The sequence below is a fragment of the Mirounga leonina genome, unplaced genomic scaffold (genome assembly GCF_011800145.1).
Source record: "Mirounga leonina isolate KUSES-001 unplaced genomic scaffold, KU_Mleo_1.0 Mir_152, whole genome shotgun sequence".
NCBI lineage: Eukaryota > Metazoa > Chordata > Mammalia > Carnivora > Phocidae > Mirounga > Mirounga leonina.
In genome coordinates this window covers 21,370,849-21,431,796 of record NW_023270380.1, presented here as the reverse complement: position 1 = coordinate 21,431,796, position 60,948 = coordinate 21,370,849, and the positions used below count along the sequence as shown (strand labels likewise).

The window sequence follows — 60,948 nt, the reverse complement described above, 5'->3', positions numbered from 1 at the left end:
TCATTCCTGTCCTGGCGCGGCCCCCAGGAGACAGCAGCGCAAATAGACAGGGGCTGGGGACCCAGAGGAAGGGTCCACCGCACCCTGCCCCTTGGTGAGCCCCTGCTGCCTGACCCGGCAGCTCCAGGGTGCCCTCACAGTGGGCAGGGAGATGTGCAGGGCAGGGGAGAGCTGAGCATCCCAGTCTCGCTGTCCGCAACCCTGCCCCCACGCCCCCCCCAGATGCTCTGGGGGCCTGTGTCTTTCTGGAGCGTGGGGGTGGGGATGGGGGGGCTGGCAGCCTGGCAGCCTGCCAAGAAAACATATGCGTTTTCAAAATAAATACTGTTTTTTAAATACCCCTCTTCCACTCCGACCCCAGGAGATGGCAGAAAAGCGTGCGTAAAGGTCCTGGTGCCGCCTGCGGCCTGGTACGGCCCCCATGAGACCGCCCTGGAATTCTCAGCGGCTCCTTCGGGCTCACAGCTGCTGTGGGATGCCCTGCTCCTTGTAGCCTGTGGGGAAGAAGCAAAGGAGAGAGGGTTAGATGCCCGCTTCCTTCAGGATTTCTCTAGGAGGTGCCTGCGAACCGTGACATGGTCATGAGATCTTATTCACACTAAGGTGTGAATGACAGCTATACTCAAGGTCCACCTTTCCCCGAGGGCATGGACTTTTTCACCAGGAACGGAAAGATGCAGGAAGAACTGTGGAACTTTGGGTTTAGTGGGGTTACAGGACAGGAGGGCATCTGGGGAGGGGGGGGGGTGGCACCGTGATCGACATGCCCTTGGCTCAGAAGACTAGGGCGGGCCTCCATCCCCAAGCGCCAGGTACCTGGGATGTGTGGACGGAGAGGAAGACGGAAAGGAAAACAGCAAGACAGCACACAAAAGACTGTCACCATGTGTGTGTTCAATTAGCCGGACGTCTGGGACACAGACAAACATGACCGACGACTCCGAGCCTTTAAGACACAGCAGTGTCACAAGATCCCTGGGGAAATTGAGCCACTGAAATATTTAGGCATGAAGTTACGAGTTTGAATTTGCAAAATGCCCCCCACCTCACCATTAGCTGGCAACTTAGCCCCAGAGGAGTTTCTGAGGACCTAACGGTTGTTTTCTCTCATTATTTACCAAATTATTCACCAATTTTAAGTCTGAATAATGTGCAGAAATGCAGGAAATAGATAAGACGTCACAGATGACACAGGAGTGACTATGTGTTGTTGAAGCCTGTGGGCCCTTAGGGGCTCAGTGCACTAGGCCCTCGACTTTTGTCTACGCTTCTACGTTTTCCAAACTAAAAAGCTGGAAATCCAAACAAACAAAAAGAAAATACAAATAGAAGAAACAGAAGCACAACAATAAATGAAAATAGATAAAAACCAAAAACAAGATGAAAGCCCGGTGGCCAGCTTGGTGAGTGTGTGTGCAGAGGGTGCAGGGGGGCGGTGGGGGCGTGGGGGAAGCAGCCCAGGCAGGGGCCCCACACCCAGCAGCAGACTCACCTTGGGAAACTTGGGGGCAACACAGGGTTGTGAGGCCACAGGAGGGACAGGAGGAAAAGAGAAAGAGAAAACAGGGTGAAAACAGAGGTCGGAGGGACTGGCTGAAGTCTAAAAAGTGTCAGGACGCGTGAGCGCTGTGCCCGGGGTCCAGCGACCGGGAACCACAGGTGGGTGCTGGGCTGCAGGGGCGCATGGCCGGGGCTCCCCCCTCCCCAGGCTCACAGCCTGTAGCCCCGCCAAGAAGCTCCCTCGGGGGCCACCCCTGCTCTGGGCTCATCCCCACCCGGCCTGGAGACACCAGCTGGGTGCACCTGTGGAGGGATGGCTGTGGGACACTCTCAGGATTTTGAGGTGCCCCCTCCTGGCCCCAGTCAGGCTCCGCCTGAGCTGTCTGGTCACCCCGTATAGGGACAGGAACCACATACATAGACTCTAATGCCTCGGGACAGACTGAGGCCGGGACATGGCAAACAGATTTCGTCCTGCAGACATCTCGGATGGAGATGCCGGAAGCCCTGTGTGGGGAACACGTGGATGGATGAGCAGACGGTGTCGTGATGAGGGGGGCAATGCCTGCCGTGGGCATGGGGCAGAGAGAGCGCGGAGAACTACGGCGTATTTCTCCATCCTCGACCAGGACAGTCTGTAGTTGGTTTGTGATTATTATCAACAGAGCCGCTTGCTTGTGTCTCTGGTTTTAACGTCTACTTAGATCTGGAATTCCCTGCTTGTCCTCTTAGCAGTTTTTCCGGACAGTGTATGTGCTGATGACACCTTGGCCAGTGCTGTGTGGAAGGTCATCCTTGGGATGCCTGGGTGGCTTCAGTCCGTCAAGCATCTGCCTTCTGCTCAGGTCATGATCCCAGGGTCCTGGGATTGAGCCCCGCATTGGGCTCCCTGCTCAGCTTCTCCCTCTGTTCCCCTCCCTGTTCCTTCTCTCTCTCTCCCTCTCAAATAAATAAAAATAAAATCTAAAACAAAACAAAAAACTCACCCTGTACTGTTCCAGCTGAGAAGTTTCCTTCATTTTTGCGGGAAGGGGCTGGAGTGAACCCAGAAAGAACGGCCCCCACCCAACTATCAATTAGGACAGATGAGTCACTCGTGGGACCTCCCCCCAAAGTCGCCATCCCGGGACATGCATGCTTTGCTGTTGCTCAGAGTCACCCTGGCCTGCAGCCGCATCTCAAGAGTGGCAATTACGCATCCTTCCAGGGTGGGTTTACTTTCTGAAACAAGGCACCCCTGCAGAGATGGGTGGCTGAGTCCGGAGGGCAGGCGCGGTTGGTGGGCCGCGGCGAGGTGTGGCGGGTTTTCTCATGCAGCTGTCTGAAAAGTCTGACGCAAAAAAAACCAGCATCCCCGGGGCCAACGTGCAGACACCCAAGAAGCTGACTGGCCACAGCGAGAGCCCGGGGCCCTGGGGTGGGATGGGAACGGGACTCCTCGTACCGGGTATCCCGCCGCCCGACCACACCTGCCGCACCAGCCATAGGGCCAGTGTTTCTGGTTAGGCCCACGGTCTGGGGTGGTGCAAAGAGAGGAAGTAACCAGGTCCCCATCTTACTCCTTGGGGTCCACGCTTCCTTGTCTAGGACCTGATCAGGGGGCCCTTTCAGTTATCTCTAAGATATAGACCCCGTGGCTTTTAAACCCCTGGGTTTTAAGGGTGACCAAGATAAAAATAACCAGAAAGCTCTAGGGACTAGGCACTAATTCACTTTTATTGAGACGGGGCCCAGTGACGTAGGCGCATTCCACTTTGGTGGAAAGTTTCCATCCTCAAGTGCCCAAGTGCCTGGCCAGACACTGGGGTGACGCGGGAAGAAGCAGTCAAAGGGGTCAGGCTTTCTGACAGTGGCTGAGGACGTGTCCCAGAGCAGGCCTCCCAGGTTCCAACTGGGAAAGGGGTCAGGAGGCTGTGGGCCATCCCACAGGCCCCTGGGGAAGCCTCGGGCTCTGCAGCGCTCCCCGCCTGCTGGCAAGTCTCACCAATCCCTGGTCAAGGGCGCAGGGCGAGGCGCCCAAGATGGGCCTGCCTCGGTCTCTGACTCCTCTGCCTGCTCCCCTCCCAGGGTCCCCGTCCTCCCTGACGTCCTGACGGGCTGCGCCTGCCCTGAGAGCAGCCCTCCCCAGCCTGCTGACCCTCCCCAGCCTAGCCCTCCCCGGGGCCAGCCCATTCCCCAGCGGCCAGCCAGGCCTGCTCTCCCCCTCCCATTTCTCTGGCTGCCCCCGCCTCCCAGGGTCTGCCTGGGATGTCCTGGCAACAGGCTCCCCACTTCCTTCCTGACCTCTGCTGCTAGATGACCTGCTCCCAGGCAGCCAGTCTGTCCAATCCACTGGCTCCGCTGGATCTCTCCGGCTCTGGGGCCTGCACTTTCTCTGGCCGGCGGCTTGACTGGTCACTGACCGGAGGCCTCTCCTGGCCCTGGCATCTGTGTGTGCCCTGCATCCTCCGAGGATCCTGAGCTCAGATAGAGTCAGCTACAGGTCATTCTAGATCATTCTAGGGCCCCCAAAAGCCTGTCCGGCCTCGGCTGTCCCTCCCTCTGACACTGAGAGTCCCACCTAAGAGTGGCTTTGTTGTGTCAGACACCACGGGGCGCCTGGTGCCTGAGGGAGGCGGCCCATCGGCGGCAATTCGTGGTGGCGTGGACAGAACACGGGAAAACGCAGGCCACGCACGGGGCTGCTCCAAGGCACGTGCGGTATCTGTTCTAAGAGCTTGCTAGGTTATTTCATAGATGTTAAGTCATCTCGGTGACCTTTGTAACGTTAGGCACTTTCACAAAACAGTTTTGTGTCTGAATCAAGTTTGTGCTAGGTGAGTGGCGAAGGTCCCCTCAACAGGGAACAAAGCTTGGGTCAAAGGAAAACCACGCTGTCCTGGCTATAAAAACAAAACAGAACAAAACAACCCATAGTTACAGGGCTTCCTGTGGGCACAGATGCCACGTGGGTTTCCCTTCTTTCTGGAAACTAGGGCCGCCAGGCCCAGGGGACATCACCTCACACAGGCCCCACCCCGGCTAACCAGGGTGGTCCGGGACAGTTCCCTCGACAAAGAGGATGCCCGATGCGTCTGAGCTGAAGAGAAGCTCGGCCCTGTCTTGTTCACACACTCAGGCTCAGGTCTCTGCCTGTCTGTGCTCAGAACTCCCTGCAGGCATTGGGCTGGGCGTGCGGGGGGGCAGGGGTGGGGGCGGCGGGGAGGGTCCCCTCTGCCAGGCGGCTGCGGACTCTAGTGACTGGCAAGGCGCCAACACCCTGCAGGACCACAACCACCCAGACTATCTGGCGCCTGACCTTCCTCCAGCCCTGCCCCCACATCCCGGCCCAGCCCCCGACCCAGAAGGCGTGGCATGGGCGGCTACTCACTGGCCAGGATGACCATGTCCATGCCCCAGAAGATGCTCATGATCCAGCCCACCATGACGATGGCCGTGAGGGTCTGGATGAGGGCTGCTGCGATGTTGAGCCAGAAGACACAGCATACGTGCCTGTCCGGGAGGTCGGTGCGGGCTCCACACAGCACAGCAAAGGCCGAGACAAACGTCCCTGTGAGAGGGGACAGGCTTCTGAGCGCACTGGGGGGGCACAGCCACACGCGTGCTTCCGGATGGCCTGGGGCCCCGCTGCCCGCCCCCCCAGGGAAATAGGAGAGGGGCGGCCAGAGTCCAGCACCTTCCCACTCAGACCTGGCCCGCCTCTGATCCCCGTGCTGGGGGGCCGAGGCACCAGCCTGAGGACATGTGGATGGTTGGCCCCAGGCCCAGCACAGTCTTGGGGCCATGACAAGACGTCCCTGCCACAAGGGAGCCACAGTGCAGCCCCCTGCAAGGACAGTGAACAGCCCGGGGGAACGACATCAACCTCTCGTGGCAAAGGCTGTAAAGGCCTAGCAGTTCGGAAGTAGGAACCAGCATCCCTGGGGTGACACGGAAGTCGCCCACGGAGATAAATTCAGGAAGTGACCCCCAGCACACTCGCTAATTGCGAAGGGACAGGCGCGGAGGCCCCAAGTGCCTGCAGAGCGGAGAGCGCAGGCCAGTCCTGATGTTTCAGAGACCCTTCTCTGAGGGGTTCCCCCAGACACCCCAGACCTGCTGGGGGAGGGACAGAGTGCCCAAGATTTATTGAACACTCATGACGCACAAAGAGACGTAATGTGTGTGACCAGGTCCCTTAGCTGGTAGGACCTCCCAGATCCCCACAGGTACCAGCACTATACTTACTGGCATTTTCCTGGAGCCAGGCTCTTTTCCTCCGTGGGCTCTGAGCCTCAAGGCCACCCTGCAGGGCAGCTGGCCTGCTCCCCATCCGTGTCAGTCACCCCGTGGCCACTGGCCCGCTCCCCGTCCATGTCGGTCACCCCGTGGCCGCCGGCCCGCTCCCCCTCCGTGTCGGTCACCCCGTGGCCGCCGGCCCGCTCCCCGTCCATGTCGGTCACCCCGTGGCCGCTGTAACAAGTCACCACAACCTCAGTAGCTGAAAGCAACATAAATACACCCTCTTACAATTTGGGAGATGGAAAGTGGGAAATGTCCTCGGGGTCCTCCCGGAGGCTCTTTTCCTGCTTCCCAGGGCTGCCGCATGTATTGGCTCCTGCCCCTCCTCCACCACCCCTTCATCTTCTCTCCCTGACTCTGACCACCAGCCCCCCCCGGGGAAGGACCATTTGAGCACATGGGCCCTCCAGATAATCCAGGTAAATCCCCCCATCTCAAGTCACGTGTGCAGAGCCCCCTCTACTGTGTAAAGGAACACTTGCACAGCCTCTGGGGTCAGGGTGTGGACACCTTTGGGGGGAAGCATTATTCTGCCCACCACACTAACATCCCATATTACCCAGGTGTTCCTCGTGCTTCCACACCTGGGGTCTTGCTGCCCCAGAGAGACTGTCCCTAGAGCTAGTACGTGACCCCCCAGTCCAGAGCCCACCCCCCAACCACCTCCTTTATGGGCTCTCACCCTCTGGGCCCTTAGCCCTCCACCCTAATCGTTCAGGGCCAGATACTAGACAACCAGGGACAGCCCACTGAAATTATTCAAACGAGCTAGCCATTAGCCGGCTTACCCTGCCTAGAGTGTTCCTTCCCTGGAAACCGCTATAAAGGCCCGCATTGCCCCCCGTGGCCTGCCCCCTGACCATCTCTGGCACCTCCTCATGTGGGGTCCTGCAGCGTGGGGCACCCCTCCTCTGAGGAACTGTAACCAACTGTCCTTTCAGTGGCTGCCATTTCTGATCTGCTTGCCCCTCCATACCTAAACAGTAAGAAAACCTACATTCTAAAGGACGCACACACTCGAGAATCGAGTATCCTGTCCAAGGTCACAATCACAGGCAGGCACGGACCCCACGGCCATGTGATGCCAGTGTTCTGTTCCTGCTGGTTCCCACTGCCTCCCAGGTGGGGACGAGCTGTGACAGCAGGTCCAGACGAGGGAGCAGTCCATTTGGGAAACCAGCCCGCAGACCAGCGACCATCCTCACGCTCCTCTTCCTGGGTAAGCTCCTCCCTGTCTGCACTCTGGCTTCTGGCCCTTCCCTGCTCAACCCTGGTGGCTCCCGCGGCCTCCCCAGGTGGCCGAGGCACCCATAAGCCTCAGATCCAAGGCTGACGCCGGGGTGCATGTGCTGATTCCCGATCCCAACCCTGCCCATCCTCGTCCTCTTAACAACTGCCTCCAACTGTGTGTGTTTCTGCCTCCCTAGGGGCTGACAGTCCCCCTGAGACCCCAGGTGGCATCCCGACCACCCTCTGCCCGGGCCCCAGCACAGTGCGGTATACAGTAGGCAGAGGGGCCCCCGGCACGGTGCCGTATACAGTAGGTAGAATGTGGGGGTCCAAAGAAACGCAACCAGTGTGAGGTGCCTCCTCAGACCACCTGCTGTCACCTGTGGTATTTGCTAAAACCACAGATGACTGGAGGGAGTGACGTCACCACGATGGCGACACAGGTCTTTGCTGACACCCCTCCCCTTCACAACAAGAACAGCTAACAACTGTTCATGAGCAAAACACCACTGAGAGGATCCCAGAAGCACCCCCTGCCCCACAGAGACCAAGACAGGCTGCACTGGGAGGGCCAGAGCCGTGGCTCCCTGCTGACCACCCTGCCCCTCCCCTACCCGCCCACCACCACCCAGAGGCCTCCCCTGAGCCTCTGGGGAAAGGGGAGGGGACAACCAGCCCCACCCCCCCGGCATCGTGGGTCACTTCTAGGGACCCCTACTCTGATCTGGCTGCACAGGGAGATCAGCGGGGCCCGAGCACCGGAATCGGCTTGTGATGGGGGTGGGGCAATCCTCAACAATGGGCACAGATCTTGGGCACGGAGTTCACAGTGGCAAGGCCCAAGTCGTCATCCCAACAGTGGCCTCGCTCACCTGCGGAAGCACGTCAGTGACGCACTCTGACCAGGGGCCTAGGTGGGCCTTAGAGCCCGGCTTGCCCCCACACAGGCAGGGAGCTGTCACCTGTGTGGGGAGGGTCTCCCAGCCACATGCGACCAGAGGGCGGGAAGGAACATGTGCAAGGAACATGTGCCGAGAGGCAGGCAGGCAAGCTAACCACCCCCAGGGCAAAGCCAGTGCCCACTGTGGAGGGTGTCCCTGCTCTGCAGAGGCTGAACTCATGGCCGAGGCTGAGGGTAGCTCCCAGCTCCTCCCAAATGGAGAGTCTGGGAAAATGAAAGTTGCCCGGAGCAGCCCCCCTACCCCCACCCAGACAAGGTATGAGACACAACCCTATCTGCCCAGAAGAGCTCCTGTGCCCTCTCTCTCTTTCCCTCTCCAATAAATAAATAATTAAAAATATATATATATACACATAGAGCTACAATAAGCAAACCAATATGGTACTGGCAAAAAAACAAACAAACCAATGGAACAGAACTGAGAGCCCGGAAATAAACCCAGGCATATACAGTCAACTAATCTTTGACAAGGACACTGAACGTGAGAGAAGACAGTCTCTTCAATCAGTGGCGCCAGGATAACTGGATATTCACATGGAAAACAATGGAGTTGGGCCCCTACCTCACACCACTCACAAAAATTAACTCGAAATGGACCAAAGACTTAAATATAAGACCTGAAACCACAAAACTCCTGGAAGGAAACAGACACAAAGCTCTCCCGATGTGGGTCCTGGTGATGGTTTCTTGCATGTGACACCTAAAGCTCAAGCAACTGAAGCAAAAATAAACAAGTGGACAACATCAAACTAAAAACCTTCTGCACAGCAAAGACAACCTGGGGAACGGGAGAAAATATCTGCAAACCATACATTTGATAAGAGGTTAATCTCCAAAAAACAGAAAGAACTCATTGACTCAGTAGCAGAAAAACCACCCAATTAAAACATTGGCAAAGGACCTGAACAGACGCTTCTCCAGAGAAGACTTTCAGACGGCCAACAGACACATGAAAGGATGCTCAACATCACTCATCCTCAGGCAAATGCAAATCGAAACCACAGGGAGATCCCACCTCACACCTGTCAGAATGGCCATGATCAAAAAGATAAAAACACAAGAGATACCCAGTGTTAGCAAGGATGTGGAGAAAAGGAAACCCTCTTACACTGTTGGTGGGAGTGCAAACTGGTGCAGCCACTCTGGAAAACAGTATAGAGGTTCCTCAAAAAATGAAAAACAGAACGACCATATGGTCCAGCAATTCCATTTTGGGGAATATATATATAAAAAAAGAAAACAATTCAAAAAGACATCTGCACCCCATGTTCACTGAAGCATTATTTACAGTAGCCAAGACACGTCTATGGATGGATGAACAGATCGAGACATTGTGGTATAAATGTGCACAATGGAATATTATTCAGCCATAAAAAAACGAGGAAGTCCTACCACTCGTGACAACATGACGCCTTCATTAAGCTAAGTGAAATAAGCCAGACAGAGAAAGGATCTCACTGATGTGTGGGATCTAAAACAACAAACAACAAACTCAGAAAAAGAGATCAGATGTGTGGTTACCAGAGGGGGGGTGGGGGGGGCTGGAGGAAGGGGTCAGAGGGTCCAAACCCCAGGTGCATGGTAAGTAAGCACGGGGGGTGTTGCGTAGCCGACATGCTGTAGGGGAAGCTAAAATCCTGAGTTCTCGGGGCGCCTGGTTCGCTCAGTCATTGAGCGTCTGCCTTCGGCTCAGGTCATGATCCCAGGGTCCTGGGATTGAGCCCCACATCGGGCTCCCTGGTCAGCGGGAAGCCTGCTTCTCCCTCTCCCACTCCCCCTGATTGTGTTCCCTCTCTCACTGTGTCTCTCTCTGTCACATAAATAAAATCTTTAAAAAAAAAAAAGGAAAAGAAACTCTGTCCCTGAGCTCAGAGGTTCTCAGAGTTAGAAAGCCATCTCCTGTCTCCTGTCAAAAGATGGACCCTCACCAGAATCACCAAACTGATTAGAGGCCGCTGGGCATCTGCATGCACCTGTCCACCTGCCACTGGGAGAGCATGGCCTGACGCACCTGCCGCTCGGGGACACGTGGAGCTGTGACACATGGCGACACCAGCAAAGACCCAGGCTCTTCTGCTGGGAGGAGATGGGCTGGCCCACGTTTTGTGTGAAAGAGGAGGCAAACTCGGGGCGCCTGGGTGGCTCAGTCAGTTGAGCGTCCGACTCCTGGTTTCGGTTCAGGTCGTGATCTCGCTGTCGTGGGATCGAGTCCCACATCAGGCTCTAAGCTCAGTGTGGAGTCTGCTTCAGATTCTCTCTCCCTCTACCTCCTGCTCACTCTCTCTCTCTCAAATAAATAAATAAAATCTTTAAAAGGGAGGGAGAGAGGGAAGAAGGGAGAAAGAAAGCAAGAGAGAAAGAAAGGAAGAAGGGAACAAAGGAAGGAAGGAAGAAAGAAAGAGGGGGCACACTTACAGTGTGAGGTGTGGAGGGACTTCTGGTCACCCCTATCTTTTACCCATGTGGACATGCTCGGGATTACTCTGGGACATGCAGAGAAACACAAGCACCTTGTACACTTGCTGATTTGCACAATATGTATATGTATAGATGTTACCAGCAGTTGTGCTCATTTGGATAAATTAATCATCAATTACTAATTAGGATCAATAATTTCACTAAGTAGGAAATGATGGTAATAGGTCCCTTTTGCCATATAAGGTTACATGTGCCATAGAAAATAAGGATTGAGTGAATGGATTTATAATATAAAAACATCACTTCAATCTTTTCAGCAGAAAATTTAAAGAATGGTTTTAGCACATTTTCCTATGAAGAAGTGTTAATTGTTTTAAATGAGTCCTACTCGCTAAATAAAGAGCCCTGCCCAACAGCGTGTTAGTTCTAATTTATCCCACTGAGTGCCAACCGTGTGCCAGTGCTGGGTCTGGGGATGGGGGGGGCTTGGCCCACCCCCAGCTCGGGAGTTCACACTCTGGTAGGCACCCCGGGTCACGAAATGAACAGTGACAAATTCTCTTTGGTTGTTTTGGGGAAGACTTCACAGAGGAGTACTTGATGGTGGGGAGAGGTCTGGAAGTGGATGGAGATGGTCCAGGGAAGAAAGAAAGGTAGAGCATCACAGACACAACCCAGCAAGTCCATCTGGGGGCTCAGAGGGTGGCACAGGGCAGCTGGGTACATAGAGGAGAGCAAGGAAAACAAGGCTGGCTCATACTTTGGTAAAAAAATAATAATAATAAATTGGGGCATGTGGGTGGCTCAGTCGGTTAAGCATCTGACTTGATTTTGGCTCAGTTCATGATAACAGGGTCGTGAGATTGGGCCCCACATTGGGCTCCGCACGGCGCGTAGAGCCTGCTTAGGATTCTCTCTCTCCCTCTGCCCCTCCCCGTCTCTAAAAAAAAATAAATAAATATGATAAATAAAAATAGACCACCTTCATAAAGTAAAAGAATGGGGCTAAAGTGGGCCATGGTCAGACCAGAAGGGCCCCGAGGGCCTTGCTGTGGAGTCAGGCTTCTCTCTCCTGGCGACGGCAGCTCCTGGGAAGGGACTCAATGGGGAATTATACAGCCGGGTTTTAATTTCAGGATAAACGCTGTGACCCCAATGGGAGGACGGGGCCGAAGGGCTGAGGCAGGAGGCTGGGAGGAGAGACATGGCCAAGATCCCCGTGACAGGTCAGAGGTGGAACACGAGGAGTGGCGGCGGGGACAAGGTGGGAAGGAGCCCAAGGAGGAAGAGCAGGTAACGTCTCCGGGGCTGGGCGACCGGCTGCAGGATGCGGAAGGTGGGGGTAGGGGGCCCAGACAGCTGTGGGCTCCCGGTTTCCACACGACACCATAAGGGTGGAGCCAAGAACCAGGCGGAGAGCCTGGGGGGGAACCTGGGGATCATCGGCCAGGAGAGCATGAACGGGGACTCAGGAGGGTGGACTGCAGGCCGTGGAAATCCCCCAGGAGTGCACGGAATTCAAGGAAGGAAGGTCAAGGCCAGAGCTGGGGGGACATCAAGATCTTCGGGTGAGCAAGGACAGAGAAGGCATAAGGGACGAGGGCGCAAAGGTGGAGGAGCAGGTCAGAGGGGTGAGGCTTGAGGTCCCAGACATGAGAGGCCGACTCAGGGAAGAGAAGCCAGGATGGGCTCCTTCTGCAGAGATGGCCTGTGGCAGGTACCAGGGGTGGAAGCCTAGCCGCATCAGGCCAGGAGTGGCCTCAGTGGGGGGTCTGAGAGGGTGCCGAGGTTTGGGAGAGAATGAGGTGTGTGGATTCCAGGACAAGGCTGAGGACGACCTTCAAAAAGTACATGCAAGAAGCATAAGCCAGGGTACCTGCTGGGAAATCACTGTGTGGGGAGGGAGGCTGAAGCCATAACCAGATGAGGCAGGTGGGTATGAGCCTCCCAATATGATGAGGATCTAAAGGGTGGGGGAGGGGGTCTACTGCCGTTTTCCAAGCCAATTTGTGCATCAGGATAAACTGAGGTCTCTAAAAATGCAGGTCTCGGGCCCCACCTCCAGACCACCAAAGGCACAGGGATCAACCCAAGAATTCCTTGTTTAAAGAAATAAACCCTGCCCCATTGACTTTCATGTACCATCCGATTTAAGACCCCTTCTCTGAGGGGAGGAGAGATTGGCCTCAGAGATACAGAACCAAAAATTCACAGCCCCTCGTAGGAGACCCATGCACGATCCTGGCCCTTCGCCCTGCCCAACAGTGTCACCCCACAGCACAGGGCTGAGCTGGGGAGATCATCCTGTGCCCCCCGGGCACAGTGTTCCCGGGGGGGGCTGAGGCCAGGCCACCACCACCTGGCACAAGGTGGGTGACACTAGTCAATAGTGCTGTCAAATCAACGTGATCTCCAACACTGTGACCTTCAGCATAAACATGAGCCTCGTGCACACATCATACCATGATGCCAAGGAAGAAGACCTGAGGAGGACTGCCCCCCACACACACAGAGGGAAGGAAGGTGTGAGGAGGAGGACCCCCCCACACACACAGAGGGAAGGAAGGTGTGAGAAGGACCCCCCACACACAGAGGGAAGGAAGGTATGAGGAGGACCCCCCCCACACACACACACACAGGGAAGGAAGGCGTGAGGAGGAGCCCCCACACACACAGGGGGGAGGAAGACCGGAGGAGGACCCCACACACACACGTAGGGAAGGAATGCGTGAGGAGGACCCCCCACAAACACACAGAGGGAAGGAAGACCTGAGGAGGACCCCCCACACACACACAGAGGGAAGGAAGGCGTGAGGAGGATCCCCCACACACACACAGAGGGAAGGAAGACCTGAGGAGGACCCCCCCCCACACACACACACACACTCGGAGACTTCTAGCAAACACGCCCATGGGCTTTGCAAAGCTCAGTCCCCTCTGGCCACCACTGCTCCCCCAAGGGGGCTGGGCCAACAGCTTCCCCAAGCAGTTCGGCGCTCGGGCCCCAGGGACAGGCACTGGGGAGGGCAGGGTTCGGTCCACCTCTGTCCCCCTGGAGCTCCTGCACTAGAGGAGAAGTAGCCCAGACGTGGCAAGCACATTCTCCCAGAAGGAGGGGCTGCCCTGCTCCCTCCAGACAGAGCACAGGGTTCTGGAAACCTCCTCCACAAGCCCCCCGCCTGTTCAGCTTCTCGCAAGATTCGGAGCTGTGGAAGGTGCTGGGTTTGAAGACGGGGTCTGGAGGAGTGTGACCCCTGGGCCCCAGGCAGTCTGTCCAGTCTGATCCCAGACGCCGCCGGTAGCGGGCTCTGCAGTCACTCAGATGAGCGGCTCCACACCTGCACACTCTCCATCACCCTCCAGGGAGAGCTGACGGTGCCCTTTTCAGGCAGACCCTGAACTTGAGCTTCGGGGAACTCAGGGGAGATGTAAAGGACAGCTCGGCCCCAACTTTACGGCCGATTTCGGAGGATGCGCCACACCCTAGGACAGAGGTCCCACTGCTGACTGCTGTCTAGTCCCGGCCAGAACAAGACGAACGGAAGGTCACCCTCGGGGTCACACTTGGCCCTAAGAAGCTTCAACTCTCAGACCTTGGGAGGCCCCAGCCCCCCAAGACTCTAATGCAGCACATCTGGGGGCGGAAAGAGAAGGAGGACAAGTTCACAGATGATTCTGGAAGAAAGTTTAGAGTAGCCTGAACATACACATACCGGCCTCAGTGAGCCAGCGTGGGCTGCGCAAGACGAGGCCTCGGGCCTCCGCAGGGCTCGGCGCGTCCTTCCATCATGTACACACCTGGGGGCTGTTCTCAGGAAGGGGCAGGAGGGGGAGGACCTGGGCCCCCTGTGTTCGCGTGCGCCGTGAGAAGGTGCCGCCCGTCTGCAGGCGTCCACTGGGTGAGCCCAGAGCAGAGTACAAGGACGAGGCGGGCGAAGCGGAGAGGAAGGGGCGCCCAGACCACGTCGAACGGGCCAGTGCGAGTCGTAGAAGGTAAAGAGAAAGACTGGGAGCCGAAGGACGGTTGCCCAGGATTCGAGGCTGTGGAGGTCAGTGGGGGCAGCTGTGTCCTGGGGCAGGAAGGGTTCCATGGACCCAGCAGCACTGGCCTGTGCCTCATGACCTGCCCCGCGGGGAACTTGCAAAGCAGAGACGCTGTAAAAGCGAGATAGGGGAGTGCAGGGCAAAACACAGACAGTTCTGCTCTCTTGTCATCCTGACTGCACTCAAATTTCCTGAGAACGAATCCGCCTGTGCCTTCAACCCGTCTATGCTGGACCAGTGGTAAAAGGGTGTGTGGACGATCTCCCACTTCCCGACAGCACACACACTCCTCAATGAGGTCACACCGGCCCATCGCACACTGGAAGCACATCATCACCCTGCAGTGACCGGGCTGTCCCCTGCGGTCCCCAGCTCCTACTGACCCTTCTATCCACCTCTGATCACTCAGAGAATTTACTATGACTTCAGTCTTTCCAAGCACAGGTTTCAAAGAAGACAAGTCAGGGAGGGTGGACAGGTGGGCCTTGCATCCCTCCACAGGGAGGAGGTGGAGGACAGCCGGAACAAGCCTCCTGGCCCTTAGCCTCAGCTGCTACTCCAAGTCCAGGGCCTTCCCCTCCCACCCCGGAGACAGAAAGCACCAGCTCGGGGCACACTCGCCTACTCTCCCCTGGGTCACAGCGAACTCTGAGGGGCTCGGAGAACAGAGGCAGGCAGAAGCCTTCAGACGGATCAGAGGCTTATAGGTGAGACCCGGCCGATGACAGTCCTTGGTGGCTACAGCAGCCAGAGTGGGCCCTGCATTCCCAACTGCAAAGGCCCCGTGACATAAAGGCAGTAGGACAGGGAGCTCCCTTGGCTGCCCTAAATCAATCTGTCGTCCTTCTTCTGGGGGACGGAGAATACGAGCCCAGCTCCCTCTGTCCTCCAAGCCTCCACCGCGACACCAGGCTGATTATCCTGCTGGAAGCTAGATTAACAGGAGCCGATCATTAATTTTTTTTTTAAGATTTTATTTATTTACTCATGAGAGACAGAGATAGTGGGGGGGGGCAGAGATTTGGAAATGCAGGCTCCCAGCAGAGCACGGAGCCCAATGTGGGACTTGGTCCCAGGACCCTGAGGATCATGACCTGAGCCGAAGGCAGGCGCTTAACCCACTGAGCCATGCAGGCGTCCCGCTGATCATTAATTTTAATAGCGCTGGGTGTTGCATCAGCCTCCCTGTGCTTGTTTGCAAAGCTCCCCTGCCCTCCACCGTGGCTGACACCCCCAGATTGATGCAGAGCAGAACTGGACACCTCAGGTCTCTCTCAGGGTGCCCCAGGATGTTGTGCCTGAGCAGAAATCTAACCGCATGGAATTCTCGGTTCCCCATCTCTGAGCCGGGCGCAAATGCCAGAGGGTGAACTCAGGGGTGTGGGGAGGGGGTGGGGAAGGGGCTGCGCAGGGACAAGGGCGCTGAGGCCCTTGGGGGCTGGGCTGTGGCCTCCCCACCTTCCAGCGGGACTGGTGTTATGGTTGGTCAGTCAGGTGGAAGGTGAGCAAGGGCAGCCCGAGGACAGGCGTTGGAGGGACGACACGTTCCTGTCTGCTCAGAATCTGCAGCCTGACAAAATGAAATTCCATGCATGGGCAGACACTGAGATTGAAACCAGAGAGGGGCTCGGCCCAAGGTCAAAGCCGCCCAGAGAACCCGCCACACCAAGAACCCACAGGCGGCTCTGAGAGCAGGGACCCCTGGGTCCTACAGCCACCTGTGGCCTTCGTGGGCGTCTTATCCCAAGGACTCGGCTAAGAATTGTGGGCTCATGGCTGAGCCTCGGTCAGTCGTTCAAGCCCCCAAGTCACATCTGTCTTTTATGACGTGCCTACATGTCCTCAGCACTGAGCTTGTACAAGGAGTCACTGTGTCCTTATCCACTCAAGCCACAGAGGGGAGATGCCCTGGGCCTCCAGCATCAAGTGTGTGTGAGGCTGGGCATGCCGGGCACCGGGGAGGCTCACAGCTGGGCGTGACAACCCCCGGGAGTGCAGGGCCAGGCTGTCCCCAGGCTCCCAGAGTTGTGCCGCACACCCCGGGGAATTGGGAGGACAGGGCAGCCAGCCCCGCATCCTGCCCCTGAGCCCGCGCAACGGAGGCCTCGTGAGCCTCCCACGGGCATCGAAGGCAGCAGGGAAATATCTGCAGTCAGGCTACCTAGGCCTGGAGGCCTGCCTTCCTGGGCACAAAGCTGCCTCTTCCTTACAATCACCTCCTGTTCATTCCGTCCATTCAGGTCCCCTTGTATTCAGGGGCATTTATGAAGCACCTGCTGGCTGCCAAGAACTGGGAACAGAAAGGCAGCGTCCTGGCCCTCAAGGATCTCACAGAGCAGCGAGGGACGAGTCAGAAATGGAACACAAGGCCGTGCGGGCAGTCCCCGAGAGAGGGGTGGAGGGGGGATGCTGCCGTGCTTACAAAGGTGGGCCCCAGGGTCGAAACGCCACAGGCCTGAAGCCCAGCTGCACCACCAACAGGTCACGCGGCCTTGCCCAGTGACAGGACTTGTCCAGACCTCAGTTTCCCCATCTGTAGCCTGCCTCCCGGGGGGGCTGAGGACCGACGTCGTGCGGGTAGCACTGAGAACACAGTGTGCCCTCAGTGAAGGCTATGTGAGCACACGAGGGGGGCTGCAGCCCCGGCCGGAAAGTCTTCCCCAGGGGGCAATGCCCAAGCAAAGCCTGGAAATAAGGGATGAGTCAGGGGGAATCTGACGACGAGCTGAAGATCCCAGCGAAGCCTGTCATCATCGTGGTTTGTGGCCGGTGATGCTGCTCTTCATTCTGTCGGCCTCATGAAGCCCGAGGCCCGGTGCTCGCCCATATGCCACGGCGTTACATGGCCAGAAAAATGGTAATAATGCGGGCCACATAGGAAGACAGGCAAATGCTTTAAATTATTATAAAATTATAAATTATAAAAGTATCATGTATGCTATTCCCGGGACTGTCGAGGTCCGTTCCCATTTGCGGACAAGCACCAGGGCGCGTGAGAATTGTTTTGCCGTGTAAAGTTGCAGGTGGCAGGTTCTTTTTCTTTCAAAGCAAGCTACTCTTTTCCATTAAAAAAGCTTCAGGCACCTGTCAAGTGCCAAGTCAGCAAGGCCGCCCAGCAAACGGCATCCCAGTGGCCATGGAGAAGGCCACGTGACGGGAGAGCAAGCTAGGGGATGGAAGCCACGCGGACACGGGAGCGAGGAAACAGACGATGCCGTGTGACCGTGCCAGGGCATGACAGAGGCCCCCGAACTTCCAGGAGGGCCTCTGGGACACAGCCCCCGGTCGGAGGGTGTCATGCCCAGGTAAGCAGAAAAGGCCAGGCTCTCGCTACACAGACGGTCTAGCTCACCCTGCCAGAGGTGGCACAACCGGGAGGACGCTGAGGGCTCTTGTGTGGAAGCCAGGAAAGAACTCCAGTCCCAAGAGCCCCCGAGGAGCCACTGTGCATCATCTAGGTGGCCACGTGACTGCAGTGGCAAAGGGGGTGGCCAGGCTGCGCCAGCGCCCCAGCCTCCCAGAGGAGGCCTGTGGGGCTCATGCTCAGCTGCTCCCTGTCTGGCCGGGGACGCCCCACACGCCCGGCAGACACACCTGCTCCTTCTCAGAGGTGCGCCGTGCAGGGGGGCAGGTGCTCCCGGGCCAGGGACAGCTTCCTGCAGCGGCTCGCAGGATCGGGCTCAGGATGGCCTCTCCAAGTGGGCCTTATGTGGCTGCTCATGCCACGGGAGCATGCCATGCTTGCTCAGAGGGGAGTGAGGCGACTGGAAGTACTGGACGTTCCCGACACGGGGCTGCCAGGCCATGCAGGATATGGCCTTTCACCCACACGACCACAGGCTGAAGCCCGGGATGGGAGACTGGGCCACTGTGACTTCTGGGCCTCCTGGACACAGAACCGGACGTCTTCTTGCCCCCCCAGCCCCCTTCCCTCGAGGGATGACAGGCTGGTCGGGGTGCAGAAGACTGCGTGGACTACAAGGCTGTGGGGAAGGAGAGGGGGGCTCCCTGAAGACCCTTCTAGAGGCATGGGGACTAATGAGCCACCGAGGAGGAACTGCTTTACGCTGTCCTTTGGGGTTGGGCACGCACCTCTCTGGACCATTGTGGTTTGAAGCCACAAAGTTTGGGGGAGCAATGCCAACTGACGCACCAACGGGGCCTGTTTTCCCAAACCTGTGGCCACCGGGAAGGGGGAAGGAGAGGCTGAGGACTGGGGCTTCTGCCGGTGCACCCACACTGGGCCTGGAGAACACCTTTCCAGAAAATAAGACCCAAACAAACGTGGTCCGGCTTCTCACAGGTTGTCCCTTCAAAAAGGCCACCCCTGGGGCAGCCCTTCAAGATTCACTTGCTGATTTCCTAACGGAGCAAACAACAGAATGGGTTTGATAAACCTACTTTTTAACAGGAAAGTTACATCAGGAAAGGACCCAGAATCACGACCAGCTGTCCTGACGAAGGACTTCAGTCCCCAGATCCAGGTGGTGTGGACCTGACCGCCACCAGGGAGGGGCCCCTGGGACCACAGCTCCAAGAGGAGGCTGGAGACATCGGGGCCAACGAGGCTGTGGGGGCACTAAGCCGAGGGCCATGGGAGGGGTGCGGGCACCGATGCCCGATGGGGAAGACTCGTGAGTGGGGAGAGAGGAGGAGAGAGGAGCTGGGTGGGCTGCAGTTAGAAATGGAAAACAGGAGGATTTCAGAGAAATCCTGGCAGCTTTGGAGGGGACGCACACAATGCCACTCTGCAAATCCAGGCAATGGCTCTAGGTCACCGTGGCCTCTCAGAGCCCCGAGGGACCAGGCCAGGCCGGCGCAGGAAGGAGCTCGTGTAGTGGGGTAGCTGGGTGGCGGGCTGGCGGGCCGGCGGATGGTCAGCACCAGCTCTTCCCCGAGGGCCCCGCTTCCTGCCCCAGCCACCAACTCCCAGCTGACTTTGGTTTCCTATTCTTCTCCCCGCCCACTGGCTGGCTCCCCGTATTCCCCATCCTCCCTGCCGATACTCCCTCCCACTGCACAAGCTGTCCAGCGCTCCAGCTCAGAGCTCAGAGCCCAGAGCCCCGGGTGGTTTGCAAGCAGCCCACGCTCCACCCTAGCCCCGCAGCTCAGATCACCCCTTCACGCTATTTATGTGCAGATCTGCTCTCCCCACGGCACAAGCCTTGTCTGTTCCTCTTTGAGGCCCCCCTCACCGAGCTGCCTACAAGAAGAACTGGCATATCAAAGATACTCAAGCACCTAATGAATCTGAATTTCCTAGAATCACTTCGTGTGACCAGCATGAGGACAATTCCTGGGTGGAGGGTGGTTCCAAGAAGGTATGGCTTGTCCTGTGCACCAGCTACGAGCCCCTTGGGGTGGTACAGCCGAGAACAGACTCTGATCACAGCCTGCTTGGGTTTGAGCCCCAGCCCCGCCACGTATCAGTGCCCTGTGTGACCTTGGACAGGTCACTTAACCTCTCTGTGCCTTGGTTTTCTCAGCTGAGAATGACAGCAATAATCTCCACCTCTCTGTGTTGTCCTGAGCATTACAGGACGTGCAGGTGCTCAGAAGGGTACCGCGTACCCCGCGGGCGCTGCAGAAGTGTGCATGTTATCTGCTGCTGTGGGTTTGCAGTACCCACCCCCTCCAGCCCAGGCACCAGTGGGATGCAGGCCTCTAGTGAGGCTTCTTGAAGGACCAGATCACCACAGAGGCATCGGTTGAGGCCCGAACATACGTGCGTCTATGGGACAGGACAAGCTGTCCTCTTCTTGGCATCACGTGATGGCACTGGTGGACCGTGCACGCCCTGAGCTCCCACACCACCCCCCCACCAGCCTCCCCTCCTATGGGCGGCACGCACAGGAACATGGTGCCCTCGTGGCCCATCCTCGATAAGAAGCTGACGGTTACTCAGGCCGAGGAGACTGAGCTGCCTTTCCTGGTCCCTGCAGCTGAGGGATGGGCTAAGGTCCCACCAAGACCAGCAGGCTGTCTGCACGCCATCTGACCTTGGGGCCGCGTGGTAGAGGAACATGGAGCTGCAGTCCTGGCTTGCGGCCCTCATCGGGCCCTTCCCATGGCCATCTCTCCCGCTCTGGGAGTGCCCCCTCCGCCCCCCAGCTCCCCTGCCCCTCGCCCCCGGGACAGTTGTTAGTGGTGTTACTACTCCTGGCGCCCCGCAGATTTCAGGGCACGGGAGGCTTGGGCTGGGCCCTGCTCTGCCTTCTGAACTTGGAAAGGACCCCTGCTTCTCTGGGATGGCACAGTTCGGCAAGTAGCCTCCTCCCCTCCCAGAGGCCTGGCTGGGTCTGGGAAGGGGACAGGGAAGGGACAGAAGCCCTCGGGGGACAGACAGCCTGACAACAAGACACCACAGCTCTATGCAGAGGGCTACTGAATAGCATAGGGACTGTGTGACCATCACAAACAGACCCGAGCACAAATCAGGGGAGAGTTCCCCGAGGGGGCTGGGGGCCAAACCACCCCCCCACAGTGAGATGCCAGAAACAACTGAAGCTACAGGAACCCCCTTCCCACAGACGGCAGCCCCACAGGAGGGGAACCCCCTCTCGGAGCGGCTCGTCCGGGCAGAACTCGAACCCCACACAGCTGCCCCAGGACCCACGTCAGGAAGCAGACTCAGGGTGGGGTCGCAGTCCCCTACCCCTGCCGACAGAAGTCCGATTGCTCGGCTTGATCGCCACTTTATGGCCATTTCCATAAATGAATTTCACCCTCTTTGGGTGCGTTTTTGGAACAATTTAGAATTTTCATTCTTATGAGCTGCTGACCAAGACAGCAGAGCCCTGGAGGGCGCTCAGTGTGTTCTGAGCTGTAGCAGCCCTGCTGGGACCGAGAGACTCGGGACGAGAGCATCTCCATAAATGTGCATCTCGTAAATGTGAACTGATTCCACTTCTGAGTCACCTCTTCAAGGGTGATGGTGTTCAAAGGCAGTTCTGTTCTCTCTTATGCTCCTTTCCTTGTGCATCGCCAGTGGGGATGGATGCCCAGGGGGTCTGGAGGCCGGGGAGCAGCTGAAACCTCCAGCACCACCAGCCTCCTCTCTAAAGGAAAGATCGGCAAGGAGTTAGGCCCTCCCTGCATTTCAGACTTGGCACGTCACCTGCTGACGAGCCCTGGGCCACCTCCACGGGGCTCGGAAAAGCAGGTGCAAGGGGTGAGAGGCATCTGTCATTCACAAATGCAGCACACCCACCGAGGTCCCGGGGATAGCAGCGTGTATATTCAGTGTAACTGGCTGATGAACCCAACAAAAATGGTCGTTTGTGCCACATTATCTGTATTTACAATGAATGGCAGACGTATGACATTACTGTGACTGGTAAATTGCCCATTTCTATGCGTTGTTTCCAAAGAGGAGCAATTGAAGGACCCAGTAAAGGAATATTGCTACTCATAGATTTCTCTTTCTTAGGATACTTTGGGCTGGAAGAGACACAAAGCCAACCCAAACTAGCTGAACTGGTATGAAGCACTTATTAACTCCAGTGATGAGAAGTCCAAAGGGAGTTCAGAGGCAGGTTTGGGAAGCAGGTCACCAGGGTCACCAAGGGCCAGGGCACTTTCTGGCTCTCTGCACAGACATTCTGAGGCTTCAACCTCAGGCTAGTGCCCAGGTGGTTTCGGCAGTCCCGGGAGTCTTAATCTTGATGGGACAGGTCAGGAGGAGGACAGCGAGCCTCTTCCCGTGGCCCTGTCCTAGGCATGAATAATCACAGGGTCACCTGTCTGCATCTGCACCAGTCCCTCACAAGAGGAGCGTGGTTACGAGATACGGGGCCGAGCCAGCTTGGCAGAGAGGATGCCGAATTTCGACCTCGCTCTTGGCCCACGGGGTGCTTACCCAGAAGCAGGTCCCCTCTCTCTCCTCCTGCCTCTGGGCACCTCCTCTGGATGTGCCGAGTCACCCTGGTGACGGACGCAGGCAACTGGATGCTCCAAGTCACCCTGGTGACGGACGCACAGCGCTGTGCTCGACATCACGGAGTTGTACACTGAAAAAACGTCCACAATGGTACGTTTTATGTTAGTGTACTTTAGCACAGTAAGAAACATCCCCTGGGGACGTCCGCTGACTCAGCAGTCACCAGGAACCTTAGGGACAGGCGGGTCTGTACCCAGGACACTCACGCGCCAGAGAGCAGCCTGTGGGAGCCTCGCTCACGCGCCATCTCCCCACGACTGAACTCCATTCTTCCGTGGCCTCTGGAGTCGGGCAGAATCCCTTTTTCCTCCCTGGCTAGCATGCCAAACTGATTGAAGAGATCCAGTGCATAGGGACAGAGGGTGTGCATGCCAAATCAGGGCTCCTGGCCGCCTGGGGACACCCTGGCTGGGGACCCCAGGACATACCGCTCCAGCCATGTCCCTCCAGCTCTGCTCTGCAGCCACCTCGGCCAGCAGCTCCAGGAGACTGTGCCTCACCCCCTTTAACGAGGTCCTTCTGAGCCATAAGGACAAGCCATCCATCCACCTGCCAAGGAGCCGCTGGGAGGGGAGTGCTCCTCCTGCTGACCCTCGGATTGCTGAACCATGGAGGGAATGACAGGGCCAGACAGAGCCACCGCTGCAGCGGACGGATTTCTCAGAACAGGGCTCATTAGGTGGAGGAAGACTTATCTGGGGTTTTGCAACCCCAGGCAGTACATTCTAGAGCTGGGGCGGGCAGGACTTGGCCCGGGGCCAGATGCCAAGGCAGGCTCTGGGGAGAAGCTCACCAGCAGACATTTCCTATTAGGGCAAGAAAACTGCAGTGTGACAGGTTGAATTTGTGTTCAGAGCATGGTTCCCTTTGATATTCTGGTAGTGAAGACTAGCCACTGTGGGCTCCAATCCATCCAACATGGGGCTGAAAAATGGGTGGCTGGTTAGGGTGCACGGTTCACGTGGAAACAACTATTTCTTCCTCTTGGAGTTGGCACCGGGAAATCTTGTCCGCTGCTGGACTCCTGGGGCACCCCACAGCTTTCCCCAGCAGCCACAGTGCTGGCCGAAGCTGGCCTAGGCATCGCCCCCCACCCTGCCCCACACTTCCCCACACTCACCTGGCCATTCCCACTGAGTGTTACCACTCCCACCGAGCTCCCCAGCACTAGACACTGGCCGGGCCTAGCCACCGGGCCTAGGGACTGGCTCACCTGCGTCCTGCCTGCCTCTCGCAACACCCACCTGGACAACCAGGCCAGGCCAGTCTTTGCGGGCGCTCTCTGTCCCCAGCCGGGGGTGGTTCTAACTGTGCTCCCCTCTGCTTTGTCTCCCATCCTACATGTGCAACGGCACGGAGTGGCAAAGCTCACTGTCCCTGTGCGCCTGGCCCATGCAGGTGCTCTGCCTGCAGAGCCTCACGTAGTCCTTATAAACCCCTGGAGGTGGATGCCGCTTGCAAGGGAGCAGGAGTTGGGGCAGGGGGCGGGCAGCCAGGTGGACGGCAGCTGCCAGGCTGTTGGAGTCCACTGGCTCCGCCCCCTCCTAACCTGAGGCAGGCGCATCAGGGGCTTAGCATCTCGGGTTCTCCTTTTGCACGACGGGACTGACGTCACCAGCACCTGCCTCCCAGGTGTCTGCTCGGGCTGCCAGACATTCAGAGCTCGCGGTTCTGGAAGCTGGAGGTCCGCGATCAGGGCGCCAACCAAGGTGGTTTCTGGTGAGAGCTCCCATCGGGCTTGTAGACACCTTCTGTGTTCTCATCTGGCAGAGCAGGAGACAGCAAGCTCTCTGGGGTCTCTTCTGTTTTTTTAAAGATGTATTTATTTGTGTGAGAGAGAGAGCATGTGGCTGGGGGGGGGGGGGGGAGAGGCAGAGGGAGACAATCTCAAGCAGACTCCGTGCTGAGCGTGGAGCCTGACTCTGGGCTCGATCTCATTACCGTGAGATCACGAATGAGCTGAAACCAAGAGGTGGACGCCCAACCGACTGTCCACCCAGGTGCCCCTGGTGTCTCTCCTGATAACGGCACAAATCCCATGACCTCAGAGCCCCATAGTTAGGACCTCATTTAACTTAGCCTCCAAAAAGCCCTATCTCCAAGTATAGTCCTCGAGGGTTAAGTGTGAATTTGCAGGGGGACAAAATTCAGTCATGGCAACAGGCCAGACATGATGAACACGTGAGTTAATACACACAGAGCTCCTGCAACAGAGCCAGGCACTCGGGAGTCATGGCATGCGATCCACACCCGTGCCCTTCACCCTGATATCGGGACACTCTCCGCCCATCTCGTAACTGGGGATGGGATGGGGGCAACGGTCCATACCCACTCTGTGTGCTTGCCGCCCGTGAGTATGGGACAAAACTTTCCCTGGGGGCTTGTGAGGCCCTTCACCCTGGGCCCCTGATCTGCAGCCCCCAGCCCCGTTCCATTTCCCTGGTTGGCTCAATGCCAGAACCTGACTCCCACCCCCTCTGGGGTGCAGGAATCCTATCACCACTGCAGGCCAGATCCAGCCCTGGGGACGGTTAGATTGCTCGAAAAGGAATTCCACAAGGGCCCACGCCTTCACCCTCAGAAAGGCGTCCGCTGCTCATGCCGTGCAGAGACTGGGGGATGGGAACCAGACTCATGGGCCAAAGTCTATTAAGTGACGTGAGTAACTCCCCAAGGAAACCCCTCAGGGCTGCCTTGGGACTGTGTCAGGGACAATGTCTCCAACACCATGTCCCCTCCTGGAAACAGTAAGCTCCCCACCCTTGGCTCCCCGAGACGTGTGTTTCCGTGAGGTCACCATGACCTATGCCCTGTCTGGTCACCTGTTCTTTTTGCCGACTCCACTCAGTCCCCCTTACTCTGGAAATAACACCTGTAGCTTCCTTTGGGGTCTGCCTGTGCCTCACTCTCCAGCCACGAAATCTGGGAGGAAACCGACTTTGGCCCCCAACTCCTAAGGTGAGCCCATGCCACAGGCCTGGTCAATCCAAGCACTCCGGTCCCCAGGCCACAGTGACTGGCTCGGAGATGGCACATAACTCAAGCCAGGTCAGTTCCAGAAGTTTCCCTGGACCAACTAGGGGGAAAACCCTCTTTCCATAGGAATTGCTAGTTTAAAGGACAGAGTCACCACAGAGCACCCAGGAGTCACCACGTGGAAACAGGCCACCTAGAATTCAAACCATACAGGGGAGTGTAAGTAGGGTCAAGAGCTGGGAAGAGAAACTGAGTCCTGAGGACATCCCTGAGTGCCTGGATCAAGCAAGGCCTGAAATCCACCAGGTCAGTGAAGCAATATATTCCCTCTTCTGTGTAAGCCGGTTGAGCTGGCTTCCTGATCTCCTAACGGAAAGATGATCGCCCACCACCATCTGTTCTCAGAGCTCTATGTGTATTAACCCTCGTGTGACGACAAGCCTGTGAAGCGGATACTGTTAACATCAGGTTCTGAGGCACAAAGAGCTTAACCGACCTGCCCAAGGGGAGACAGGGCGGAGCCAGTGATGGCGGGCTGGTGTCCCACTATGGGAAAGCGGTGGCACGCACTAACTAACCCGCACGGGCCTCTAGACCACCAGTATCAGTCCTGCCCAGATAACAGTTGTGGTTGTCAAACTGACTCAGCGGGTTGTGCACAAGGCAAACGGCATCACCCGCCACAGGCCCAGACACGGCACGACCTCCAGCCCGCCTCCCTGGGGGGGCGGAGCAGGGAAGGTGTGGTCACCTCCCACTGCGTGCTCTCGCCCAGGCTCTGACACTGCCCTGTGACGTGGGACAGTCCCTTTTGCCTCCGAGCCTTGGGGTCCACGTCTGCAAAATAAGACACCTAGATGGCATGTTCCCCAAGAACACTTCCAGCTCTAAGGTTTTGTGACCCTGGTCCTGCAAAACAGAAGAATGCCAGTCTGGCAGAAGCCACACCGTGGGGCCCACGACTTTCCCACTCAGCAAGGGGTGGAAGCACCTGGGGGACACTAAAGCTCAGAGGCTGTCTTTGGCTCAGAGGCTATCCCAGCAGCCTGCAGGTGGCCGTGCCCCGGGCCAGGCAGCCAGAGCACGTGGTTCGCAGGAACCCTGCCCCGCAGCAGACCCAGGGACTGTGGGAACGCCAGCGTGCTTGTCCCGGCTCCCCATGCCCCGCCTGCAGGCCTGCCCTCCAGAGGCAACCCCTGCACCCCTACACCATGTGCACAGCCTCCGAGGGGGCCTCTCGCCACTGCCCCTGACCTGCACTGCCTTCCGTCTCCCCATCTCCCCTGGCACCCGGCCGCACTGGACAGGTAACCTCCCCACCTCGGGTCTCCTGGCTTCCACTGAAGCCCAGCTTTGAGAGGACAGCACAGGGGGCTGGACTGTGCTGAGAGCCCGCTGCATCCGAAGCACTTCTTAAAATCCCTGCTGTACACTATTAAGTGAACATAGCGGACATTATTAGAAAAACAGATGGAAAAAAGCCCCTACTCCTGTTTCCCGAGAAATTTGTGTTTCCAAGATCAAATGCCATTTCGGTGACCTTGACCCTGGACACCCGTGCGGCGAATGTCTCTCTGTGGAGGAAGGTGACCTCAGGGGCTTCTCTGGGGAGCGGGCTGCTGGGTCCTCCCAGCGGCCCCAGCACCGCCATGCCCTGGAGCATCTCACTGCCTCTCTGTCCTGCCTGTCTGTCTGTCCTGCCCGCATAGCAACTCTGACAACACAGGGTTTGGGGTTTTTTTGTTTGTTTTAAGTAGGCTCCATGCCCAAAGTGGGGCTTGAACTCGCGGTCAAGATCTGAGAACAAGAGTTGGGCGCTCCCCCCACTGAGCCACCCAGGCACCCCCTAACAACGCAGGCCTCAGGGACACAGAAGTGGGGACCAGGAGGATGCATGAGGGAAGAGCTTCTTGGGGTAAACCCGGGGTCCGCACACCCCGCACCCTGGGATCAGCTGGGACTGAAGAGCATTATTTCTGTATTTACACTAACCTCCAACTCAGTGTTCGCATTTCCTTTCCTTAAAGATGCAGGCAATAGCCACGATAACGTTACTAGAGCCTGGTCTTCCTCATCAACAGAAATCATGGATATTTCTGTACCACAGTGCAGCTGGGAAGATTTCTCAATATACCATCAACACGAATCACTATTTCAAAGTTACAGCACATATTTGACCCATGGCTGGATCTTCCCATTTAATGTATTAAATACAGAAACACGGTGTTTCAGTATACAAATTTGGTGGGGTTTTTTAATAATTATTGGTAATTTTGAAAATTATTTTTCAGTATCTTTGGTTTTCTTTGTATTTGGCTTCTCTGTAGGCATTTAAATGCATTTTTAAGGGTTGGAACCTCTGGATTTGGGTCTTTTTTTAAGATTTTATTTATGTATTTATTTGAGAGCGAGAGAGCGAGTGAGCTGGGGAGGAGCAGAGGGAACGGGACAAGCAGACTCTGAGCTGAGCATGCAGCCCAATACGGGGCTCGATCCCACAACCCTGAGATCATGACCTGAGCCGCAATCAAGAGTTGAACGTTTCACCGACTGAGCCACCCAGGCGTCCCTGGATTTGGGTCTTTCCGATATCTCCTCCGGGGCTCCAACCAGCCATTCTTCCAGTTCAGACTCTAGAAGGACATTTGGAGGCTCTGGGTGCCAGGGAAGGAGGGAGGCATGACCGCGAGATGCTGGTCAGAGGAAGGGAGCCCTGCGGAGGCACGTGGCTCAGCAGGTGGGTTAGGAACCTCCCCCACCCGCCCCTGAGGCCACTCCGGTCTACACCCCGTCTCTGGGCTACACCTGTTGTCTGCAACATCGGCTCAGGGTTCTGAGCTTTGTTCTCCTGCTGGAGGCACTCCGCTTAAATCTTCTCTCCTACTCTCCAGATTTTTATTGTATTTTCTACAGTGCTTGTGGGCACCGCTGGGTGTTCTGACACTGTCGGCGTGCTTGTGCTCCGGATGAGCCCCGTTGCTAAGAAACAAATCCGAGATGTATCTTTAAACACACAGCTCCATAAAAGCACATTCCTCCGCACTCAGCTCCATTCTGCCTGTTCTCGGGCCACTTAGGTTAAACTAGCCGCTGTTCTCCAAAGGTCTCATTTGGAGCCTCGAGGCAAACCCGATGAACTGCTCTAATTACCCAGAGAATCCACTGTCAGAGCTCAGGGCGACGGCCATGGGCAGAAAGGGGGGCACCATCCTGACCACAACAGCCTGCAGACTCCGAGCAGGGAGGGTGCTTGGGAAGGGGGGCCCCCAGAAGGCCCCGCTCAGGTGGAGGGGGCAAGAAAGGCCCTGACCTGGGCGCCTGGGTGGCTCAGTTGGTTAAGCGACTGCCTTCGGCTCGGGTCATGATCGTGGAGTCCCGGGATCGAGTCCCACGTCGGGCTCCCTGCTCAGCAGGGAGTCTGCCTCTCTCTCTGACCCTCCCCCCTCTCATGCTCTCTATCTCATTCTCTCTCTCAAATAAATAAATAAAATCTTTAAAAAAAAAAAAAAAGAAGGGCCCTGACTGGTGGACACAGCTCAAGGGACCAGCAAGCCACAGCCCTGTCCTTGGTTGTCCTGTCCTTTCGGCATTTCTAGGAATCATTGGGCTCACCATTCCCTGCAGAGCGGTTCCAAGTTAAACATGCTTTAGACCAAACCTGACCACAGCTTCTGTCCCTGGAGGGCCCCAGGCTTCCCCACCCCAACACATGTTCCCAGACGAGAATAGTGTTTAACCAGAAAAAAATAAAATAAAACATGGGCAGAGGACCTCAATGGACATTTCCCCAGAGAAGACACACGAGTGGCCAACAGGTACACGTAGATATCACAAATCACCAGGAAAACACAAATAAGCCTCAATGGGCTCTCCCCTCAGACCTTCAGAATGGCCATCATCGAAAAGACCAGACATGACAGGTGCTGACAGGTACCGGCGAGGACATGCAGGAAGGGGACCCTCGTGCGCTGTCAGTGGGGATGCGAGCTGGTGCAGCTGCTCTGGGAAACAGCGTTCAGGGTCCTCAAGAAATAGAAGCACTAAATGATCCAGCAATTCCACTTCTGGGTATTTATCCACAGAGAATGAAATCACTATCTCACAGAGACAGCTGCCCCCATGTTCCATGCAGCCTTCTAGCCAAGCTAAATGTCCGTCGATGGACGAACAAAGAAAACGTAATATATACACAGCGGAATATTATCCCGCCTCAAAATCAGAATGAAACTCTGCCATTTGCGACGTGAATGAAGCTTGAGGGTTTGAGGCTCCATGAGGTAAGCCTGACACAGAAAGACACACACTGTGTGATCTCACGTGTGGAACCGAAAAAGCCCAGCTCACAGCGACAGAGAGTAGAATGTGGGTACTGGAGGCTGCACCACGGGGGAGAGGGGAGAAAAATCAGTGCCTTTGGAGCCTGGAAAAGACATGGAATCCTCACTGTGCTCCAGGCACTATTCCAAGCAGTTTCTGTGGAACAACCCATTTAATCTTCAAGAGGCCTGTGTGGTGGGTCCTGTGATTGCCCCCCTTTTGCGGATGAAGAAACTGAGGCACAGAGGACTTAAATAACTTGCCCAAGGTCACACAGCTCTCCCCTGGTAGAGTGGGATCCAGGAGGGATTCCCCCAGCAAAATAAATTAGTTCTACCCGGCAAGGGGTCACCAGGATTCAGGGAAGCACTCACCACAAAAATTCTGGATCCTTGGCTCCCCATCATCAAATGACCTTTGTGCTCGAGCACCTGACCCTCCTATGTCCCCTCCTATGTCCCCTCCTCTGGGCAACGTGGCAGGTGGTGGTACTTCTGCTTACTGTTTCCTCCCAAAGGATGAAATCTTCCCACTCCTGGCGAGGGGAGCGGGGACCGGTCCTGACCTGCCTGCACCCAGAACACCACAGAGCATCTTGGAAGGCCATGCCCCGAGGGCCACACGCTGACTCAATGAGGAGGGAGGTGCTCCCCCACCCTGCTGCATCAGTCCCGGGATGCTGCTTCCCTCTCCCGCTCACCGCCCACCAGCCCCAGCCGAGAGCCAAGCTACCTGCCACTGAGGCATTATTTAAAACAAAAACAAAAACAAAAACCTTTGCATTAAATGTGTGTTACAAGAAGAGGCTGGTGCAGCGCGGGTGCTGAGCCCCACTCCGCCTGGGACAGTGAGCCACTTTCCGGCCGTGTGCCATGCCAAATTCCTCTGGGCAATTTCAGGGCAAACAAAAATGCCTGCAGAGCCCTCAGAGCACGTCACCACCCCCACCCCCCCGCCTTGCCAGCCAGGCACAACCCCGCAGCGAGCCCTGCCCCCAGCCCCACGACTCCAGAGGCACAGAATGTCAGCCCACACTCCGGGTTCGTCTTCCTCCTCTTCAAGAGACACACTCAACAAACCCCAAGTCGACAGCAGCTGTGTGGCCACAGACTTCTGTAGACGGGCCGGTCCGTGGGCCTTTTCCACTTCGCGGAGTGCTCCGTGCCCGTCTAGCACACTTCCGAACACGCCCTTGTTCAGTGCACATTCCAGGCATCCATCGGCGTGCCGCTGACATGCGCAACCTCTCCTGGACACCGCGGGTCGGCTCTCCAGAGATGGAGATGGGTAACTCCGCCACTCGGGGAGTCTGGGACGTTCTCCTCTGGGTGGCCGTGTTCGAATTTCTGGTACTACCTAAATAAAAACAGTCAACACAAAGCCTTTCTAATAATTCGTACTTGCTTATGATTCATGATTCCGTATGAATCAAACCCCTCGGCTGAGCTAGGCAGCGCCTGGCGTGGAGCGTCTGGCCCGACACTGCTCTGCCATCTCAGGCTGACACTGCCTCCTGAAACTCCTTTTTCTGGCCGTTTCTCTCCCCAGACGTTCTTTGTTATTAGAAATCTCTCTCTTATTTGTTCTGCTTCTCCCTTGATCTCTCTGTATGTTCCATTCTCCGGGAAATAAAGCTTAACAGTGAAGTCTCTCCATGAGCCAAAGCAAATGTCTAGCATCACTGATAAGCGTGGTGCCACTGGGACCATCTAACTCTTCTTCTAATCAAATCTGCTTTTTCTCAACTACTGGCATTCTAGAGGACTATAAAATGCCTTCTTATTCAATGCCTTCTTGTCTTGTTTAACAGCTAGTATTTGTTACATTTTTATTTTCCATTGCAAACGTTCAGCATTTTAGCAGTATTGTGAATTAAAATAGAATTTTTTTTTTTTTTTTATGAATCTGGTTCAAAGGGAAAGAGTCTCCAGGCTCTCCACTGCCCCTCGGGCAGCTCCAAGGTTGGGTCCTCCAAGGCTTTGTGAAGCCAAGGTTTGGCGAGAGAGTGCAGGTCACTCTGACGTGGGCTGGACCACTGATGGGCCACGCAGGTACCCGTGATCCCCCACCCGGGGGCTGGCCCCCTTCTCCCCTGACCAGGCTCACTCCCCAGAAGCCTAGGGTGTCAGATGTGGTGATTAGGGGTCTAGGTCTCTGCCATGACGTGGATCCCTGGAACCAGATCTGCAGCATTTGAGGGAGGAAGCAATGGGGTGGCTGCCAAATTCACCACCTACTCCCCCCCAACACTGCTATCAGCCTCAGCCTTCAATGTGCAAAAAATCCCCACAAAAAAATCATGTTTATGGAAATTATATCACTATGGCAACTGTAAAGGTCTCACAAGTATTTTTAAAATAGCAAATTAACAAAACCCACTTATAAAAATCTAAAATCTGTTCCTTTACAAGCATTAGTGAACATACAGATTCTAACAAACACAAAACGTGTTTTGTGGCATGACAGCCAGAAGTCAGTAAAAAGGGCTCTCGACCCTGGATTCACTGGGGACGGAGGGTTGAACCTGTGAAAACAAAAGTTTTATTTTTCTAGTGAGAGCTCGCGCTTTGGATTTATTCTGGAAAATGACACCAAGCTCTCCAGGTGCAGAAAAATGTGGGTAAGAGACCTGCATTCCTGAAATACTAATTTTTTACTTTCTATTTTCACATCCCTGATGTTATTATTATTACCTTCTCCACTCTGCAAGACTATTCCATTTTTAACTCATAGGTTTTTAGCCATTGCATAAGGTTCTGCCGCTGTGATTTAGCCTGGCTGAATCTGTATTATAAAACCTGCCTCTCGGAAGTCTGCATACAAATCACAAGGAGGGGGAGAAAACCAGATTCAGAAGAACCCAACTCGAACCCCTCTGCTTCTTAAAAACGTAATTGGTATGGCTAGCAAAGGGGCTCCTTGCAAGTAGACGATGCGCTAATCTTTGGTGTCTTTTGTGAAGACTTAATGCATAACGGGTATGTTTTGATGACTCTTCTCATAACGAGGAATCACTGGGGGCCTTAGCTACTCAAACACTGGGGGTTCTTTCTGTGCCAGGAGGAAGAAAAATCAAACCACGCAATGAGGACTTCATTCTTTCCCAGGTCCCAGGCTCCAAACAGTGGGGAGCAGAAGGGAATGGGGCGGGGGGCGAAAAGCAAAACACTGGGTCTTAGGGAGCGGAAAGTACATTGGACAGAGGTGGTGACTGGCTTGTGGTGCCTTCTGGCTATCTCAGGAAGCGAAAGAGGGGTGCCAGCAGTGGCCAGATGGTGCCTCTTCCAAAGTGACCATCGTGGTGGAGACGGGTCCCTAAGTATCACCAATGGATGGGGAGTGAGTTCTTCCAAGTTGGAGGTCTACAGCCCGTGGGGAAGGGGGGAGGTGGAGTAGGTGGTGGTCTGGAGGGAAAGGCAAGAGAAGGGGGGCCCCAGGCCGAGGAGGGCCCCAGGTGGTGGCGATGAGGGCACTCCCAGGATGGCAGAGCTTCCGAAGCCTGGCCTCCCTGCAAGGCGAGGTCAGCCCGGAGCTTCGGGAACCAAGCACCCAGCCCACAACCGCCCAGAGGAGCTGGGCTGAGGCTGGTCATGAGGCAAGAGCATGAACACCATACAGGATGCAGGGAGGAGGACCCCGGCTGGGACGCCGGGGCGTTGCGCTCAGCCTGGCCCCGGCCCCCCCGGGAATGCAGCGAGTCACGAGCAAGAGAGCCATTTGGAAGCTGGACGCCCACGCTCCCCAGCCAGCAGGAAGCTCTGGCTCGGTGTACGGGCTGTTCCAGAGCTTCCAGGAGGAAGACTGTGCTAGAACCAACTTCTGTAGGAAAATGAGGGGTGGGGGCGGTCGTGGTGCCAAGCTGGCGGGTTGGTATCCCCCAGCCCCGTGAAGGGGGCGCTGGCAACAACCAGCTCTGCACCCAGGGGGTCCCGGCAGGAATCGGGCTTGAGCCAGGCTCTTAACGAAGGGGCTATTGCTTTGACAAAGGTCTGGGGTGGGGGACCCACGGGGAGAGTGAAGTGCTGGGGGCCTGCAGCAGCAGGAGGCCGGTCCCAGGCCGGGCCTGAAGGCCCAGGGAGAGAGAAGGGGGTGTTGTCTGAGTCCGGAGAGGGCCGGAGGGCAGAAGCCACGGTCATAGGCAGGAAGCCGGAGGAGCCAACACCCGACCTCTCACCCCTTCCCCTCCCTCCCCTGCCAGGGCCTCCCATTGTCCAACACACCTGCAGCAGGTGAGGCAGGTCAGCATGCCGGAGCCCAGGGCAGGCCGGGGAAGAGATGCGGGGCCAGGGAGACAGGCGGTGGAAGGGTCCTCTCCTGCCCACCTCTGCAAGGGCAGGGCTCACTCCTTCAGAGCCTGAAAGCATGAAATCAGCCAGGACCAGCCAGACAAGCGACCAGCGGAGCCTCCATTCACCTCCTGACTTAAAGGTACAAGGTGCCTATGGCCCTGATCTGATATCTTTGAATCTCGGCAAAAAGAGGCAGGACTAGTAAGCACCCCTGCTTCGGACAGGTACGAAGTGGGGCCTAGACAAGGACGGTGAGCTCCATCAGCCCACGGCTGCCCTCGTGGCAGAGCTGGAAGGAGAAGCCGGGATATGGGCTCTCAGCTCTCCTTCCCAGCTCGTTATGGGTCAGCAGCTATGCTGGGATCCCGCTGTGCGCTCTGCACTGGACCAACAGTTGGGGAAGACACACAGAAAAGGTGTCATCAAAGAGACAAGACCAACCCACAGGATAAACGGGAAAGCCAGAAATGAGAGCAGCAGGTAGGCCAGATGATCCAAAAGATTAGATACTCGGTTTTAAAGCACACTTTACCCACTGCTCCACCTCCTACCCCCAGCCAGTGTTAATGATCTTCAGATTTGGGTTAAGAATCACGACTGGTGCTGATGCCAGTCCCCTGATGGCTGGGGGTGGTGTGTGGGGAACCCCAAACAGAATGTGAAATGATGGGATGCAAACAGCACTGGGGAGACCAAGGTGCTCACCCGCTGCCTTCCCCTGGTCTGCCTTCAAGGAGTGCTTTGGTCGGTCTCCAGGCATGCCTGAGAATCTACACAGGGAGATCGAGAACATCCCTCGGCATCAGTTTCATGGGGCTCAAGTGAGAGCTAGCAGGAAAGATAAAACACACAACAGTCCCATCCAAGAGTGGGCGCGAGCCATCCGGTATCTTGCCAAAGCCATGGCTTTTCTCTGCTTTCCTTCAGTTCAAACCAGTTCCCAAGCACTGAGGCCCCTCTTATCAGGATGTATCAAACTTGGAGCCCAGCCCCAGGCACGGAGGCCCAAGACCGGCCAAACCTGCCCTCACCCAACCTGCAACTTTGGTGTGTCCTCCACGGCCCCCTTTCTGCTCTGAACTTCTAAGAACCCCAGTTATTGGGGCCTAAGATGGTTATGATTTTGTTTGCTTTTTCCCACCTCTGAGTCAGCACAGAGTGATTTCTGGAAGGATTCCACTTGCATGTTCAACCACAGGACCCCTGAGAGCAGCCAAGGCTAAGGGGAGGCTCTCCCTCACTCTCCTGGCATGCTCATTGGCGGTTGGTTTGAGGTTGGTTTCTTTGAGGTCCATGAATGACTCTTGGACTCCATAGGGAGATGTCAAACAGGAATAACCAAGAAATGAGACTTCTCCAAAAGAGATCTGTGGCATTGGGATCTGCCCCAGCTCTGGCTGCAGTGTTTGGATTCCTGGTCGACCCCAGAGGCAGGCCGCACAAGCAGTGGGTTTAGTCCCAACCAGCCACTGCAAGGACAGCTCACTATGCACCCGCTGTATCTCCCAGCCTCCTGGGAAACTCGTTTCTGTTATACCCCGGCCTGCGCTGGTGGGGCAGAGGAAAAGCTCACACTCCCAAAGGGCTGCAATAAACTTTTGCGTGACCTTGGGATTTAAATGGTACAAGTCCTGGGGAAAATCTCTTCTGGGGGTCTGGGCCCTGCACGCCAATATGCCACTTCACCAGGACTCTGTCCCTGTGGCCCCAGATGGCCCCTGAGTTAGTGAGAACTGGCAGACCTTCGGTGATAAGAAAGAGCTTACAGTACTTAGGATTTAGCTGTAACTGCTACGTCTGAAATGTCTGAGTGTATTTGGCTTTTAACTATATAATTTTATAATTTTTCTTTTCAAATACTTCCACACTTGCAGAAAAGTTTCACAAATAATATGGGGAACTCCTGTCTACCCTTTACCCAGATTACCAATTCTTAATACTTTGCTACATTTGTCATTCTCTTTCTTCCATATTATTATTTATTTTTCCTGAACCCTTTGTAAATAGGAGGCATACATCATGGCTCTTCACCCCTTAAACCTCAGTGTGTTTCTAGCAACAAAGTTGTGTTTTTACATATCTGTAGCACAGTTACTGTCTTTTGGAAATCGCAACATGGATATGATATTTATCTAATTGACAGCCCATATTCCAGTTTTGCCAATTGTCTCAAAGACGTCTTTCTTGGGATTCTTTTTTCCTCCGGTACGGGATCTAATCCAAGATTATGCTTTACGTTTAGTTCTCAAGTTTGTTTAGTCTTCTTTAATCTTTCATGACAATGATGTTTTTGAAAAATACCAGCTAGGTATTTTGTTGAATGCCCCTCAGTTTGGGCTTCTCTGGTTCCTTCCTCAGAAGATTTGGGTCATGCACCCTGGGTTGGGATCCTGCACAGGAGATCCCACCAGGAGACATGCGATGTCCATCTGTCCCACCTCGGTAATGCTAATCTTTTAACCGCTTCATTGGGCTATAATTCACATATGATAACATTTGCCCATCTAATAATTCGGTGTGCAACCAAGCACAATCACTTTTAGGACATTTTTGCTACCCCAGAAAACCCCCGCTACGCCTTAACAGTCCCTCCCATGTGCTCCCAGCCACACTCCTCAGCCAAGTTGCCCTCCACCTCTACGCATCAGTCAATTCTAGATTGTCCATATAAATGCAGTCGTACAGTGTGGGGTCTTTTGTGACTGCTTTCCTTCATCTGGTGTAATGTTTTCAAGGTCCAGGCGATGTTATTCTGTTCACTCAGTCAAGATGCTGTATCACTTTTCTCTTTACAAGTTAGAAGCATTCTGTGGAGGCACTTAAAGATCATGCAAATATCCTGTTTCCCATCAAAATTTCCCCCTAGATTTCATTTGATGGCTATTGCCCAAACCAATCTTTATTAAAACGGTTTACTGAGATTGATCATCTCCACTGCCCCCCTCCCCCCTTCTCAGCCATTGGGTATACCACTTGAAAGGATGGATGGTGGCCCGGCTCTTCTCAGTAAGCTCGTGACTGTCCCAGTGAACCCCCCACAGAGCAGGTGCTCTGACCCAGCAAAGGGGCAGGCAACATCCCTCCTCTGCCCCATGGCCCTCCCCTGAGTGGCTGGGACACCAAGGACCCCTCAGAGACAGCACCCCCCATCCTGCCTGCAGCCATGAGAACTCTGTCCCTCACTTCCCTCTGAGCTGGGAAGGCTGAGGAGTGACATGAAAGCCTGTGTCATGTTTGGGGTCACTAGATTCGAGGAACAAGGACCCGCTCTCTGCCCCACATTTACAGCCAGAAATCAGGATGCATTTAGTTCAGCTTGATTGCAACAGGGGTGCTAGGCGCCCGGCGAGGCAGAGGGTAAGTCACGCACAGCCCCAACCCTCAAGGAAACGATTCACGGAAGACTAAGACAACAGAGGGGTGCATGGCCGGCTCAGTCCGAGGAGCGCATGACTCTTGATCTCGGGATCGTGAGTTTGAGGCCCACGTGGGGTGTAGAGATGACTTAAATAAATAAAACTTAAAAAAAAAAAAAAATATATATATATATATACATACACACAACCAGAATTTCCGGGGAGCAAGAGGAACATCCTAAATGGCTTGACAGTCCTGGAAGGGGGAGCTCACTGCACAGAGGGGTCAGGAGGCCATCTGAGGTGGGCCTTGACGGCTGGGGCAGGCGCTGCCCTCGATGGGGGGTCGCGGTCCCAGGCACAGGAGCACCGTATGAAAGCAAGTGGCCCCGCTGGACTAAAGAAACCAGTGGGGGAGGGCGGGGACAGTTCACTGGGTCCCGTGGGCCCCGTGCAGAGTAGGAACTGGGCCCATGGACGGCAGGAGCTGTCGAAGGCTTCAGAGCAGAAGAGGAAGTGGTCAGAGCTGAGACGCGAGCAGAGATGGCATCTGGGGACACAGACCCTGTGTGCACAGCAACGTCGTGCCCCGGCCACACTGACCACCCTGTGACCCGGGAGGGCCCACATCCATCGAGTGGCTCCTGCAGCCAGGCCCAAGGAGGACACGTGTCCCTCGCACAGTGCGGCCACAGCTGGCCTGTCCCCACAGGGAGGGTGTCTGTGCACCTGGGACAGGCCCTGGGGCTCAGCTTCTTCTCTGGCGCCATGCTGTCACGTTTTCCTTCCTGGCTTCCAGATGCTTCTTGGGCTCGGGAGCCTCCAGGCTGGCTGCCTGCATGCGCCTGGCCGCCGCACTGACGTGCGCCCAGCCCACCCAGACGCAGGCTCCTGCCCCCACCACCCCCGGGCAGCAAGCCCCCACGCAGAAGCTTCCTCGAAGCCACCTGTACTCATGTGTTCTTGTCACATCACGCGTCCTAGGATCTGAAAGAAGGCGGTCAGGGAGTAGGACTGGAAGACGGGGCAGGGGCAGGCACAAAAGACGAGGAACTGGCTGAAAACCACGGAATGGGACACTGGGTGACTGTTCCGGTGTGGGCAGGTGGCCCTGGGAGATCCGGCGGGGTGGGCGCCAGAACTCCACAACCAGGCGAGGGTCACAAAAAAGCAAGTCAAATGCGCTGCTCGGCTTCCAGGACACAGAGAAGTCATGTTCACACTCTACTGCAGCCTATTGGGTGTGCAACAGCATTGGGTCCAAAACAAAGCACATACCTTAATTTAGAAAGACTTTGTTACTGCCCAGTGCGAACCGTGTGAGCTTTCGGCGTCACCATCACGGATCACAGCCCGCTAGAGCCAATGTGGTAAGGAAAACTGACACAGCACGAGAATCACCGGAATGTGACACACAGACAGGAAGTGAGCAAATGCTGTCGGGGACGTGGCGCCCCTGGACTGGCTCCATCCATGGGTCCCGAGAAGGAGGTGCCAGGGACCCCCTGCACGGGCCATCACGAGGGAGGACGAGCAGGGACGGGAAACTGACGGGTCCCTGGCACGTTGTCCCTCCCCAGACTTTGGAAGGCCCATGCACACGTTTCATTTGAAAAGTGGCAATTACAGCAATTTGGCACCCACGACAAGCAGCCCTGAGGTGGCAGGAGGGCCTCTGTAGGTGTCAGCAAGGTGACACTGCGGTGTCAGGGCGCCAGGGATGGAGGGGCCCCCTCTTAGGTAAAATGCAGGGACTGGAGCCGCCTTAAGGCTGCCTGGTCCTGGGAATGTTGGGCCATTTCCTTTGTAGAGGTCTTTGGATGGGCTGTTCTCCACAAACACTAAATTATCTTGGCATGGCCGTCAGGCTTCCCAGTCAACAACGACCAAAGCCCATGGGATGCGTAGCTCCCCCAGAGCACCCCAGCCAGGCCTGCCCCACGTTCCCGGTTCCGGAACAGCCCTGTCTTGTGTCAGCTACTCCGGCCAAGAAAACAGTCTCTCTGATGAGTTTGAATAAATGCCCAATATATCCCTGTGTTCTGTTGTTTGAATAAGAAAATGCTGTCCTGGGCGCCTGGGTGGCTCAGTTGGTTGAGCGACTGCCTTCAGCTCAGGTCATGATCCCAGGGTCCTGGGATCGAGTCCCACATCGGGCTCCCGGCTCAGCGGGGAGCCTGCTTCTCCCTCTGACCCTCTCCTCTCTCATGCTGTTTCTCTCTCGCTCGCTCTCCAATAAATAAATAAAATCTTTAAAAAAAAAAAAAAAGAAAATGCTGTCCCCACACCATCGCTTCAGCATCCCCTTAGAAACTCCGTTCCTGGTTAGCATGGCTCAGCCTGGGGCATAGAGGCCCCGCACCCCATTCTCCCAGGAAGCTCCCACACTGAAGACACACCTGCCTGACGTACATCCTGCTGAGGCCTCCTGGCCCAGGTGACGGGGTTTCAAGGCTCTGTGCCACCCACATGTGCCTCATATAAAGGTAAAGTCTGTGGTGGCCTTTGTGTGTGCAATGCACACGCACACACATGCGCACACTCATCACCAGTCATGCTCCTACAGCCTCTCACCCAACAGTAAAGTCAGCCTCGGGCCCTGGGTTTGGGGGACACCCCCAGCGTGTTGGGTGTGTGAGGCAGGTCTCGGCTCTGAGGGACCAGGAAGCACTTACGGGGGGGGTCCTTCCCACCCTGGGAGGGGGCCCAGAAATGACCTTGGGAACAAAGGACATTTGGCCGATGTTAACTAGTGGTTAACAGAACACAGTGACCTTGTGAGGTGGCCTAGCGGGAGTCCTGAGCCCCAGTCTACCAACAGGGATGTGGAGGCTCAGGGAGGTGAAGGGACTTGCTCAGGGTTCCATGCTTTTGAGAACCAGAGCCAACTCTGAGGTCTCCAGCTTCCAGGATGTTTGGGGCTTCAGGAATCGGACACACAGCTGGAAATGTTACTCTGTTCCCTGCCGTCCGGGTCATTCTGTTTCAGCCCATTGCTCACTTCCTGGCTAGCTAGCTGTGGCGGAAACCACTCCCTCACCGCCGTGACTGCATTCAGGTGGCCCGGCCTCCAGTAACTCGCACACCCATTCATGACAGCGCACCTCCCATCAGCCGGTCAGCTCCTTGAGGGAGGGGACCGCGTCTGCCTCGACTGTGGTTCTCAGCCCAAACACGGACCTGGCGCACAGTAGGGGCACGCTGCTCGCCTGGCCAGTGACACGCTGCTGGAGGCACTCGGAAGTCACTCTCCTCTGCACAGCACTCGGCGACACTTGATGGAAACACGGACTTCCTCAGTAGCATCTGCTGGCTCACCACTTCCAGCAGCTCAGTCCCTTGCAACACCTCAGAGGAAATAGGGACACTGTTGGCATTCCTGAACGTGACCCGGTCACCCTGACCCAAGCCACAGTGGGACACATCCCACAGGAGACTCACGGAGCACGTGTCCCTTGGCTCCCGAGAGTGACAGGGGGCCTCTGACCCACTGCCACACCTGACCCGGCGCCGCATGGACACTGATCATAAACGATCCTGCGGGGACCCCACTGTCCCAGGCATTTCCCAGCCCCTCACCGTTGTGAAAACAGTGCCGTACTTGCATTAGACCATCGTAACCTTACAGGAGGAGTTTGCTCAAGACAATGCTGAGTCAGTTTTTCTAATTACAAAAGTAATACATTTTGTGTTCGTTTTAGAAAATTTGGGAAATGTGTAAAAGTATGAAGAAGAAAATAGCCCCCAGGCGCTCCCCACCTGTTAACATCTCGGTGTCATCTGGTTTTATCTACCCATCTGTCTTCTACCTTGTATGCTCTTGATTTTAAGATTCCACTGATCATGAAACACACCGTGAATTTAGCAACAACTTTTTAGGAAAGAAAGGAAGAAAAGAAAGAAACCATTTCTCTTGGTATCAGTCTCACGTTCAGAAACATCCACACCATGGGGAAAGGAGGTGCCTTAGAATCCACAAAATACCGAAGACTTGAGATCCTACGGATTGCACAATTTCAAACTATGTTTTTCCCATTTCCCCCTAAAACTTGCTGCCCCACCGTCAGAAACTCTTTGTAAACACCATTTCAAGGGGTAAATAATATTCTACCATCCTTCTATTGTTGTCATCTGGGTTTATTTATAATACCATTTTTATAAAGTCATTTTTACGTCCCACGCAGAGCTTGAACTCACAACCCTGAGATCAAGAGTCACCAGCTCCGCCCACCGAGCCAGCCAGGCACCCAGGTTTGTTTATAATTTTCAATATTACAAATAAGGCTTCCTGGCACATCTTTATGCATAACTTTCTGTCCCTGTTTTTGACTGTTTTCTTAGGATGAGTTCCTGCAAGTGGGATTACTAACCTAATGGGTATGAACATTTGAAGACTCTTGATACCTAAGTGTCAAACTTGTTTCCAGAAAATATGTCCCAATTTACATTCCTATCAGTGACACATAAAAGCCCCTTCTCTTTCCGTGGCATTGATTCCTATCCAAAAAAAAAAAAAGGCAAGTAATACAGGTATACAGTTTTAAAAAAATCAAACAGAGAAAAAAGGGCTTTTAGGGGCCAGCAATACTCAGAGAGCTCTCGTTGCTGAGTCCAGCTTCCCAAAGGCAAGCACTTCTATTTATGGAGCCCCCATCATGAACAAGGCACTGTTCTAGGGTGCAGAGATACAGCAATGAACAGAACAGACCAAAACCAGCCAAACAAAAAACAGACAATAGAGAAAATAAGTTAAATATACAGCATGTTTGATAGCGAGAGTGTTCTCGAGGAAAAGGAAGTAGGGAAAGGTAGGGCCTGTGGGGAGGAGGGAGAGTGGGGAGGAGGGGGAGAGCTGCTGTCTTAAGTAAGATCATCTGGGAGGGTGTTTGGGCTGAACTGTGTCCCCTCAAAATCCACAGGTTGAAGTCCTCACCCCCAGCACCTCAGACTGTGACTGTATTTGGAGATAAGATCTTTTTTTTTTAAAGATTCTTTCATTTATTTGGCGGGGGGGAGAGGGGGGTAGGGAGGCAGAGGAAGAGAACCTCAAGCAGACTTCCCGCTGAGCAGGGAGCCCAACACGGGGCTCGATCCCACGACCCCGAGATCATGACCTGAGCTGAAGAAGCCAAGAGTCCGGCATCTCTGAAGATAAGATCTTTAAAGAGGTGATTAAGTTAAAATGAGGTCTTTGGGTGGACCCTAATCTAGTATGACTTGAGTCCTTAAAAGAAGGGGAAATTAGGACGCAGACACGAGCACACACAGAGCAAAGACAGCGTGAGGACAGCCGTCTACAAGCCAGGCAGAGAGGCCCCAGGAGAAACCAGCCCAGCCTCCAGGAGCGAGAAGATAAATTCCTGTTGCTTAAGCCACCCTGTCTTTGGTGCTGGTTGTGGGGGCCCCGGCACCCCCAACACAGGCGGCTTTGCTGAGTCCGTGACACTGGAGCAAAGCCCTCGGGACGTGAATGAGCGAGCCACATAGATATCTGTGGGACGAGTCTGCCAGGCAGAAGGAACAGCAAATGCAAACCCTCTGAAGTGCGAAGGTGCCTCTTCAAATAGCCGAGGAATGGCAAGGAGGCCAGTGGGGCTGGAACCGAGGGAGCGAGAGGGGGAGGAGTGGGAGGTGAATCCAAACGACAGCAGATGGCAGATGCTCTGCAGCTGCGGGCCCTGGAACGGGGCTAGTCCAAACTGAGACGTGCTGTAAGGCTTTGAAAACGTAGTATGTAAAAAAGAAATAGTAAACATTTCATTAATAATTTTGATTGACATGCACTGGATGATAAATATATTGGATATACTGAGTTAAATAAATATACTAGTAAAGATAATTTCACCTCTTCCTTTTAGTGTTTTATGATATAGGTACTAGAAAATTTTAGATTACACCTGTGGCTCATGTCATATTTCTTTGGGAAAGTTCTGACCCAGGGCCTTGTGGGTTATGATAAAAGCTTGAGCTTTTGCTCTAAGTGACATGGAGACTTTGGAGGGTTTCCAGCTCAAACGATGACCTGATCCAACTCACTCGTGTTTTCAAAGGATTGCCCTGGTGGCCATGTTGAAGAGAGACCACGAGGAACATCAATAAAAGTGAGCAGACCAGTTACGGGCCCATGGCAACCATTTAGGAGGAGATGGGGCTTGGACCAGCAAGGCAGAAGCAGCGTGGTAAGAAGTGGTCAGATGCTGAATTGATTTTGAAAGCAGAGCCGGGAGCATTCCCAGACAGATTGGGCGTGGGGTGCGAGAAAAAGAGGAGTCAAGGATGAGTCCGGGTTTTTGGCCTGAGCTCCTGGAAGGATGCCATTTGCTTCGAGGGGGATAAAGAAGGGAGAAGCAGGCCTGGAGAAGAACATCAGGAGCTTGGCTTTAGGTGACTTAAGTCTCGGATGCCTGGTGGGTTGCAAGTGTAGATGCTGGGAAGTCAGCTGGGTGTAAGACTCCGGAGTCCAGGGGGAGGTCTGAGCAGGAGATCTGACTTTAGGAGTGATCATCATAAAGATGCAAGAGAGGGCGCCTGGGTGGCTCAGTTGGTTAAGCGACTGCCTTCAGCTCAGGTCATGATCCTGGAGTCCCTGGATCGAGTCCCGCATCGGGCTCCCTGCTCGGCGGGGAGTCTGCTTCTCCCTCTGACCCTCCTCCCTCTCATGTACTCTCTATCTCATTCTCTCAAATTAATAAATAAAATCTAAAAAAAAAAAAAAAGATGCAAGAGAAAGCCAGGAGAAACCATCAAAGGGGCCAGTGTAGGCAGGAAGAAGAGCAAGGTCAAAGAGAAGGCCAAGATCAAGAGCCCCGAGTGCCCAGGGACTCCCAAGGTTGGAGGCTGCCAAGACAAGCAAGGGAGACAGAGAAGGCGCTGTGAGGCACAGAGAAAACCAGGAGAGGGGAGTGTTCCAGAAGCCAGAGGAAGACAGTGTTTCAAGGAGGGAACAGGTACTGTGTCCAATGCTACTGAGCGCTCCAGGAGAAGGAGACAGAGATCTGGCCACGGGATTTAGCAACCCCGAGGTGCTGGGGATCCTGAAAAGTACAATTCAGGTGAGTGGCGGACGCAGAATGACTACAGTGGGTTCAAGAGAAAGCGAGAGGAGAGGGATCAGTGACCGCCAATCCAGGTAACTCCTGCAGGGAACTATACTGTAAAGGGCAGTGGCAGGAGAGGGGTAGAAGATCAAAAGAGGCTATTTTTAAAAGGGGGGGGACAAGGTCAGCATGTATGTACACTGCTGGGAATGAGCCAGTTGGTAAAGAAACAATGGTGATATCAGAAAGAGTAGGAATTCTTCTGATGTTTTTCTAATCTCCAGAGTATACTTATATTGCTTTTTCATGTTTTATCAACATTAGACATTGACTTTCTGCTATGATATGTAAGATCAGCTAACTTACATCAGCCCTCATCTTCCTGTTGCTCCTGTCCCAATACTATCCCAGTATATCATTGACCCACTATTGTTCCACTGTCCCAACATAGCCTTATTTCGGTTCATCCACTGATCACCTTGGTAACCTTTATGTCTTGATCTGCAAATGACGGACAGCATCCCTTGATTCTCCCCTGCCCTTTGTACGAGGAGGGTATTCACACCTCTACCCTACCCTCTCCATGTCAGTCAGCTTTGGTAGGGTGCACTAGGACAGTAACAATGCTAATTACTACAAAATCTCGGCAACTCACGTTTATTTCTTATTCATGTGACATGCTGTGCTGTGCTTCTGATGTCCCTTTTTATTCTGGGAGGCAGACTGAAGAGCAGCCCCATCTGAGACCTGCCACTCTCATGAGAGAAAGAGAAGACCAATGCCAGAACCTCACAATGCCTCTTAAAGTGTCTGCTCAGTCATTGCATATGTCACTGCCACTCACATTCAATTGGCCAAAGCAAGTCACGTGGCCAAACCCGTTATCAGTGGGCAGGGAAGGAAATATTCCCCTCCCTCCCACAGGAAGCATGGCAAACCATATGGCATCAGGTGGGGATGTGCCATCCTCTTTTCAGGGAGGACAGTGAATAATTGGGAACAATAACCTATCACAACCCACCTGCCAACTTCTAGAAGCTATAGTTGTCATTTTATATTGTGAAGGTGGAGAAACTTTACATCTTCCTTTATAGCTATTATTAAGCAGGCTTCAGTGCCTTGTCTGTGGTTGCTTTTAAAAGCTGAAAACCACCGAGCAGCATTTATATTATTATGACTAAGCAAATATTCTTTGCTGCAGAATCAAAGAGGTGCTAAGAGCCCATATTGTGCACCACTGTTCCAATGGCACAGACCCTATGCACTTCGAAGAGCCTTTTTTATATATTCCATCATTTGCTCCATATCAGGCCACATTTTGATTTGCTTCATATTTGAGCTTTGCCTTTCATGAAAAATTTTTCGTCTCCCTGAAGTTGCTGATTACATCTCTTTTTTTATTGTTGGTGGAAGAAACATGTGCTTTCTACACTGTATCCCCAATATCCTCCAAATTCTTTCTCATTCCATTTGTTGTTTGGAATATTTTTCTTCTTCTTTTGTGAAGTCTGCTGACCTTCTGATCTAATTGGGCATTTTGCTTCATTTTTGGATCTTAATGCTTTTGCATAGCCTTTTGTCTTTACTGCTGTTACTAATTGCCTTCTGTTTTTCATCCAAGGTTTAATTTCTGGCAGTCCCAGTAATACTCTTAGCTCTATGGAATGTCCCCTTCTCATACCATTCTCGGAGAACTCTTTCCTGGGGCCTTCATCCTCCCACTCTAAAGAAGACTGCCTGGGCGCCTGGGTGGCTCAGTCAGTTAAGCGTCTGCCTTCGGCTCAGGTCATGATCCTGGAGTCCCTGGATCGAGTCCCGCATCGGGCTCCCTGCTCGGCAGGGAGTCTGCTTCGTCCTCTGACCCTATCCCCTCTCATGTGTTCTCTCTCTCTCATTCTCTCTCTCTCAAATAAATAAATAAAATCTTTAAAAAAAAATAAAGAAGACTGCCTGCTCTCAGGCCCGCTGAACAATTTTATCCTCGATTTTCATGGCTGCCCTGAATTGGATCCCTTGTTTCCTGGATCTCGTATCTTCTCTCTTGATTTTCTCTCTGGTTTTACTGAAATACATACTTAAATAACTGCCTTAAAAAGGTTGAATAGGATGTAAACTTCCTTGGTCCTTGCATCCTCAGGACCACCACACTTACATATAAAATAAAGGCATTGGACCGGATGACCTCTAATGCCTATTCCAGGAGTATAATTCTAGTCAATATTCATTCATATATAGCATACTATATCAAGGAGAAATTTAAAATGGTTGCTGCTTTCAAGGAACTTACATTTACAGAGGTAAAAAATAAACTCTTGAAAAACAATTTAAAAAGTCAGCAGTAGATGCCACAAGATAGGGCAATATTCATCATCAGTTTGAGCCTCGGGGCTGGAGGAAAGACAGAGAGAAGCTGAGCCAGCCTGTGGGGCTCTTACCAGGGAAGCAGACTTTCGCTGGGTGTCAAAGAGTAGGCAGTATATTAGAGATAGATTAAATATCTATGAGTATTCTCCAGTAGATTTGTGGCCAACATTAGTCTGAAGTCATGGTCAACGGTCAAGGGAAGCTCTCCCCACTACCACTTCCCTGTCACCATCTGAGTTATCAACAATTTCGTCTCACCGAGTCAGTCAATAGAGATAACATTTTTAAATATAAAAGTATAACTTTGCCCGTAACCAACAGACAAACTCTCTGTCCATTCTGGGACATAACAATGAACTTTCATTACATATATGAATACTTGCATGTAAACTTATAAGTGCCCTATTTTTTGGACTATGAAGTTACTGACAACGGTCTGTATTAGTAGTGTGTCACTGAATAAGACGAGGTGGAGGGGCACTCTCTTTACCAGCATCCATGTTTTTAAAGATTTATTTATTTGTTCGTTTGAGAGAGTGTGTGTGCATGTGCACGAGCAGGGGGGGGAGGGGGAGAGGGAGAGAGAAGCCCATCTCACAACCCTGAGATCATGACCTGAGCCAAGAAAACCAAGAGTCGAATGCTTAACTGACTGAGCCACCCAGGCGCCCCTACCATCATCTCTTTTTATCTGTTTTGTATTGTTCCAATGAGGAGTCAGAGTGACCATAAATCATAAATCCCAGGAGAGGAAGCATCCCTCTATGGAGTGACAGCACTGTTGCTTACATCGACAAGGCCCCAGGAACAGTAAGGACTGGGCTTCTCATGCTAGATGAACATGAGACACCCGCATCAGAGGAAAAACATGCCTTCATCCAGCCCCCCACCCCCTCCCCTCTGTCCCATTCGATTTGCCAATGAGGAGAATACTTGCAGAGAAGGAAGTTTCCAGAAAAAAGAAACGATCTTTGGGCCAAAGGTCTGACCAGTTTCCAAAGAGTGGAAGTGAAGTCAGGACAAGCAAGGGCTTGGGGCCTTGTGGCTGATTTCCTGGGCAGGGTCTCACCTCCTGCAACACCTCTCGGAAGCTTTCTCTGAACTCCACTTCCACCTAGGAAGAATTAACTGTGCTCAAACGTTCTGGTCTTGCTGCCATGACAGCATTTATCAAATTCAAACAAAGTTTGCATCCATTTTCCCCAACAGTCTATGACACCTCGACTGACTTCTTCATTGTCACACCCCAGAGCCCGGTATGTAGTGGTTGCTCTGTGTTGGTTGAATGAGTGAGAGCAAATGCATCGGAAAAAAGCCGCACTTCATAAAAGGGCAGAGCCCGACATCAATAGTCAGTTTTCACGGGAGCTTCAGATAAGCCGGAAGGACCTAGAGGAGGGGATCTAGGCCAAGGCGATGATTTCCAGGCGCTGGGGCCACTCACACCACTCATGGAGGACAAAAAAACAAAAACAAAAACAACACAAAACAAAAAATGCCTGCGAGTTTTGCATGGCCTGCCTTGTCACCCTGGGCTCCACTGAAGGTTGAGGGGAGCAGAGAGATCCACAAGGACTCAAAGCCAAGGTCCCGAAGAAGCACCCTGCACAGCCAGAGGTGGGGGGCAGTGCTCAGCTCTGCAGAAGGGCCAAGGGCAAGAGGAACCCACCCTCCCCGGAGCACTGCCTCTGCGCCCAACCCCTGAGCTTTCTAGAATTTCATTCTGTCCTCTCCACAGCCCAGAGTGACAAGCATCCTTGCCTTACAGGTGAGAAACACCACCCAGGATCAGGAGCTCCTCCTTGGGGGTGCAGAAGGGCGGGGGCCTGCGTGCCAGCAAAGTGGACAATGACAAGCAAAACAAAACGAAAAACATGCCTGGATTTGGTCCTTGAAAATTCAGAAACCTGTACACACTTGGCTCACCTGTTTTATTAACTTTTGCAGTTTGCTAATTTTCCCTTTATTTTCTTCTGGCTTCTCAGAAAGGTTTCTTAGAAAAATCCCATAGGGTTCTGATCTAACAAAGGGAGGTGCAAAGAGGGAAGAAAGAGCTGGATGCCCAGGGCAGGGGCATAACCCGCGGTGGGGAGGCCTGCACAGGTGCACAGGTGGGCACAGCTGGGGCCTCCTGCTGGTGGTCCGCCGCGAGGGGGGGGGGGTAGATACCCCCACCCATTAGCAGCTTGGGGCAGCCCCTCCCAAGGGGGAAACAGAATGCATTGGTTTCCTCAAAAGACCGTACAGGGTGCCATTTGCTTCACCACTTCTAAAAAAGTGTAACGAAGACCCATCCCCGCTCTCGATCTTCGCGTCCCCGTTTGTACTCCAGCAGGTGGGAATTTCTGACACAAACGAACAACGGCTAGCTGTCCCCGCGGCGTCCAAGTGTGCGGACAGCCGGCCTGGTGACACGGCCCCGGGGGCAGGCTGCTGGACGCGCCGCGAGGGGGGAGCATGGCTGCCGCCCACCTAACTTCCTGCTCAGACAGATCTGTGGTCCCGGCGCCCCGCAGCCGCCCAGGGAGCGCACAAGCACAAGCAAGCCCCGAGGGGAAAGTGAACGCATCCTGCGTAGATGGGTGTGACCTTCCCTACCACCGGCACGGCACGGGCCCCGGGGAGCTGGCTAAGCGCGAGGCCGTGAGAAAGGCCAAAGTAAAACAGCAAACGGCTTCGAGCTGACCTGTTCTTGGAAACTTGGAGCCATGCACTGGCAACTGGCTGGCGCAGGGGCAGGCTCTCTCCTGGAGAGGGCACAGAGGTGCCTGCCGCTCCAGTCCCGCACGCATTTGGCGGGGGGGGCCTCCCGGCAAGAACAGCCGGTGCCAAGCAGGCGAGCCAGGAGTTGGGGGAGGGCACGCAGACAGAGATTTGGGGTGGGGTCAGGAGAGGGAGGGTCAGGGAAACTTGGGACACTGAGACCATCAGGGCGCCCTCCAGGCAGAGTCCCACACAGAATTACATCGGCGCGCTCCCCACTTTCTCAGGAACGGAAAGGACGGAAGAGAGCAAACCCACAGGCATTGAAACTAATGAGACCGCCCCCCGTCCACCCCACCCGAGCCCTGCGGGTGCTGGAGGAATCGCGGACACACCGGAAGGAGGCGGAGGACACTCGCCCCCGCACGGTCCGCACTCCGCAAAGACAGGCGGGCTCGCGCGGTGTCGCCGAAGCCCGGCTCGGCCGACCTCTCCAACGCCCGGGAGCTCGGTCGCCGCCGCGCTCCCCCGGCCCGGCCCCGCGCCCCTCGAAGGAAGGGGCTCGCGGGAGGGCGCGCGTGGCGGCGACGAGGAGCAGGATTTCGGGGCGTCTGGAGCGGAGCCTCGCCGGGGCCGGGAGGAGCCGTCCGCGCCGCCGCCCGCCGGCACCCCCCGCCCCGGGTCCCCGGCAAAGTTCCGGCTTTTGGGGCCGGACCACGACGCTCACAGTTGGGAGGAGGTGAAGGGCGGGTCAGGGAGCCGCGCGCCGCGCCTCCCCCCGGGCGCCTACTCCGCGCGCCTCGGCCACCTGCCCGGGGGCGCTGGGAGCGCGGGCGCCACCCGAGGGCGTCCCCCGTGCCCTCCGCGCCGGGGTCCGGGGCGCAGGGGTCGCGACCGCCGCGTCTTACCCAATCCCGGCACGAAGGTGTTGAGGAAGAGGCAGATGACGGCCACCGGGAAGGGCATGTAAGGGATGGCGGCGCGCAGGGGGCCCTTCTTCTCGCGGACCTGCACCACCACCCCGCTGGACGAAGACGCGGCGCGGGGGTCCCCCGCCGCCGCCGCCGCCGCCGCCGCCGCCGTCTCGGCGTCTTTGTGCGAAGGCTCCATGGCGCGGCGCGCGCAGGGGCGGGTGGCGGCGGCTCGCTCCGCGCCGAGCTCAGGCGGCCAGCGTGCTCCCGCGCCGCGCGGCTCACGGAGAAGCCCGCACTCCCGCGTCCCCACGCGCCCGGCCCTCTGCAGCGCGCTGCGCCGCGCCCACACCCCGGCGCGGGGCGGAGGGGGTGGTGCGGCGCTCGGCGACAGCGCTCCGACGCCCCTCCCCGCCGGGCCCCTTCCCCGCCCTTCTCTCCGCCTCCCCCCCCCCGCCCCCCCCACAAAATGCCACTTACGGATTCGGGCGGAGGCAGGAAAGTAGAAGAGGAACGCGGAGGGAGCCCGCGCCGTTCAGGTCCTGGGAGGGATGGACGCACCTCGCCTCCCCGGAACAGGTGAGCCGGGCGCCAGCCTCGGCCCGGGACACCGCGAACGGGGCTGGTGTGCTCGGCCGGCCCTGTCGCGAAAGCCGGGAGCTGAGTCCTTTCATCTGGAGGAAGCACACAACGCTGGGCGGATTGAGGCCAGGGGCGCACAGCGCCCGGTGCCTAGTAGGCCTTCAACGCATTCCCATTTAAGTGGATTTCGTTCCAGTCGATAATAGAGCTGAAAGCAGGAGACGCGGCTTTTCAAACAGGTTCAAAAGACTGTTTGAACAATGCTGGGAACCAACCCCTGAACTGTCCTGGACGCGAACCTAGCCTTTTGCGCTCGACGTGGTAGTTCAAAAGCCAGCGAGGACACAGCGCCGTCTGGTGTCGACAACGTGACAGTTAGTAGAAGCGAAAGGGTTCAGCCGCAGTGTCCAAGCCCGCGGCGGGAGGCCCCACACTGAATTAGGGGTTTGGGGAAATTTTTTTTAAGTAGGCTCCCTGCCCAGCATTGGAGCCCAACACGGGCTCCAGCTCGGACCCTGAGATCAAGACCTGAGCCGAGATCAAGGGTCCGAGGCTTATCCCAGGCTCCCCTGAATTAGGGTTTTGAATAATGCTGCCCTCACCTCCACACCTGGAAAAAGATGAAAGCAACCACCTCCTACCTTAGGGAGATGTTCAATGCGGCAGAATTACCCAGATATTCAGAAAATCTTCTGAATAATCTGGAGAAGGTTTATCCATGTCCTTCTCTGTGACCCTCCTTCTCCAGGAATAGTAGTGATTGTACCACCCTAAATCAGCGCAGGGGCCAGAGGAAGGATGCTGAAAGACCACAGATTATTTTACGGGTATCTGAATAAAATAATTTTAAAAGCAAATGCTCACTAGTGATGATACTGTGGATGCACACTCACGTGCACGCTCGGGTGCATGCACACACAGTAACTAGCTTGGGCCTGGCAGTCGGAGTGAATGAGACTGAAAGTTTTAGTCACTACTCAGCCCCTAATTACCTGTATGACTTAGAAGAACTCGTTGAACCTTTTCTGGGCTCAGATTGTAACATCAAAGCAGGATTCAATACATATTTATTGAAGGCCTAATACCACTCCAGTTCTGGGGAGAGTTAGGAAGGAGTAAAACCCAGACTCTGTCTTCAAGGGTCTAATAGATTAACTGAGCCACAGTGATAGGGTCAGACAATGATAGATGTCCCCGCTTGGCAAGCTGAAGGTGCTGAGCGAAGCTGGGCCTGCCCCTGGAGCCCACAGTCACACTGTGGCTGTAGCAATGGCTAGAGCCAGCTGCTTGCAGGAGATGTGTTTTATTTTAAACAAACACTTCCAGGACGCCTGGGGGGCTCAGGCAGTTAAGCCTCGGCCTTCGGCTCAGGTCATGATCCGAGTGTCCTGGGATTGAGTCGCAGGTTGGGCTCCCTGCTCAGCGGGAGCCTGCTTCTCCCTCTGCCTGCCACTCCCTCTGCTTGTGCTCTCTCTCTCTCTCTCTCTCTGACAAATAAATAAAATCTTCTAAAAAATAAAATTAAAAATAAACACTTCTTTATTGGAGCACTCTCTGCCAGGCACCCTTTTAAGCACTTTACACATTTTCACTCAGGGAATCCTTATCAAACCTCTCTGGAGTATCATTTATTCTCTATTCTGCTGATGGGGGATAATCCTGGGAGCCCAGAAGGGTTGAGTAACTCGCACACAGCCACCCACTAGTAAGTGACAGAGCTGGGATTGGAATCAGGGTGATCTGGCCCCAGAATCCATACAGATAACTGTTATTTTATCAGAGACCCAGGAAATAACCCACATTCTTTGAATATTCTCTCGCAGAGCACTTGAACTATTTTAGGGCCATGCAAACACTAGTCTTCTTGGGGAAAAAAAAAGGATTTCAGGAAAGAAAGGAAGAAAGTGGGTTTACATCTCCCAATTTGCCAGATGATTCGCTTAATGTCTGGATGTCAGAAAGACATCCGGACAGAGCGACAGCACATACGAAAGCAGGGAACATCCCACGGATTGCGGTATGTCTGGGGCTCGGGCTCGTGTGGGAGGGACAGGAGTTGGCTGTGGGAGTGGGAAGGAACCTGGTGAGGAAGGGTAAAGGAATCTGGATTTTATCCCAGTGGCCATGTGGAACCCCTGGAACATTCCCAGCAGGGGTGTGGCATGGCATGAGTGTTCCAAGTCACTAGTACTCTGTACCAAACTACCCCAGAATTTGGTGGCTTGACCCAACCTTTTGGCAATGATCACAAATTCTGTGGGTCAGGAAATGTCTGGAGACTCAGCTGGGAAGACACAGACGGTGGCAGCTGGAGCAGCTGGGGCTGAGGATTCATGTCCAGAATGGTGCACAGGTCTGGTACTTGAGAGCTGGCTCAACCAGGACCATTCCCTAGACCTCTTTTTAGCAGAAAAATAATAACAATTCTGCTGAAATCTGCTTCCAAACTGCTCTCGGGCACTGTTTTAAGCACTTTACACGTTTTCACTCATTTCGCTCTAAGAAATTCGTACACCAACTGGGATGGCACCTTCTGGCCAAGACTGGCATTGTGGCATCGATGGTAGAAAGACAGATTGTGCTTGAAGCTCTGTGTCTTTGAACAATGTCTTGACCTCTCTCAGCCTCAGGCTCCAAAATTAGAAATACTACCTATCTCATTTGTCTATGTATAAGGATTAAGCGAGAGGATATGTGGAAGGCACTCGATAAATGGCAACCGAGTGAGGAGGTTTTTCATCCCAAGCGATCGAAAGTCAACACGGGCGCACTTCGGTTGCGCAGTCAGTTGAGAGTCCAACTTGGTTTTGACTCATGTCCTGATCTCAGGGTCATGAGATTAAGCCCCACATCAGGCGCCGCGCTCAGCACGGAATCTGCTTGAGATCCTCTCTCCCTCTCCCTCTGCCCCTCCCACTCATACTCTTTCTCTCTGAAAGAAAGAAAGAAAGAAAGAAAGAAAGAAAGAAAGAAAGAAAGAAAGCCAACACACATTTAGCTTTCAGGATAAAAGAAAAGAATGTATGGATATGATGGCTTTTTGATGTATCAGCTTGGAGAGGCTGAATGTCAGTCTCCAGAATCCCCTTTCCGTTTGTTCCCATTCAGGCTGGGTTGCCGGTGATGATCTCTGTCAAGGGCTGGAGGACAGAAGGGAGGCTGCAGCCGGTCCCTAGCAGACTCGCACCTTCTCCAAGGCATTCAGCCAAACACTGATGTAGGTGCTGCGGTGAAGGAATTCCGCAGGTGTGGTGAAAGCCCCTAATCAGTTGCCTTTATGTTAGTCAGTGGGAGGTTGTCCTGGGTGGACCTGGCTTCATCAGCCAGAAGAGACAGCCCGAGCAGCTGCTGGGCCAACAGATGCTCTCCCTTCCCTCTGGATCTTCCTTCTTCACTGCAACCTGTGTACACCTAGCTTTGACCTTACCATGGGGTTCCAGCCTGCTTGTGATCTTCCCACCCCGAGCGCCTGCCTTGTGGCCCCCAGACTCGCTGAGCCAGCCCCTACAGTTAACAAATCCATACCTCTCTCTATCTACCGTCTGTCTATCATCTATATGATTCTGCTAGTTCTGCTTCTCTGGTTGAACCCCAACTGATACAATGGGCTCAAATTATGTCAGTGAGTCATCTAATCAGTTAATACCTCTCTGTCTGTCTCTTTCTGTGTTTCTCTCAAACTCCATCTCAGCTCTGCCGGCCTCTGTGTGTGGCTTCATTCTGTCGGCCGGTTCTCCCCAGGTGGGGAGGAAGATGGGCTCTGAACAGCCCAGAGTCACATCTTCCCAAGCGAGCCTGGCAGAAAGACACGTCTTTCTCTCCAAGGGTCCTCTTGGATCAGTAGTGACTGATCCAGGGTACTGTGGCTGGGTACTCAGTTTGACCAGGCCTGTGATGAGGGGGATTCTGGAACTGTTTGCTCCCTCCAGCCTCGACAATTGGGTAGAGGTGCAGCCAGACAGGAGCCTGGGGATGCATGCTAGACAAACGTCTGTAGTCACCACAGTCTACTCTGAATAACAGTGAGTGGGTTTCTGGATAATTAACCTTCTCAGTCACTGACCTTGACCTACAGGAGTCATGTGTTTGGACTTCCTTCCATGGGTTGCCTTTCCCAGAAGCAACATACTCCTATGAAATCGTAAAGACAGAGCCCAGCCTGGTTGATCCCCACATCTCACAGCACTTCTACCCAGCAGTGTGATCTTGGCGAGAGCACGTCATCTCCCTGTGCCTGCATTTACCCATGTGTGTAATGGGAATAGCCATGCCCGGCCTTCCCACTCCAGAAGACCGGGAGTGCAGACTTAGACCACAAGTTAGAACAGGAGCATGATTTCCTTACTCCCTCTGTGAATGGGACTTCTCACCCTTCTTCCCCAAACGACGTCTGCCCTCCCTACTGCTCCCCAAGAGCCCTAATGTTGTAATGTTTGCAGAGGAGCGTGATGAGGGAAAGAAAATTTGTAAGGCCAAGGGCAACCAGAGAAATAAAGGTCCGTGCTCCCAACGACCCAACGAGAGGCACACTGGGGCCAGGGTGCTCTGCTGGGCTCAGAGTGGGCTGCTGTTCTCCCCTCTGTGGGTGTCCTTTTGTAACTTTAATAGGGTGGGCATGATGGTAATGGTGGCAGCGGAGAAATAATCAGACCAGGCTGTCTCGATTTGGACACCAGCTGTTTACCGAAGTATTTGGAAAGTTAGTGCTCTCAGGAAGTCACCCCCGTGGGGACAGGTGATGGTGGCAGAGCCAACCATCCTGCAGGAAGCTGAGCTTGGGCATAGCACCTATCTGTGGGGGAAGGACCTGGGACCCCAGTGAGTGCCAGGCCCACTCTGAAACCATCTTGCTCCTTGCCCCACCCGGACTTTAAGGACCGAGGGGCGAACCATTAGCACACTGAATTCAGAGTCTCGATGACCTGAGAAAAACATCAGTCACGATGAGCTCCCGCGGGGACAGGGAGAAGGAGACCACTGTCTCAGTCCCAGGACAGACACTCAGAGCAGGAGCTTACCGTGCAAGTCCTGCTTCTTACGCAAACAGTTTCACATTTTTCTAAAGTTGGTAAGGCTGCAGCTACAGACCAGGTCACCAAGAAAAATGTGAAATGCTATTAAGAGAGAGAAGAGGAGAGCCAGCAAAAGCCTTTGTGATCTGAAAGCTGCTAAAATTGGGCTGATTTACATTCTCTGAAGAACCCAGGACTCCCAGACCCCTGCACACTGAAGCATCAGCCAAATTCTGAACCTCACCGGGAAGCGAGGAGGGCTGCCCGACAGCCTTCTCCCTACACGGGCAGTACCAGCGTGCAGGGTAAAGGGCTTGTATGTATTAATAGTATGTGGTGGTAGCAGTACATAGCAGTAGTATGCGGTAGTATATAAGGGTAGTATCTTGTAGCAGTATGCAGTGCTAGTATGTAGTAGTTGTCATATGTAGTGGTACTAGTACTATGTAGTACTACTACGTGGTAGTAGTATGTAGTAGTCATAGTACCTAATACTACTAGTAGTATATACCAGTAGTATGTAGTGGTAGAAGTAGTATGTAGTGGTCATCCTACGTAATACCAGTAGTGGTATGTAGTAGTGGTTCGCAGTAGTAATCGTTGCAGTGGCCATAGTATGTAGTATCGGTGGTGGTATGCTGAAGTAACGTACTGCTCAGTACGGTACCCATCAGCCACCTGTGTCCACGGAAATTTAAATTAATTAGAATTCAGTGAATTTCCCATTCAGGGCCCCAGCTGCACCGGCCACATTTCAAGGGCTCCATGGCCACACTGGCCTGTGGCTACCATATTGGATGGCTCAGATAGAAACCATTTTCACCTGCTCAGGAAGTTTGCATGGACACTGCTGAGGTAGGAGTGATTGGGCTGCAGGTTCATGATGGAACATCAGACTTGCCTCAGCCAGACATTGGTCTCTTTCTCTATTCCATCAAATTCTAGGTCAGTATAGTGGCTCCGTGCCCCCAAGTCACCAGGACTGGCGAGGCTTACACGGTGCCCACTGAGTCGGGCAGCCAGGTTCCTTCCGTCTCGGCACTCTGCCATTCCTGGGGTGTTCTCTTATCTACGGGGCCCAGAAAGAGTGCACCTGCTCCATTGTTAGGTACCACCTGGCTCTGCACCCATCAGTTCCACTGGTGTCCACTGGGCAGAAGCAGTCACATGGCCTCGCCCAATGCCGAGGGAGGCTGGGAACCTTTATACTGGTAGGAAATGGTGAGCCCATCACTGTGGGTGAGGAGGAGCCCATGGCTTCCTTCCATCCCTTGCCCCACTGCACCTCTTCACTCTCACTTTACCTTCTCAGCCTCCCTGTGAGCAAGGTGTTCGCTGTGCCCATTTCACAGATGGACACCTTGTGCCTCAGCAAAGTAAAATAGCGAGCGGGGGCCAGATAGGTCCCAGAGTTCTCTCCCCTGTTCACCTGCGTCCCCTGGCGCTTCCTTCCTACCTGCCCCAGGCCCACCCCTCCTTGCCTGGGATCCCTGCTGCCCCCCTCTCCTGTGCCCCAGGCCCCCCCCGCCAGCCTTCTGGGGCTCGTTCTGTCCTGCCTCCAAACGCAGCAGGCCCACCTCACTTGGCCTGCTAATAAATCTTTTAAGTTGTAATCAATCTGTAAATCAGCTCTCCTGATTACATCTGGTGAGGATGAGGTTTGTGTTTCCTATAATTACAGCTGAAGATTCAGGCATTAAAGCAAAGTGATGACAAGGAAAATGAGGTAACCTCAAAAGACCCTACCTCTTCTCCACTGGGGGCTCTCTGGCCAGGTCCTGGCCACAGATGACCGGCTCCCTGCTCTCCTCCTCACCACCTGTCCCCAGGGCTGAGGCTGTGGGGGGCCAGAATGGACCTCTGGCCTCAAGCCGGAGGTCCATACCCTGAAGGTCACAGAGAAGAAGGCCTCCCAGGGGGATGGGACTCCTGCAGAGCACTCCTCCTCCCACTCAGGAGAACCCGTCCTCCTCCAGGTCTCAGGTAATAATTCTCTCCCTCTACTTGGGTACAGAGGCAGGAGAGGACAGGGCTTTCCGAGAGCTGTCCATCCCCTAACTAGTCTGGAAACTGCATTTGGTCTGGGCTATTCCCAACGAAACAGAAGGGGACTGCAAGCAGCAGGGTGCATGAGAGTGGGGACCCGAGGTGGGGGAGGGGCTACAAGGACCGATGAAAAAATGCTCTGGAGAGGGCGCCTGGGTGGCTCAGTTGGTTGAGCGACTGCCTTCGGCTCAGGTCATGATCCTGGAGTCCCTGGATCGAGTCCCGCATCGGGCTCCCTGCTCGGCGGGGAGTCTGCTTCTCCCTCTGACCCTCCCCCCTCTCATGTGCTCTCTCTCATTCTCTCTCTCTCAAATAAATAAATAAAATCTTAAAAAAAAAATGCTCTGGAGGCTGAAAATCAGCCTCCCTCCCTTCTCCCTCCCCAGAAGCCCAAGGAGGGTTGGAGCAAGGCCATTTGGTTGAGGCAGGTCATGCTGACCATTCGTCCCGCCCTCCTGTGAGGCTCCTTGCGGTCCAGCTTGGGCTTCTAGAGCCTTCTGCCCCACCCCACCCTCTTCCCTGCAACACCCCCACACCCAGGCTGCGCACAGAGGTGGCACATCCTGGGTGTTCAATCAATGTGAATTGCCTTCGCCCACTCGTGCGGGCACCGATCAATTCATACATCTCCAAATGCAATTTTCTTGTTCAGCTTCCTGGCGTCCCTAAAGCCACTGATGTCTTCTTGGAAGCAGTGGGTGTCCTAGATGAGTCGCTAGAGGAGGAGAGAAGCCAGGGAGAGGTGGGTTTGGGAGAGGGAAGGAGAGAGACAGAGACAGAGACAGAGACAGAGACAGAGACAGAGAGAGCTTGCCTTTTACCCTAAAGGTAATCCATGCCAGGGTGCGAGGCAGCTCTTGCTCCATTAGGCTCAGGATGCTGGCTTTGAACTCAGAAAGCAGCAGGTGGGCCAGGTGCTGGGCATGAAGGAGTGCACCTGTTGTGATGAGCACCACGTAAGGGAGAGACTTGTGGAATCCTGTATTGTATACCTGAGGCTAATATAATGCTGTCTGTTAACTATCCTGGATTCAATAGAAGGAAAGGAAGGAAGGAAAGAACTGGAAAAACAACGAAGAGCAATCAATCACAAAGCCCCACCCCGCCGCCGGCCCGGCAGGCAGGTGCCGGCGGTCCCGGACATCCTCACGTCACTGAAGATGGGTCGTGCAGAGATCCCGTGGCTTCTTCCTGACCTGTTTCCAAGTCTGTCAGCTGAACTCCCTCCGGCCCTAAAATTGGGCAGCATGGCCAGGCGACCCCCCCACCACCGAGCCTTCTAGCTGGGCTCCCAGTGCCCCGAGGGGCAGCGGGCAGGGCCGGGGGCGCTCTGCACCGTTGTGTGGTCTCATGATTCCTGTGGTGACACACAGGGACACGAAGCACTGTTATTCCAGTAGCCACCACAGACTGGTCTCTCTTGGCGGTTAGCTCCTGGGCATGGGTTGGTTTGTTTCCCTCCTAAGCAGTCAGCTCTTATGTCAGTGCCTCCCAAGTCTCCTGGGGGGCCGCGGAGCTGCCGTGCCACAAACAGCAGCTCCTCCCTCCCCGTGCTACCCCCCACCCTCCCAGGGCCCCCAGAGAGCCCGTGTGGCTGCACCCCAGGGAGGCATGCTGGGCACGCGTACATTCGAAAGCAAGGACAGCAGGGGCTCAGGCCCATGATGAGCAGTGTCTGTGGGGGGGGCAATCCTACGTCTGCCTCTCACCAACTACGTGACACTGAGCAAGAGACTGAGACTCTCAGGGACTCAGTTTCCACACCTGTAAAATGGGACAACAACAGTACCTACCTTATAACATCTGTGTGAGGATGTCCAGGAGAGAACTCAGCACAGGGCCTGGCATACAGTAAGTGCTCAATAAAATGGTACTGTTTCGTCATAGAAAGTATATGTACATTGGTCTCTGTCCCCAGTTCCTGGAACAGAACTCCTGTGATAGGAACACTAGGAACGGTGACCTCCATTCCTGACACAGGGCTCCTGAAACCCTTGTCAACTTCCTGGGTGACAGGACTGTCTCTTGTTCGAATGAGGTGACTCTGTGTGGGCTCCTGGATGGGGGGGTCACGGGAAAGATCAAGCCATGATTAGGAGATTGGAATTTTCAGCCCCCCTCATTCTCTGGAGAAGGGAGAGGGGCTGGAAATAAAGGTAAAGATCGATCACACCCACAGGGTGAGGCCTCCATAAAACACCAATAGTTCAGGGTTCGGAGAGTTTCCAGGTAGGGGAACATGTCCACAGGGGAGGGGACACACCCCAACGCCACCGGGCACAAGTTCCTGTGTTCGGGACCCTCCCAGATCCCACCCTACGTATCCCTGCGTCTGGCTATTCCTCCGTAACTTTTACATCCTTTGATACACTGGTAAATGTAAGTGTTTCCCAAGTTCTGTGAGCTTGTCTAGCAAAGAGAGGGTCCTTGGAACCTCTGATCTATAGAGGGTTGACCAAAAGCCCAGGGGACAGCCGGGACTGCAATGTGTCCGAAGTGGGGGGGATATGGGGGCGGGAGCCGTCTCATGGGGCTGAGTGCGGTGGGGTCTGACATGATCTCCGTGTCGACAGCGTCAGAACGGGGCCAAATTTTAGGACACGCAGCTGGCATCACAGAACTGCTGGGTGGCGGGGGGGGGAACCTGCACACATCCACTGACCAGAGTGTCTGAAGTAGGTGTTCTGTGTGAGTAGAAAAGGAGACCCACAGGGAAGAAACAGGGAGGGGAGGACTGGGCTTTTCCATACACAGGAAGGTAGAAAACCGAGTTGTTCCTTTTAGGTGCATATTTACCACTGTCATCACTAACACGTCATGGAGCATGTTGGCACAGTTCCCCTGGTCCCAGCTTGTCATCTCATTCTCGAAGCACAAACACACAAAGTATGGATGGTTTATCAGCCAGTCATCCTCTGGGGTGGCGGTGGGAGGGAGACATGCCCCCAGAACCTTCCAGAAGATGACCCCACAGAGTAACAA

The 60,948-nt window shown here is 54.7% G+C and overlaps 1 protein-coding gene across 3 annotated transcripts; it reads right to left on the bottom strand.

The window, feature by feature from the left end:
- Positions 1-227: 227 nt before the first annotated feature.
- STUM (stum, mechanosensory transduction mediator homolog) lies at positions 228-50,650 on the bottom strand. 3 transcript variants are annotated; one of them, XM_035008704.1, is made up of 4 exons: positions 50,324-50,641; positions 4,871-5,050; positions 1,493-1,501; positions 228-494 (listed from the first exon to the last, which is right to left on the bottom strand). In XM_035008704.1, the coding sequence occupies exons 1-4, from the start codon at positions 50,523-50,525 to the stop codon at positions 460-462; spliced, it is 426 nt and encodes a 141-aa protein (XP_034864595.1). In that variant the 5' UTR covers positions 50,526-50,641; the 3' UTR covers positions 228-459. The 3 variants fall into 3 exon arrangements, with proteins under 3 accessions (XP_034864595.1, XP_034864596.1, XP_034864594.1); XM_035008705.1 differs by lacking the exon at positions 1,493-1,501 and having other exon boundaries at positions 412-494; positions 50,324-50,636; XM_035008703.1 differs by lacking the exons at positions 228-494; positions 1,493-1,501; positions 4,871-5,050 and adding an exon at positions 30,594-31,022 and having other exon boundaries at positions 50,324-50,650.
- Between the last annotated feature and the right edge of the window lie 10,298 nt (positions 50,651-60,948).

Bases quoted from the DNA above. Each gene is read 5' to 3' on its own strand.
- STUM (XM_035008703.1), bottom strand. From the start codon at position 50,525: ATGGAGCCTTCGCACAAAGACGCCGAGACGGCGGCGGCGGCGGCGGCG. The intron at 31,023-50,323 runs GTAAGACGCGGC...GTTTTTATTTAG, and splicing joins CACCTTCGTGCCGGGATTGG to GTAGTACCAGAAATTCGAAC.